At 32.3% G+C, this 59,253-nt stretch overlaps 6 protein-coding genes and 1 long non-coding RNA gene across 10 annotated transcripts; 4 read left to right on the forward strand and 3 right to left on the reverse strand.

Annotated features, from left to right (window-relative positions):
* Window positions 1–9,334: 9,334 nt before the first annotated feature.
* Window positions 9,335–11,374, reverse strand: LOC112764706 (cytochrome P450 716A67). The gene is made up of 4 exons (XM_025810442.3): window positions 11,154–11,374; window positions 10,519–10,766; window positions 10,052–10,430; window positions 9,335–9,945 (listed from the first exon to the last, which is right to left on the reverse strand). Exons 1-4 carry the CDS (start codon window positions 11,313–11,315, stop codon window positions 9,520–9,522), a joined length of 1,215 nt encoding a protein of 404 aa, XP_025666227.1. The 5' UTR covers window positions 11,316–11,374; the 3' UTR covers window positions 9,335–9,519.
* Window positions 11,375–17,018: 5,644 nt separating this feature from the next.
* On the forward strand, window positions 17,019–18,848 carry LOC112765427 (U-box domain-containing protein 21-like). Its single transcript, XM_025811327.3, has one exon. It carries the CDS (start codon window positions 17,359–17,361, stop codon window positions 18,682–18,684), a length of 1,326 nt encoding a protein of 441 aa, XP_025667112.1. The 5' UTR covers window positions 17,019–17,358; the 3' UTR covers window positions 18,685–18,848.
* A 7,652-nt stretch (window positions 18,849–26,500) lies between these two features.
* On the forward strand, window positions 26,501–28,311 carry LOC112765675 (uncharacterized). Of its 2 annotated transcripts, none has more exons than XR_011875768.1 (2): window positions 26,501–26,863; window positions 27,792–28,311. It is a non-coding gene; the product is annotated as an uncharacterized lncRNA (long non-coding RNA). The 2 variants fall into 2 exon arrangements; XR_011875767.1 differs by having other exon boundaries at window positions 26,501–26,837.
* A 3,890-nt stretch (window positions 28,312–32,201) lies between these two features.
* Window positions 32,202–35,383, forward strand: LOC112762588 (polygalacturonase). The gene is made up of 4 exons (XM_025808461.3): window positions 32,202–32,399; window positions 33,194–33,505; window positions 34,325–34,843; window positions 34,929–35,383. Exons 1-4 carry the CDS (start codon window positions 32,277–32,279, stop codon window positions 35,154–35,156), a joined length of 1,182 nt encoding a protein of 393 aa, XP_025664246.1. The 5' UTR covers window positions 32,202–32,276; the 3' UTR covers window positions 35,157–35,383.
* Window positions 35,384–43,370: 7,987 nt separating this feature from the next.
* Window positions 43,371–47,714, reverse strand: LOC112764067 (pentatricopeptide repeat-containing protein At2g15690, mitochondrial). 3 transcript variants are annotated; one of them, XM_072222499.1, is made up of 2 exons: window positions 47,275–47,714; window positions 43,371–45,404 (listed from the first exon to the last, which is right to left on the reverse strand). In XM_072222499.1, exon 2 carries the CDS (start codon window positions 45,358–45,360, stop codon window positions 43,633–43,635), a length of 1,728 nt encoding a protein of 575 aa, XP_072078600.1. In that variant the 5' UTR covers window positions 45,361–45,404; window positions 47,275–47,714; the 3' UTR covers window positions 43,371–43,632. The 3 variants fall into 3 exon arrangements, with proteins under 3 accessions (XP_072078600.1, XP_029150240.1, XP_072078599.1); XM_029294407.2 differs by having other exon boundaries at window positions 47,183–47,712; XM_072222498.1 differs by having other exon boundaries at window positions 46,158–47,710.
* Window positions 47,715–48,794: 1,080 nt separating this feature from the next.
* On the forward strand, window positions 48,795–52,021 carry LOC112765549 (protein RGF1 INDUCIBLE TRANSCRIPTION FACTOR 1). The gene is made up of 5 exons (XM_072222502.1): window positions 48,795–48,834; window positions 49,006–49,091; window positions 50,511–50,777; window positions 51,368–51,514; window positions 51,639–52,021. The coding sequence occupies exons 2-5, from the start codon at window positions 49,050–49,052 to the stop codon at window positions 51,819–51,821; spliced, it is 639 nt and encodes a 212-aa protein (XP_072078603.1). The 5' UTR covers window positions 48,795–48,834; window positions 49,006–49,049; the 3' UTR covers window positions 51,822–52,021.
* Window positions 52,022–52,696: 675 nt separating this feature from the next.
* On the reverse strand, window positions 52,697–56,136 carry LOC112762492 (PHD finger protein MALE MEIOCYTE DEATH 1-like). Its single transcript, XM_025808341.3, has 3 exons — window positions 55,566–56,136; window positions 55,105–55,348; window positions 52,697–54,448 (listed from the first exon to the last, which is right to left on the reverse strand). The coding sequence occupies exons 1-3, from the start codon at window positions 55,858–55,860 to the stop codon at window positions 52,897–52,899; spliced, it is 2,091 nt and encodes a 696-aa protein (XP_025664126.1). The 5' UTR covers window positions 55,861–56,136; the 3' UTR covers window positions 52,697–52,896.
* Between the last annotated feature and the right edge of the window lie 3,117 nt (window positions 56,137–59,253).

Below are 59,253 nucleotides of genomic sequence, written 5' to 3' on the forward strand. Positions count from 1 at the left end.
TCCCATATGATTCTCTTGCTCATCTTGTGTCTTTGAAGCAAATCTCCATGAATTGGAGTGCTCAGAATTGGTATTTTCTTGGTGATATTCCCAGCCACCATTAGAGATTGGTGATGGTGGGTAATATCCCATAAAATTTGTTTGATCATAAGAGGAGTTGAACTCCATTTGAATTTTGGAAAACACAACACCAAGGAAAATTGAAATTACTCATATCAGATATGAGAATTTCTTAGTGAGGCAAAAACTCAAACACCTTGGTTTCAATTTAAAATAGAAAACAAAAATAAAGAAAATGCTTGATCTAGACTTCTCATCCACTTAATCATTGTTGATCTAAATCAATCCCCAGCAACGGCGCCAAAAACTTGATGGTATTTTTGTGGAAAAATGAATTTTCAAAACACCAAAAACTCACCGGCAAGTGTACCGGGTCGTATCAAGTAGTAAAACTCACTTAGAGTGAGGTCGATCCCACAGGGATTGATGGATCAAGCAACTTTAGTGGGTGATTAGTTTAGTCAAGCTAACATTGAGGTGAAATTGGTTGAAATGTAGCCAACAAAAAGTAAATTGACAAGAATTTAAAGTTGCAGAAAGTAAATGAGCGAAATCTTAAAGTGCAAGAAATGTAAATTGCAAGAATCTTAAATGACAAGAAATGTAAATTGCATGAAATATAAAGGGGAGTGGGTGCTGGAAATTAAAATTCAACAGGAAAGTATAGATAGCAATCAAACAGAGAAGTAAAAGATGCAAAATCATGCAACAGATCTAAACAGAAGAGTAAAATGCATTGAAGAATTTTAAGACAGAAAAGCAATGCTTAATTTGCAGCAATTTAAAAGTGGTTCAAGATCTCAGGAGTGGAAGAGACTAGATAACAATTCTAGATCTCAAATCCTTCCTTGATCCAACAAGAACAATTGCAAAATGAAAATGAAAGAGTAAATTGCAGAAGAAGAACAAGAGAAGTTGCAGATGGAGAATGAAAACAGAATTCCTTCCAATCTCAATCCAAAATTTCAAAACAGAAAATAAAACTAAGAGAGAAAGCAAAATAAAAACTAAAGAGTGCACAACTCCCTATTGGAGCTAGCCTCCTTTCTAATCGAGCTCCTCCTGAAAATGAGAGTGATACCTTTATATAGGCTTTTTACAAAATAAAAATGAAATTGAAATGAAAAACAAATTAAATGAAAATCCCAATTCTAGCTTGTTCTTGTGCCTTTGAGTGATGATGTGGGCTTGACTTGCTTTGGATTTGAAGAGAGATGGATCTAGTTGGCCTTGGTTTAATTGATGAAGAATTAAATCCAATTTGATTTTTAATTGAATTTTGGACCATGGTGCAGCTCCCAGGGCAAAGCTCAGTTGGAAAACCCAACTTAGCTTTCAAGTTGTGCTGTCCGTGTCATTTGATGCGCGTCCAGCCTTGGTTGTGTGCCAAAATTGTGTGCCAAAGTTCCTTGGTGCCTTGGGTCCGTGTCAATTTGTGGGGGAGAAGGGGGGAGATAGTGCTCAGTTGGAAAAACCAACTGAGCTTTCCTTTGTGGTGCCTTGCTTTTGGCCTCAAGGTCTTAGGTTCAACACTTGGTGGAAGCACTTTTGTGAGCTTTTTTTCTTGTATTTTCATGAGTGGGAGCCCGATAAAGCTCAGTTGAGAAAGTGAACTGAGCTTTATTTTGCTTTCCTTGTTTTCCTTGTGTCTCCCCCTTCGAGCCTTGGTGGAAGCATTGGCTGATTTTTTTGCTTATTTTTAGCTCTTAAAGATGCATTTCACTCGTGCCTCAATTTCGTGCCAAATATGGACTATGATACATCGTTGGAAAGCTCTGAATGTCAGCTTTCCAACGCAACTAGAAGCACATCAATTGGACATCTGTAGCTCAAGTTATTGCCCTTTGAAGGAGGCATGGTCATGCTGTAAACGCCCACTTTTAACTTAGCGAAATTTCTTGCCTCCAAGCACATTTTTCTTGTACGGCAAAGCTAAGTTCACTAATCACTTAGTGAACTGAGCTTTGTGTGCTGATTGTTCATGCTTCCTTTATTTGGTCATGGGCCACGCTTTTAAAAGCGTGGCCTAAGGCTCCAAAGTGTGCTCCAATTTTAAAGTGTGCCCCAAAGCTCTTTTTTTCTCCTTTTTAGCTTATTTTGTGCTTCTTTTTCTTCTTATTTCCTACCAAATTTATAAAATTAAAAGATCAAGGAAATATACCATTTAAGCATAAAAGAATGCAATATTTAAGCACTAATCATCAATTTCTTGTATGAAAAAGCATAGAAAAACATGACATATTGACATGTCATCAGCGCTATTGGAAAGCTGGCCAAATCTTCACAATTTCTCTCCATAGGTCAGAGTCTCCACTCTTGGCACTAAAATTGCTTATGTTACTCTCTCCCTTGCAATACTTTTGAATTAGAGTTCTAGCCCACAGTGTGTTTTGATTCTCTCTTAGTTGCCAAATAATTTTCATGAGAAAGGCATCGATCATCAAGCTTAGTTTTCTGAATCCCAATCTTCCTTCATGTTTTGGTGTGCAAATGATTTTCCAGTTAATGGCATGTAACTTTCTTCTTTGACCATCATCTCCCCAAATAAATCCTCTTTGAATCTTTTCTATTTCATTACAAACAGTTTTTGGAACTCTTGTATGCTTCATATCAAAGTTTACACTAGGACTTATAGCCGACTACGCTAAAGTGATCCTGTCGGCAAGTGATAAACACTTGGATTTCCATCCCTTCAACTTACCTTGAACCCTTTCAAGAATTTCCTTGTAATTTTATTTTTCTATCCTATTGTTGTTGATCATGGCTCCCAAATATCTTCCAAGAGCCGAATTCTCCCTAATACTAGTTTTTTCCTTAATTCTTTCTTTATCTTGTCCGAGTTGGTGTATTTTTTGAAAAAACTATGGAGGATTTATTTACATTGATCTTTAATCCGGTGGCCTTGCAAAAAATTTTCAAAACGGTGCTAATTATTTCCATTTGGTCCTCTAAAGCTTCTGTGAAGAACAGTAGATCATCTGCGAACATTAAGTGAGATATCTCCATCCTCTCTCATCCAACTCTAAAAGGGTTTCACTTTTCATAATACATCTCATGTTCTATATAATGTGATAGTTTATCCATGCAGATAACGAATAAACAAGGGGACATGGGGTCCCCTTGCCTAATCCCTCTTGTGGGAACAAAAGTCTCTGTCTTGCTTCCGTTCCAAAGAATACTGTAGCTGACTGATCTGACTTCCTCCATAACAATGTCAACAATTTTTGTAAGGAGCTTTAACTCTTGTAGTCTTTCCTGCATGAAATCCCAATTAATTCTATTGTAGGCTTTTTTGAAGTCAACTTTGATAGCCATGAAATTTTTTTCCCTCTCATCTTCTTCATAGAATGCATAATCTCCTTTGCAATCACGATATTATCTTGAATTTTCTTGCCAGGTATAAAACTAGACTGATTGGGGTTGATTCTGTCGTTTAGATGGGGTTTTAGCCTCTGCACAATGATCTTTGTCAAAATTTTCAGCCTTACATTGCAAAGAGCAATTGGCCTAAACTGAGAGATGAACTCTGGGTGTTGTATCTTCGGGATGAGCGCAATAAGGATTGAGTTAGACTCCTTTAAAAAGATAGGGTTCCTCCAATAATCTCTGATGTAGTCACAGACTTTATGTTTTAATAAATCCCAATTATTTTTTAAGAAAACAGATGGGTATCCATCGTCTCCTGGAGCTTTGAAGGATCCTATGCTGAAAAGTGCTTTCTTGATCTCACAGTTTGTCGGCCTTCTCTCCATCATCCTGCAATCCAAAGGATCCAAGTTAGGCACTATAATATTTTCTAAGGTTAGAGGAGTGGTATTTACCTGTTCTTGATAGAGACTTTTGAAATATTCAATAACATGCTCCTTTAAATCTTAGTCTTCTTCAATTCAATTTCTGCTTGCATTTTTTAGCTTGAGAATCTTGTTTTTCCTTCTGCTTATGATAGCCTTAGTGTAGTAGAATTTGGTATCTATATCTCCTTCCACCACCCATTGCTCTTTTGATTTTTGGAGCCAAAAAACTTCTTCTTTATCTAGTATTTCCTCAAGCTCTCTCTTGAGCTTTACTTCCAAGTCATCCAAAAACGGATTTCTTCTGTAACTTTTGCTCCTCTGAATGCCATTGATTCTATTTAACAATCTTCTTTTTTATTTGAAAATATTTTCAAAAATGTCCTTATTCCATTTATTGAGATCTTTCCTTAGACTGTTTAGATTCTGGGTAAGTCTGTTGTCTTCTCTCCAGTGCTCTTCCAAAAAAGGCTTGAAATATGGATGCAAGGACCACATTGCTTCAAATCTAAAAGGCCTTTCATTCCTGCAGTTGCTTTCTTCCTCCTTTTTGATTAGCAAAGGGTGATGGTCCAAATTGATTCTTGGGCGGACTTTGACCACTGCTTCTTGAAACCTAGTTCTCCAGGAAGGATTTGATAAAGCTCTATCTAATCTTTTAAAAACTCTATCATATCCTTCCCACTGAGGTCCTCTCCAAGTGAATCTTGTGCCAACAAAATTCAAATCCACTAAACTACATCTGTCAATCCAATCAGCAAAATTTCTACACATTCTTTGATCAGTGGGGCTACCTCCTTTCTTCTCCGTACAGTCTTTTATTTCATTAAAATTTCCGGTTAAAAGCCATGATTCATTTATATTTCTAGCAATTCTTTCAATATTCGGTCAAAGCAGCCTTCTATGGCTTGGTTGAGGGCTTGCATAAATCGCTGTAAGGCACCAAGGTTCTTCATTTTGCACTTGGATTCTTGTATGAATAAACTGTTGATTAGTTTCCAACGGAGAAGATTACTATCCTTCTAGCAAATCCAAATTCCACCAATGAAGCCTTGCGCCTCTTCTATGATGAAGTTGTTGAATCCCAGACTTTGTATAATTCTTCTCGCATTGTCTCCACTAACTTTGGTCTCCAAAAGTATGATAATATCCAGGTTGTATTGTCTAAAAAACTCTTTTAAGGTACGTCTAAAAGCACAACTAGCCACACCTCTAACATCCCAACATTATAATCATTAAAAAAACAAAGGGATAAAAGGCGGATCTAATTCAGCTGCATGTCTGCAGCTTCAACTCCTTCCAAACCAATAGTCCTGGGGCTTTCGAAGCCTACCCCCCCATTATAAAATCTTCTATATTCTTCTGCATCTCTATATCCCTAGAAGCTTCAATTTTTTGTTTTGTCTCTCCTGGGTCTGGGGGCTCATTCTCTTCATTATGTTGTGTTTCCTCTGCTTCCATAACATTTTCATTTTGTGCTTGGTTTTGTGTTGCATCATCATCTGTATTCCAGTTTTTCCTACAGTTGACTATTTTTTTTTTGTTGTGGTTGCTGCTTTCTCCTTTGTGTGTTTCTTTTTCTTTATTGATTTGGCTTTTTCCTTTTTGTATTTGCCGGTTTTGCTTCTAGTTCTATTCTTTGTTGTTGTTCTTATTGGTTGCTATCAAATTTCTTTCTGTGAGTTCTACTTGGTTGAGCTATCTCTTTTTCTTTTTTTCATCTGTTCTTTTGGCCATGTATATTCTCTATTGTTGTTCTCTTAACTCCCCTCTTCCTCATTATCCCTGCTATTATTTTCTGGTTCTTCTATTTCCAATGCACTATATCTAGATATATTGTTCTTCTTATTTTCCTTCTCTTTTGAATGATTTGGACCAGCTTCATCCTTGTTTGCCTTCTTTCTCTCTCTTCTTTGTTTTTTGACAACCATCCATGGCCCATAGTTATTTTATTCTTTTTTCTTTGTTGCTAAAATTTCTATTGTCTTTGTGTTCTCATTTCTTTTTTCGTTCTCTAGTGTCCCTGCCTTTTTTTCCATGTTGCCTTCTGGTTGTTTTCCTCTTCTCTCTTCTGCCTTTTGTTGTTGATGTTCTGCTTCCCTTAATTCCCTTCATACGGCACAGTATTTTTGTTCATGATCCATTTTTTCACATGTGAAGCATATTTGGTGGATACCTTCATATTCAACTTGATAGGCTTTTCCATTCACCATATACCTCCCTAGCAGCGGCTTGGTTAGATCGACTTCAACGCATAGCCTGACAAACTTACCTCTGTATAACTGAGAAGTATTATAGTCTATCTTGCATGTTCTGCCTATCAAATCTCCAATTTTTCTCAAAATCTTCTCATTATAGGGTTCAATAGGCAGTCCCGAGAGTCTTACCTACGCTCTGATCTTATCAATAATAGTGAGCAGTGGATTAAAATCTGGTTCCCAGAGTCTTACCGCCAAGTAGTGGTCATATATTTTTCAAGGGCCCTCAAGAAGTGCGTGATCTAAATCATCTTTAGCGTAAAACTTAACCAGGTAGAAGTTATTGCCCAGGTCAATAGCGTCTACTCCACCAAGTCTCCCCCACAGAGTTTCTATTTTCTTCTTCATGGCTGCATAAGCAATTTTTCTTCCCATTAGTTTGACTCTTAGGGATTTCCACCACGGTTTCCAGAGTTCTTTTTTGACTGTATCGTTGATGATAATGTTAAACAGTCCTTCTCCCATATCTACCACTGTTACTTATTCTTATTCTTTCTTTTTTCCTTCGCCTCTTGCTTCTGTTGTTTCAGGTATTTTCTTCTAGTCACTCATCATATCTTCTTTTTCTGAATCTGACATGTCATCATCGAACATGGCTCCTACTCTAGTCACTATGTTCGCATAAGATCTCGTTCCATAACTTCCTTCGTTGTCGTCCATCCAGTCTTCATGTCAAGGGATGAGAGCTTGGATCCCAAGTAACCTTCTTCTCCTTTTCTAATCTTCTTGTTGCTACGCAGTGGGTTCTCATGATCTTACAGTAGTCACGGTGGCTCATTGGAGGCCCTTTTCGGCCGCTTATTGCCGGTCATGGACAGAGGAGGCTGGTTGCGTATGGGATGTTGGAGAAAAAATAAAGATACCATTAACGGTTAGTTTCAATTTGTCCACTCGTTTATGCATAACATGCATAACTACTCATTATGACTCTAACAATAAGATGTGCAACTTATTTTGTTTGGGCTTGTGTATCATTCTGAGTGTTTTGGGCTATAGGATATGGTAGGTTTAATATGTCCCCATAAGCTGGAAGATGGAATAAATTAAAATTTTTTAACTTGGAAGAATTTGTATGGAATGCCTGAATTGGAAGAGGCTTAGTAAAGATGTCTGTTAATTGATGGAAGGAAGGAACGGGAAGCAATTTCACTGAGCCTTTTCACGAACAAGGTGGCAGTCAACTTCTAGGTGTTTGGTCCGCTCATAAAAAACATGGTTGACAGCCATATGTAGTGTACTTTGGTTATCACAAACAAAACTGGAGGTCGAACACAAGATACATGAAAAAACGGTAAAAGATTCAATATCCAGAGAAGGTCACAATTAGTGTTTGCCAAAGCACGGTATTTGGCCTCCGTAGAAAAATGACCAACAGTGATTTGCTTTTTAGTCTTCCAAAAAACGGCATTTTTATGGAGTAGGTCAACGACTAACTTGTTACGGATTTGAATTCGCTGCTCAATGGGTTGTTACATGCACAAAGCGGAATTCGAACTTCCGACATTTACCTAAATAAACTAATGAGCTAACCACTCAATCAATACAAATTAGTTGAAAAAAAAACAAATAAATGGTTATATTTTTACAATTCAACTAGGTATTCTTTAAAAGTTGTATAATATTCGGCCTTTTATTACAATAATTTAAAAAAAAAGTAAAATAAACACATCTAAAAATTATAAATAGATTTAGTGTCTTTTTAAAATTAAATACATATTCAAAATAAAAACTAAATCAAACTGAAATTTAAAATTTAAATTTCAATTTTAAATTTTTGTTTCAGATTTAATATATTTAATTATTAATATATTACAATTTAAATACACATCCAAAAATCAAATTAGTTAGAATTTAAAATTTCGAATTTAAAATTCTAAAATAAATCTTAAACCATCTTAAATCACTAGTAAAATTTTCGCTTCGTAAAGATCCAGAGCTGCAGCACCTCCCTCTCCTCATCTGTTGCCGCTTTCGTCTTCTCCCGCGTTGCGTACTCCTCTGTGACGATCTCCTCTTTCGGTGACGCGCACTTCCCCTGTGCACACCCCGCGCCTCTTCCATCGATGGGCTCCTCTTCGTCCCTGGTCTCCTCCCTCGCGCCACGCACAACCGCCCCCTTCTCCCGCGCCTCCCCCTGTCTCCTCCCCCACGTTGCACTCCTTCTGTCTCTGGTATTTCTGTTTGCAAAATTCTAAAAAAATTTGGTTGAGTTCATTCATGAAGATATGTTATTCCTTTTTTTTTTCTGCTTAATAAAAAGTTATATTTTTTTAAAATTTATGTATAATATTGGAAGTGTCTGTATTTTGTTTTTTTAAATGTATTTGTGATTATAATTTTTTTTGCACTCATATATTTGATTTGAGAGTTGTAATGTTAACCTAATTTGGATGTGTCAATACTTAATTTTGGATGTGTTTATGTTGTTCATTATGTTCTTATGTACACACACAAATATATATATATATATATATATATATATATATATATATATATATATATATATATATATATATAAGTTTTTTTACATAAGTTTTGGATGTGTTGATAAAATATTTAGAGTGCATTCTTATAATTTTGGATGTGCGTTTGAGTTTAATTTTTTCTGTGTTCAATATGTAATTTAGAATTACAATGACAATAATTTAGATGTGTTAATAAATAATTTTAAATGTGTTTATGTTGTTTATTTAATTTTAGATGTGTTTTTAACATGAGTTTTGAATGGTTTGAATAAAAAAAATAATTGAATGAGTTTAATTGATTTTGAAAAACTTCACTTATTTTTTTAAAATTAATACACGAAAAGTTGTTACGAGTTTTATGGTTTAGTTTGCAAAAAATAGTGATTACAAATTTTACGGTGATAAATATTCAAAATAAAAGTGGTTCCTTAAAAATAGAAAATATAATTAATTAAAAAATTAAAATAATAAAATATTAAATTTAAAAACTGAATAAAGACTGAATTTTGTTGTACAAGTAGCATTTTCCATATTTTTAATAAGTTCTTTCATATAATAGCTTTTTTTAAATGTGTGCGTGTGTGTGTTTTTTTTTCTTTTTTTATTGGTATTATGTTAAATTCTTTTGACGTCAATAAAGATTTAATGTATTGTCATAAAATTATTTTTTCTACAAATTTAAAGAGATAAAAAGATACGCATAGTAATTGTGTTGAAAATAAATAATAGGAAAAAAAATTCTAAGATAATACATTGGCGGTGATAACAAGCTTAAAATAGGCTATTATTAGACTTGGTTTTAGCGTTGGAAGCAATAGGAGCCATCTTCCTCTACCGCTACGTAGAGAGCAACCATTGTATCATTACAAATATATAATAACAACAACATTATGACTCATGTATATAGAAGCCTAATTTATTTTCTAAGAAGCAAAGTTTAGCACTTTACAACTTTTGTAATATTAAATGTGCCCCGTGCTCAGGCTGAAGTGTAATAATAAAGGATGGAGAATGAGTATAAGATGGAGACAACGTAAAGGAGAAACGTTGCAAGATCATGGACACAGCTATCTTTGCCTCTAACAATCCAAAGTTTTGCCCTATGCAGAGTCGAGGACCCCATCCAAATGGCATGTATGAAACTTTCCCATTTGTTGCCTTTGATACTCCTTCAGCAAACCTCTCTGGCTTGAACTCCTTGGCATCATCTCCCCAAAATTCCTTTTCCTGGTGTAGCATTGATATAGGCACTACAAGTTCCACCCCTGCAGGAATTATGAGGTCTCCAAGTTTTGCATCTTTGCGTAGAAATCGCGCGAACATGACCACCGGTGGATATAGCCTAAGGCTCTCCTGTAGAATCATTGACACCTGATTCATAGAAAAGGTAACAATATCGTATCAGTAAAAATAACTAATTTTTACGTTGACCAATGTAAAATATTTTATAATGTCAATACGTGAAATTCAAACTTACAATCTTTAGTTGACCTATCTTGTCGTAGTCTGGTTTTTCGTTTCCAAACACTTTAAAAACTTCCTCCCTTGCCTTTTCTTGCCAATCAGGATGCTTGCTTAGCAGTAACATGGTCCACACTAGCAATTCTGCATTGGCTTCCTGTCCAGCTAAGTAAAACAGTTTGACCTCTTCCACTACCTCTCTTAAACTCATTCCTGGGCCGTTATTTTTCTCAGATTCCTTGTAATTTGATTCCAAAAGTATCCCCAACAAGTCATTGTTTGTGGCCTCCCCTGCTTTTATTAATTTCAATCTTCGGTTGATGATATTCATTAGCGATCCTCGTATTTCCTTGTCAATAGCTTTCATCCTTCGGTTGGTACGAGTTGGTAGAAATCTACAAAATAAGCACAAATGCGGCAAAAACTGATTAGACTCTCACTTTTTTACTTTAGAGGAACCTGATCCAGTGTGGCCACCCATACCTGTACCCTGGAAGGAAAGCGAATTTAAAGAGTGTCATTGTGAGTTGAAGCATCTCTCTTTGAAGTTGGAAGACTCTCTTTCCTTCTTCGAAGCTACTTCCAAAGCCGGCGCGAGCGAGGACATCGCTCGACACGTTTGTTATGGAAGGCCATACATCCATCTCACATGGTCCATCAGAAGAAGCTAATACATTCTCCCATTTGCTTACCATGTCATCGCAACACTCAACAAATATTGGTACCAAGACCTACAGAAATTTTCCAGATTATTAAACACCATACTTGAACCTGTTTGCTTGTCGAACACTTAACTTTATAGGTTCATGTCAGGTAATCATGTTTGATATTTATAGAGACTATTTTGACATATCAAAATCTAAAGGAACTAAAATGAGGTTATGTTTGTTTATTGCGGGATATAGATGCACATAAATATATGTAGTCTATTTGATAGTGAGAAAATGAGATTATGTTATATAATGAGTTAGGATTATCTTGGATGAGTTTAGAAAAGTAAATTCGATGTCCAATATGATTTAGGTGAATGCTATGGTGCCTAAAAAGTGGTGCCTATTTATTAAAAAAGGTTAAAAAATAATATTAGACGCCTTAATCATATCTCTAATGTCTCCAACCAAAGGTCGGTATGAATTTCCCTTAATGCCCTGCTGCCTTAGACGCCTCTCTATGCTCTTTGGTTTCAGCCACACCCACTTGAGTGCACTCCACAACCACCATATCAGTAGCCCCACACCGATCACGGTGCTCATAGTTGATAATAGTGGCAGCCCCTCCATTATGATCTACTCTAACTCACTCTCACTTACTTCCACACCATATTATAGATTGCCAAAGATTATTGGAAACCAAATTGCAAATAAAGAAAAGATGGGGAAAAAAAGCGTTTCCCACGAGAGCCACGCAAGTTAGTATTAAATTTTTTAAAACTAGTACGTGCGGACCACGGGGGCAGATTACTCATTTTTATAATCATGTCAAATATTTTATTTTTGGAACCGTATGTTTTAGTAATATGACAGAATTAGTAATAAAATGTTTAAATGAAAACATGAAAAAATAACAACATAAATATAATAAGTAAGACTATATGAGTGTCCTCTTGGAATAATTTATAATAAATCATTTTTGAGTAATAATAACAAAATATTATCATTTTCTTCTCAAGAAATATTTTAATATTTACATTGCATATTGTCTATAAAGATACCCAAAAAAAAAAATACATATTGTCTATAAATTAAATAGGTATTTATAATATTATTCGTTTATAAAAAAGGCATTACAACATACGTTTTCCATATTATTACAACACATCTTAATCTATTAATGCTTTGTTGTAAAGAATTATTTTATTTTCAATATTTCTAAAATTATTTATCTTTTAAATTGTGTTTTATGACCCCTGTAGATCCGGGATTATTTCGAAAATCATAATTATTTTATCTTTTAAAGTTCACTTTATGACTCCTCCAATGCAGTGATTGTCTAGAGTCTAGTCCTTCAGGTTTTAGAAAGTTTTTATTTTCTCTATTTTTTAAAACACCTTACTTTATTTTTTAAAATTTATTTTATGACTAGTATAATAACTGCACGCAGCTGTAGAAAGCATCTTTAGTTTTCTATACTTCTAAGAAATCTTATTATATGGCTTATTAATAAAAACCTTACTCTATTTCTTAACATTTATTTCATTTCATGTACTAACTTCATGGGCTTGTAAAGCGATTTTTTATTTTTTATATTTATAAGAGTAAATTTTTAAATAGTATCTGAAAATTTTATATTAATGATAAAAATAATTTTAAAATAATTAAATTTTAAATATTTAAAAACGTGATAAAAATAACCATAATAATATTGCAAAGTGTATGATCACAAAAAAAAAAGCAGCATAATACCAGACACAAATCATGTAGAATCACATCAACCAATAACATATTTATGCATGTGAATGGGTTAGTGCTTAGTGGATTTGGGTTTTTATAATTTAGTACATTTGGAAACATCTTTTTTTTTTTCATAAGTGCAATTATGCATATGAAAATGGGCTAGTGCTTACTGGGTTTGGGTTTTTTTTTGGGTACTTGGTTTGGGTATTTATAAGTAATGAACATTTACACAACCGGGCCCAATATATTTAAACTAAAAGTAATTATGAACTATTTAAACCAAGTTTGATTGGTTTAGTGGTTAGTTTATTAGTAGAATTTTATGTTGTGTATATAGTGACCAACAATAAACTCTTAAATAAAATTTTGATTTATGATGGATTAATACTTAACCCAAAGAATTGAGAGATGCTGTAAAAAAAAATATGAACTATTTATATTTTATACACAAATGTTTTGTATTTTATGTATTTATTTATAATTTGAAATTTTCAGTTAAATCACTATTGAAATTTCTAAATTCGTAAACCGATTTAAATGGTTCGATGTACAATTCAGTTTTTAAAATCTCTGTTTTTAATTTTTATTGATGTATTATTTATTTGTTTATAATTTATTAATTTCGGTTGAATTTTAGTTCAACTGATTTAATATTTCTATATATCCGAGCCAGTAACATAAACAAGTGGATGTACAGTTGGATTCTGATAACCTTTATTCTTACCCCATCCATGAAGTAAACAAAATTGCACGCGCTTACAAATTTTATTAATATAGTTGAACTTGATTCATAATAAGCTCAATGTCAATGAAGGGATGTAAAATAAAGATGAATAAAAAAGAATGGAATAAAAGTGAACCACGTACACCGACTTATGCTGAGTTGTTGACAATGTTCCCAACATGGCCGATACAAACACGCTTGCACACGCGCAATCTAGTACACCTAATCAAATTTAATATGTTTACCTGTAATATTACAGGCTAGAATGTCAATTTTAGGGGTGTTTATAATTTGAATCGAAGGATGATATGTGTTTATAACACGTAGTAAAAAAAATTAATTTTGTGTTAAATTTTATTTAAATAATATTTAAATTAGATCTAAATATTTTAGAACGTTTTAGTAAAAAAATTATTTTTTTTATTGTACGAAGACTTTATGCGTATTTACATCAAAATCAATTTTTTTTGTTAATTTTTTTATCAATGACATTTGATTTAAATTGAAAAATTTCTTTCAACTCTTTTCACATCATAAAATTTTTTTTTAAAAGTTAGGCACATCACATATGTTTATATGCGTAGAGATAAAAGAATAAAACTCTTGTGTATGTGTAATTTGTTCTTTATTCTTTGCATACATATATACATATTATGAGATTTTGTTAATGATTTTAAATTTAAATCTCATTTTAAATTTATAAATCATATCATAACTCAATTTAAAATAGAATCAATTAAGAATAGATCTAATCCAAACTTAAAATTTAAATTTAAAAATAAAATAATTAATTATTCTCAATTCTCATTTAATATTCTCAATAATCATATTATTATATTTTTAGTACTAATAAAAAATATAATAATATTCTATTTAAATTAATATAATTATTTATTTGATCAAATTAAAATAATAATTAAATAATTATTTAGTAAAGATTAAAATCTCATTAGTATGTGACCCTATAGGTTCAACACTAAGTGAGTAGTAAATTAATTATACAAAATTTACTAATTAAAGTTAGTGTCTAGCAACACTCTTTAACGACCCGATAGTCTGAAGTAATATATTTTTTCTAAGAATCCGAAAAGAATAAGGTATAATTCATTCCATCTTTCTAATTCTTGGTTAACCCTTAGAGTATGGTTTGATTGTTAAATCCTAACTTATTACCATTATTATAATGAACTGTGAATGACATAAGAAATTTATTTCTTCATTCATTTAATTTCCTTAGCCAATATTTTATTCATCCCAGTCATTATAATCATAGAGTTTAAACTCTTTATTGAGAGTTGACGGATTCTTTATTGACTAATGACTAATTATTAATTCTACAATTAGATCATACCCAATATTCATTCAACTAGCACCTTAAGGTATTAGGTGTCCAAAATCAAAGTATAATAAATACTTTGTTAATTATTTTGACAGTTCGCAGGTCAAAAGAAACTCTATTACTATATTCATCTTGAGAATATCCTATTGACAAATATGCAGTAATTATAACCATTAAGAATTCTCAAAGCTAAGTGAGTCAGTTCAATGAGATCTATTAATTTTCATCCAATGAATCCCATTCTATATATATTGATCTTTCTGGATTATTAATGTATTTTTTAATAATTCTATGATAAAGAACAATTTATATTAAATTATAAAAGATTTATCTTTTAATATTATGATTACTATCACAATGATAAATTTCTAAATTTAATCAATGATCTTATTATATTAACCCTTTAATATAATAACAATAACAAATTATTTGACATATGATTGATTAGATTGTGGTCATACTACTTATTTTCAATACGGATACTATTTATGTTAGTTATCTAAATTCAATTTGAAAATTGTGGGTATTGATCTAATCCGCAAGATTATCAAATTAAATTGAATTTGATCCACACATTAATAACATCGGATTGCAAATTTTAGCTAAGTATCCATATATCACGGATCTACAAAAATAATAAATAAATAAATAAATATGTTTAAAAGAATAGAAAAATTATTTATTTTTTTAATAAAATAAACTTTTTAAAATATTTTATGTTTTGCGAATATATTCAATATCATATCCAATCCAAATTTAAAAACTGCAGATATTGAATCCAATCCGATAATTTTAGTGCGAATCAGATTGAAATTTTGACAAAATTCGATTCGCGTTCATCTCTACTTGATTTAACTCTTAAAATTTTTTGATATTATAATTTTAAATAAATCAATCGATTTTATAAAATTTACACTAAATTGACAATTTTACGATTTAAATCTTATTATAATTTTACATTTTACGTATTTTATTTATTTATTTGTAAGATCTCGATTTTTTCTACTTTACCTGTGTGTATCGTAATTTCAATACGTATAAATATACACTAATTACTAGTAAGATATGTCCTGTCAATAAAATCATTAATAAATTAAATTAAATAAAACCAAGTTTTTTTATAATATTTAAAAAATATATAAATATAAACACCCTCTAATTGTCCATTTGAATAATGACAACTATTTGGCACTAGAAGAGTATACAACTACATACTCAAGTAATTTTGGATTACTTGTAATGATAATAATTAAATAAAATTCCTAAAACATGATGATTTCATAGTAAAAACTTTTAATCATGAATACAAGTACTATTATATTATAAGAGCCATTTAAATAAAGACATTTAAAATATTTTTAAAATTTTTTTAATAATTAAAATTTAATATATATGATTAATTAAATTATGTTATTTTTGTCATAATTAAATCGGACAAATTAATTTAATCAAAAAAATAATAAACTAAATCTTAAATCGATCTAAATTAATACTTTTTTTATAGAAAATAATTACAATATTTCTATTATAAAAAATGACTAAAATATATACTCTTATATATAGATATATATTAATTTTGAGATCTCTAAATCTTAATTCTATAATGACACAGAAAAAAAAAGAATTATGATTTAGAATTTAAAAATATATATATATATATATAATAAGAATATTTTAGTTATTTTCTATAATAAGAATATTGTAATTATTTTTTATAAAAAAATATTAATTTAAACCGGTTTAAAATTTGTTTTACTAATTTTTTTTATCAAATTAATTTATCTGATATAATTTTGACAAAAATAACACAGTTTAATTAGTTATATATATTAAATTTTAATTACTAAAATATATCTTTAAAAAAAATATTTTAAACGTCTTTATCTAAATAACTCTCTTATATTATACAAATTAATTGTGTTTGAAATTAGGATTCTTCTACGGATTAAGTATCCATAAATAACGTTTTTATTTTAAAAAATTATCTTTTTAGTTAGTGACCTAAAAAAACTATTGATTAATAAAATTTATATTATTTTATTTAATCATGTCATATATATAACAAAAATAATCACTAATTAATAATTATCTGTGTGTAAAAATACGTATTTAATATTTTAAATTTTTTATTATATTACTATAAATAAATTTAATTACTCATTGATTGTACATTTAATTATTTTATTATAATATATTTAATTATTCTAATAATTAATTAAAATTAATAAAAATATAAATTAATAAATATATAATAACTAATTTAATAATTTATTTTAAATGGATATATAATATTTTTGGATTTTATTACTAGCCTGCTACTAGTATAGAGTGTATAACACAAAAAAAAAAATTGTTGTGATGTTTGAAACTCCAAATTAAAATCCACGCATGCATGCAAAGTACACCGACCAGTTGACTGAGTCCTAGTCAGCTACATACCCACACGCCGTTCAAACAAACGACCGTCGTCGTCTTATTAGTACAACTCCATCACCGTAACCTCCATCTCATCAACTACCACTTCTACCTTTTCTCATCAAATTAATCAATTCATAAATCACACGCATCCTTTCAAACATTCAACGTTCAACGTTCAAACAATGCCCATATTACACCGCACATAAAAATACAAACCAAACATTATATTAAGGTGACCCCTTTTTTATTATTATTTATCTCATTCTTTGCATTATTTTGACATATTCCACTCACCTAGCTTTGACCCACCTCTTTCCATTCTCCATATATATAAGCTCCCCTCACATTTATTTCATCTAACACAAAAAAACACACACTCAAACATAGAAAAACAACAACCAACAACAAAAATATTAGAGTTTAATTTGTTGTAACAACAAAAAAACATTATGGTTTTGTCTTGGACAAGAGGGAGGGTGTTCCGGCGCGCTCGGAAGGGGAAGGATCTCCAAGTCAACGATTTAGAGGTCGAGATTTCAGTCCCTTCCCACTTCCGGTGTCCGGTCACCCTCGACCTAATGAAGGATCCAGTAACAGTATCCACGGGGATTACCTACGACAGGGACAGTATAGAGAAATGGATCGAGGAAGGGAACAACACGTGCCCGGTAACAAAAAGGGTCTTGACAACCTTTGACATGATCCCCAACCATGCCCTTCGGAGGATGATCCAAGATTGGTGCGTGGAGCACCGTTCTTTTGGAATCGAGAGGATCCCTACTCCTAGGATCCCCGTTACACCGTACGAAGTTTCGGACACGTGTACGAAGATCGTGAATGCCGCGAAACAAGGCGATGAAAACAAGTGCAGGGAGTTGGTGAGGAAGATCAAGGGTTGGGAGAAGGAGAGTGATAGGAACAAGAGGTGCATAGTTGCAAATGGTGCTTCTCTTGCTCTGGTCAACGCCTTTGACTTTTTCTCATCATGGGGTTTTGAGGAGAATAATAATGTTAGTAGTTTGTTAGAGGAGATCTTGGGTGTATTGGCATGGATGAGACCTATTGGTGAGGAGGGTAAGTCCATGTTGGGTTCAAAGAATTCCATGAGTTGCATGGTTTGGTTCTTGTTGAAGGGTAATATAGACCTTTCCATAAAGCAAAGTGTTGCCATGTTGCTCAAGGAAGTTCCAATTGAAGTGTTGGCAAATACCCAAGGTGTTGCTGAAGGCTTGGTTAAGATGATTAAGGAGCCTATTGGGAGTGCCTCAATTACAAAGGCATGTTTATCAATGATTTTTAAATTGGTAACATATTCCAAGGGTAAAGATGTAATTTCACAAAGATTTGTGGAATTGGGTTTGGTTGAAGTTTTGTTGGAGACAATTGTTGATTGTGATAAAGGGGTGTGTGAGAAGGCGTTAGGAGTATTGGATTCAATTTGTGGGACAAAAGAAGGGAAGGAAATTGCCAAGGCTAATGCTCTTACAATTCCACTTGTGGTTAAGAAACTTCTGAGGGTTTCTGAATTGAGTTCTAGCTTTGCGGTTTCAATTGTTTGGAAGATTTGTGATAAGGCCCAAGAAGAAGAAGGGGTTTTTGTTGAGGCACTTCAAGTTGGGGTGTTCCAGAAGCTTCTTGTTTTGTTGCAAGTTGGGTGTGGTGAGAGCACAAAGGAGAAGGCCACTGAGTTGTTGAAGTTGTTGAATGGTTATAGAAGCAAGGTAGATTGTGTTGATACATCTTTGGAATTTCAGCACCTTAAGAAGCCATTCTAATTAATTTTATTGATCAACAAAAGATGAAAGATTTGATTTCCCTTTTTTCTGTATAGAAATAGGAATCACATACTTTTGTACAAAAACATATAGTTACACATACAAAAGATACAAATTGTATCCCCTAACATTCAAAAGGAAATTTTGAAATTCTTTATTGACAATTTCAGATTTGATGTATTCTTTCTTTTAATTTCTAAGAAGTTTGTAACTTATTGAACACTTACATGAGTTGACAGTTCATCTGACAAACAATTACATAAAGACAATATCAGATTGGATATGGAATGAAACAAGTCTTGAGTGTTTGATTATTTCCAACAATTCATTGATAGGAGAAATATTCCCCTTGATATGTAACCTGCAATCCTTTGTGTATCTTGATTTATCTTTCAACAATTTAGTTGGCATCATCCCATCATGTTTGGGAAGCTTTAGCCGATTTCTTCAATTTTTTATTCTTGCAAGAAACAGATATTTAATTTTTGTTTGAGTAATTATCCAAATTAATCTTTAAAATTTTTAAAATTTGACATTTTGATCCTCCAACTTTTGAAATACATAAAAAACTCTCCAAAATTTAATTCCGCCAAATAAATAAATCTTTGGCCTTGTTTCTTCATCAATAACAAACTAAAAATACTAACATGGAGGCCTAGACTAGCTCGCGTGAGAGTCAGTTATCCACGTGTGGAAACAAGACAAATTAATCTTTGGACTTAAACTACTGCGTCTTTTGGAGAATGCCCTATGTATATCCCTGTCGTTCTCCTCTATTGAAAACAAAAAGACTACAAACCTCACTATGTCTTCTTCAATTTATAGAGAGAAGAATAACCTTCTTCAACGTTAAACTCCCACATCATCACCATCACCCACTTTCATCCATGTCACCTTCAATTCTCATCCCCTACATTTAAATATGTCACTTCTGACATTATCATTCTATTCGTTGCGATTACTGTTAGCACCAACTCAGACATAGCAAACAAGTGGATGTGACAATTAAAGATTCGCATTAAAAAAGGTTAGAAACTCATGGTTTATTTTCAGTTACCATTATAGGGCTCATTTTTTTTATATGGAACAAAGTTTGGTGTTGTTCAATGTAATGGACACATGGACAAATTTTTCCCTGCTATGATGTCAGGTGTAAAACGTTACTTGCGTTTTACTTTTGGCCTGTTTTTGTTTCTTTTTTCAGGAAAGGGAACAAATGTGGGCTGCGTTTTGCTTTTTGTAGGCTTTTCAAAATTTTTTTTATTTGTTTTAACCCAAACGCGGCCTGCATTTTTTGATGGGTTAAATTTTTTTTTTTCGTAATAACAAAATGCAGATTGCGTTTTGTGCTGAGTGTCAGCTTTTTTGTTGGGAAAATGCAAAACTCAGGCTGCGTTTTTTGCGTTGTCAGATTATTTTTTTGAAAAACGAAAAACTCAGGTTGTGTTTTTTGGGAAAAAAAAATATTTTAATGAAGAGGCCTGCCTATAAATACGAAGCACTCCTCACCCAAACGGCCTCACTCCCATTCTACTCATCATACTCTTCTTTTGAATATATATGTTGTTCTTAGTTTTTTTTGGCAGTTAGGTGTGTCAAAAAATTGGAGTAGGTGAGGTTGAAGTTATGAAAAATATTGCAAATTTGCGAGTATATTATAACGGTGAAGTTATACCAAACACACATGAAGGAGTGACTTTTGTTTGTAAATATCCGTTGTCATTTGCTATTCCATGTACCATGAGATTTGTCGAGTTGCAAAATGGGCTTTGTAATAACATTCAAAGCCACATTTTGAAAAGGGTGAGCAGCCTTTTATACAGAAGTCCTGTGTAAGTATTTGGTGGGCTAATACAGTTTCAATTAATGCCCATCACTGACGATGCCAGTATGCAGCAGATGTTCTGTATTTATCAACAAACCCGATTTCACGTGCCGATGATAGAGTTGTACGTTGAGTTTGAACAGCAGTCAGGGTCGGCGTGCGGTCGGCGAGGAGGTCAATGTTGATGAGCTTGGGGATATAGATCGGGAAGAAGATAATAATGACAGTGAAGAGGAGTTCGAAGCTAACTATGAAGTCGACGACTAAAACGATGACGGAGACTTGGTAGGCAATCATGAGGTGCAAAATGAAGCGAATGCGATTGTAAGTCAGCACCCGTTTGGTGTTTCGTTTTTTATGCGGACTCTAGATCTCGAAGCCATGCATGACCCGGAATTTCCTGAGTATGCGAATACGGGTATGTTATGATTATTAACTCAAGTTTCCTACAGTGTTTATTTTATTTGCCTTGTCTGACTGATGGTGGTGCGCATGTCGTAGGTGAAGGCAACACTGCGGCGGAAGATTGCGAGTTTAGTGTTGGAATGGAATTTGGTTCGAGAGAGTCGGTGATATCTGCAATTAAAAGCTACACTATCTCTAGAGGAGTTGATTACACTGTGTATGAGTTTGAGCCGCAGACATTCTATGCAAAATGCAAGGGGTATGGTACAGGGTGCGATTGGCTTATCCGGGCTAACTTGATTCGAAAGAAAGCTTGTTGGGAGATCAGGAGATACAATGGCAAGCACACGTGCACCGTGGGAACGATATCACAAGATCATGCCAAGTTGGATTCGGACACAATTGCAGATGTCATTAGGCCGTTGGTCGAATCAAACCCTCGATAAAGGTGAAGTCTGTAATTGCAGAAGTTTAATCCAGGTTCAACTACACTGTCAGTTACCGCAAAGCTTGGTTGGCAAAGAAGAAAGCTGTTGCCATCCATTTCCTTGCAGTTGTATTGTGAGGCACGACACAACGATCTGTATAGGTGTGCCAGACTGGCTGCCCCCCAACTATACCCTGAAATCCGGTGAAAATCCCGAAGTAGCGGTAGAAACTTCGAGTTCAGTGAAACGATCGACTTATCCGGAAACACAATTGTTCTGAGCACGCAGAAAATGTGCGCCCGGACGTACCACTCGAGAGACTCCTGAGTATCACACAGCTCGGTGTCTCTGCACCGCCGGACCCAAGCAATATTAACCTTCCCGAACACGTGATCGTTCGGACCGGGCTCCCTACTAAAACACACAATGCAGTTCTCCGCCAAAAACTGGTGGCTGCTATCTGATCTATCTGTAACGGCCTCCCCATTAATCGGGAGACCAAGAATATAGTTCACATCTTCCAGCGTCACCGTCACTTCACCGACCAGAAGATGAAATGTGTGAGTCTCCGGCCTCCAGCATTCCACCAAAGCACTCCGTAGTGCAGAATGACTTCTCATTTCGCCTACTCGCGAAACGTGTTGAAACCCAGTCAATGCCAATGTCGCTGCAGCTACCTCATTAAAGGTATCCGACAGATCCAGTTTTTTGGGCAACAAATTTCTGATAGCCTGCAAAAAAAATGATAATTATTAAATTCTAAATAAAATCGGTTAATAATTTATTCAAAAAAAATTAGCAACAACAACTAAATATTATTATTATTATTATTATTATTATCTTAAAACATAATAATAAATTATTAAAAATTAATAAATATTTATCTATTATTTATTAAATAATATTATTAATTATTAAAAACTAATAATAACTTATTCTCACTATCATAACCAGTATTATAAAATAATCATAATAACACTCTACTTATAATAATAATTACTCAAATATAACAATAATAACAATAATAATAACTATTTATTATATTATATATAACCTAAACGGTTTGTTATTAACATACAGTATTAATTATTATTACAAAATATTACTAAAGTATTAAACATAATAATTTTTTTTAATTAAACATTATTAAAAAAACCGTTTACTGTTAACATTATTATTATTATTATTATTATTATTATTATTATTATTATTATTATTATTATTAAATAATAATAATAATAATAATAATAATAATAATAATAATAATAATAACAACGTCACTAACAATACAGAGATTAATTTGCCTAATAATAATAATAATAATAATAATAAAATAATAACAATATTAAAAAATTAAACCGTAATGAGAAATAAATAACAACATAATATTAGTTATAATAATATTAATAATCCCAATACTACTAATTACAATACAAATAAATAAAATTTGAATAAATCTATATATTTATTGTTAAATATTAAAAAAAATTATTTATAAATTGAGGAGGATTCAAATACTCAATAATATGATTTTTTGGTTTGGTATAGTCACGCACCATTTTTTTTTCCTATCCCATGCAGTTGTTCTTCTTCAGCAAGCCAGATCCTTCACACTTAACTATTGCTTCCTCATTCTCCTTCAACTATTTCTCAGTTCTCACTTTGCTTCAGTAACTAGTTTTTAACTTTTCTTCCCTTCCAATCTGCATTTTTCACTTATAAGGACCAAGCTGAACACCTTTCGAGAACACGTGGCGCGCATGCAGCTAGGGAGCCTGCAAAATGCAATCTGCGTTTGGCTATGCTACGCTGACAAATGCATCCTGCGTTTTGCGTTGTTCCAACTTGGTCAACACCTGCTCCTGTCGGCATGCAGGGCACGTTTCGCTTGCTAGTTCCCTTCCCTCACCAATCGCAACCTGCGTTTTGCAGGGCCTGCATTTTTTTTATTCTAACGCCTGCAAAATGTTACCTGCGTTTTGCAGGTTTCTGATCAACGCAGATCCATATTTGTGGACAACACACCATGCATCCATATACAAGTTTATCACTAATCTTTTATCCATAACCAAATTAATTTCTGCCATTATAGTAACAGTGATGAATAGTTTATTATTTGGCCTAGGATTTAAAAATTTGTGATAGAATATTATAATATTTTATTACTTGACTCTGTTCTAGTGATTATTATAACATAAAATGGAAAAAATGAATCAAGAAGTAGAAATTTTTATTAAATTCTATTGTGGTGCTTATTTTTAATAAATTGTTCTTCATTATGTTTAGAGATGGAGAATTTTATGGTCCTTGTGTTTTACTATGGTGATCATTTTATGAAGGATAACAATGGAATATTACTGTATATTGATAGTAAAATAGAGAGATTTTTAAGGATGGACTTTTTTTTTCGAAAGTAAAAGAGCTCAACACATTAGAGTGAAGCAAACAGTATCAAACAAAACAAAACGATAGGCAACTCCCACAAACTCCTTAAGCAAAGAAACAAAATCTCCACGTCATTTCCGGCATAGCCATCAACAACCCTAGGGATGCACACGTCTCCACTCGTCGCAGCTAAGGATGGTCATTGTGATGATATCTTCTACGCCTTTCTTTTGATTCTGAAATATCCTCCTATTTCGCTCCATCCAAATGTGCCAAATGATCGCACAGAAACACCTTAATCGCTGCTTTCGATCTTCTTTTCTTCGCGGCTCATATGTCCAACTCAGGAAATAGTCCTTCACTAACTCCGGAAAAGCCCAAAGCCGGCCAAACATAGATATCCATGCACTCCACACTTGCCAAGCAAAATCACAGCCAAGAAACAAGTGATGGACCTGCTCAACATCCTTATCACATAAGACACAACTCTTATTATTCTGGCTAATAATCCCGAACCGACTTAGCCGTTCTTTAATGTTCACTCTGCCTACCAGGACAAACCAAGCAAACAGCTCTATCCTTGGTGGAACCAAACCTTTTCAGATGGTCTTTGTGAAGCTATAGCTGGTTACGTCCTCGGACAGCATTCCTTCTTGTAGCTCTTGCACAAAGGAGTTAGTCGAAAAGATACCAAGTCTATTATATTTTCACACAACTCTATCCTCCTTATTATTCGCTAGCCTCACACGTCTCAAAGCCTCATATAGCTGACTCAAAATATCTAACTCCCATTAAAAAAGCTCCCGTCTCCATTAAAAGTCGAAAGGATGGACTTTGATCTCATCTGTTCTATTGATCTGTTGACTCTATTCAAAAGTTTAGAATATCTAAATTACGAGATGTATTGATATAATCCTACTACTTGTAATATAGAGTTTGGATCGCATCCTATTAAAAGAGACACGGAAATTAATCAGATGCATGAAGGTAATATGTGGCTTCTTAGCCAAAAAAAAAAAAAAAATCGGATGATATTATAAGGGGATGAAGTATTAGCACCCAATATATATTCATGTATCTCCTCAATTATTGGGCCACACCACCCTCTGTCAGTCCAATCTAGCTAGCACTCCACTTCTTATTCCACCTCCTCGTGCTAATGAAGAGATTTCAACAAAAATACTGGTAGCTTAAGCAAAGCACTTCTTCAAGGATGTTCCAATTCATACCAAATTTAGACTTCAAAGCTCCAAAAAATAAGTGATGACATGAATTGTTTTATTTTTCTTAGGTTGAAATTTCATGATAAAAGATGTAATTTAATAATAATTTAGTTTCTCATTTTTATCATCCAAAAATATCATAAAACTCTATTTTGGCATGTTCATACTCATGCTACTGCATGTAATGATCTATGATTATTAGACACTATTAATTTATATAGTTATCCAATACTAGAAATACTAAAAATATATGACATTATTATTTACTTTTAATGTAGTGCTTGGACCACTAAATATATGGTATCAATTATTATATATGTTTCTGAAATTAAATCAATAGTTTGGGTTCCGTATCATTCAATTAACAGCTGATCACATCTGCTCATAAATAGAAATGGATTTGGATCTTCTAAATTTTAAATTTCACTTTAGAAAGTAAAGTTTGATCTCTCACTCTTGAATGGTCTCTCTCTCATATTTTCTCTTGGTCCCATCTATGAAATAAATAGTGAAAGATTAAATTTTACTCTCTAAAGTGAAATTCAAAATTTAGAGGATCCAAATCCAATAGAAATATATTGAGTCAGACTGATAAGGACTCATATGCTCATAAAGAGGAATATATTGAGTCAAATTGATAAGGACTTCATTCGTTCATAGGTTTTAAATTACATAACTAGATAACTATCATTTTGAAAAAACTAAGATCTAACAATTCACTTAAACACAACAACACAACCTGCAGCACAAAATACAAAATAAATTGCCTTAAACCAAGTCTTCTTGCATTTTTTATTTGCCTTTGTATCTTGACAGTTGACACCTTTTTAGTGCACACACTCTATTTTGCTGGTGCATCAATCTATCTTAGAATCCACCAACTATACTCACTAATTCCTGCAGTTCACTAGCATCTTCCATAGCGGCCTTTTTGTGGCTGAGATAAAAAATAGCGTCAACCCAAGCGAAGAACTTAAAATATGGTTGATTTTCCTGCAATGAACCCAATGCTTAGAACCATTCTACAAATCTAAAAAACTTTTTATGCAATGATTCGATTTCTTACTTTGTACATGGGGTACCCAACAACAATCTTCCATGATTTTCCGCAATAGTCGCCTTGCATATTCTTGCGTGATACCCACAGAAGCAATTCATATATTTTTCCTCTGCAAATTTGATTTTGTTTAACCCTACCTCGCCAATGATGTCCTGGCTTAGTCTCCACTACAAAAAACACGATGAATACCCGCCTATTTAGCGTCGCACATTACTGGTAGATTTATTAACAGTTTTGGTGTAGAATTCGTCAGGTTAAGTAATTACCGGTGGATTTATGCTTCCGACAGTAAATGCGCTGGTAATAATTGGAGAAAAAAAAATAGGCGTAAAATGTAGCGTGGGATTTATCGGCAAATTTTTCCACCGCTAAACCCAATTAGTGGAATGTTGTGTTTTGTTGACCCGCAATGCGTTACTGTCGAATTTATCCGCCAGTAAATATGACAGTAATGAACCCTAAAACTCCAAGCGCAAACCCTTACCCCTTCATTTCGAAATCCCCTTTCTCTCTAACCTCTCTTCTCCCAAACTCTCTCTCCTCTCCCCGCCGCCACTGGCGACTCCTTTTGCCACCTCTTCTCCCCCTCACCGAAACTAGCCCCTTCCTCCTCTCCCCCTCTCTCTCTAACCTCTCTTCTCCCGTTCTCTTTCTAATCCTCTATTCTTTCCGCGGCTCTGTTAGCCCCGTCGCCGTCAGCGCCTCCTTTCTCCACCTCCTCTCCCCCTCACCGAAACCAGCCCCTTCCTCATCTCCCCTTCGTCAGTCACGACTCCTTCTCTCTCTCTCTGCCAGCCGCGACTCCCCTCGATCAAGCAACAAATTAGGTGATCTCTCTCTCTAGCTGCCAATAGTGAGTTTCAATATTCTATTATTCGTTTTATATTTGATCTGTTATTGGATTCTGTACTTGTCAATGTAGTGATTATCTTGTTCTATTTTTGTGTCCTAATCCGTGTTCCATCTACTTTTTTAAATACTTTTTGAGGGATGCATTGAACAATTCAACAATCTAGCTGAAAAAAAATGAAAATAAACCAGTGTTAGGAGAAAAAAGGATATCACCATTGTTGCTGTTAGGGTGAATCTCGCAGATAATATTATTCTTATTCTTGTTATTCGTGTTAATAAGTAGGAAGAAGTAGTAGCAGTAGCTTGAATTTGATGTAAATTAAATTTTATTTCTTTAAGGCTTGAGTTTATATCATTTTGTTGTAGTAATTATTCAGCATATGTTGTTTGTGGTAGTACTTGTATCTTGCAATTTATACAATGTAATAACTTCTATAAATTAATGAGAACATAAAAGATTAGTTCAAATTGAGTATTCATTATATTAATCTATATGAATGCATAGAAAATATGAAACTATTATAAATAAATATGAAGTAATATATTATGAAGTTAATACATTTTATTAAAAATGTTATGAATTTATTAAGTTTTGACTGAAAATATGAAATTATTATAAATAAATATAACTGATGTTCTAAAAATTGAGTCTAGAATCACAATGCCAATAAAAAAACATACTTGTACTCATCCAAAGAAAAGAAAAGCAACAACTAATAAACTATAAAGCACGGACACTTCTTTGATTTCTCATGTCCGATCAGCATGTCAAGCATTTCAATGTGATGGCATGCCAAATATGACTATCAAGATGTTTTGGTTGCTTTATTATTTTTTCTCAGCTTTGAGAGGTCTAACGACTCATTTTTATTTTTCTTGTTTAACACACCTATGAAATATATTATTAATGGATGTATACGTGGTTCTAGATTCAAAGCAGAACTTTTGCTTTCTGGCAATTGGTACACCTGAAGAGAGAAGAATATGGATTTACTAGGCACGGAGGCTAACTTCTCTCGGTTTCTCCATTCTTTCAGAGTTCAGTGAATGCATTTCAAGTGCTCAGAATTTAAACATTGTGACATCACTTGCAATGGGTCTTTGGTCATGTTTACTGATCCAAAAGGATGGAAAGGCATTGTTGATGACAATCCTCAAGATGCAGATTTAGCAGCGAAGGATTTAATTCAGTTCAACGGGAGCAATAAAAGTGGTAGTTATATATCTATTGCTAGATATATAACTGCACTTAGATAATTATTCTTGCCAGACAAAAAATATCATCCCGGCAGATGAACTTTTTTTTATTACTGCAAGGGCGATAACTTTAGCCGTGCGTCCATTTTATCTGACAAACATCGATGTAATTGGGCCTGATATGCTGGATGACAACCATGCCGCTAAGCAGTACATTGTCTATTTACTGACTATTCCTTCGCTTTTACAACATTTACCATCTGTTCTTCAACCTGCTTTAAGACACAAATCAATTTTATTCCCATGCTTGATTCTGGATATGTCTATTTTCTGTGTTCAACTGACCGTATTTTAATAAAAAAAAATTTATTGTATACATTTGAATACACTTAAATACTATCATGTGTAAATATGTCTAACTTTATTTTTAATATATACTCTTGAAATAAGTGTATAAATAATATATATTATTAATTATTAAAATAAAAAATATTTTAAATATTTCGTATAATTAAAAAAATTAATTTATATTTTAATATTAATTAAATATTAAAATATCATTAAAATTTATCTAAAAAATAGGGCAATTTACCCAAATAAATAAAGTAGATGAAATATTTACTCAAATACACAAAACAGAAACATGTTACATGTATGTGCAATTTTTCATTTCTATGTAATCCGTGGGAAGCAACCACGGTTTTTAATTTCTACATAAACCGTGGCTGCTTAGGACGGATTATGATTGTTTTGTGTTGTGTGTAAACCGTGGCAAGTAGTCACGGATTACGAACGGAAGAAGGAAGCCATAAACCGATGGCTAGATAGTGATAAAACGTTGTGGGAGGAAGAGGGAGAGAGACTGATATACTGATCAGTAGTCAGTACTATCCATTAGAAGAGTTTCAGAATTTGAGTGAAAAAAAGAAAAAAAATTAATTTTTTTATATCTTATTCGATAAAAACGTATCTAATATTTCTTATTTTTTTATTAATGGTTTTAAAATGATTAAAATGAATAATTAAGTTAAGTTTTTTAGATCTTATTCAATAAAAATATATCTAACATATTAGTTCAAAATATGATCTCTTGTAGGGTTTTAGATGTGTGGGTTAATAATTAAAACCCTTAAGATTTATTTTTTGGATTTTAAAATTAAAATTTTTAATTTTACTGAATATAATTTTTGGATGTATATTTAAATGATAATCTTTTAATAATTAAAAAATGCTAGAACTAAAACAGAAATTTTAAATTTTAAATTTCAGTTTTATTTAGTTTGTATTTTGAATATGTATTTAATTTTAAAAAGACACTAAATCTATTTAAATGTGTTTATTTCAATTTTTTTTAAATTATTATAATAAAAAACTAAATAAAGGATCACATTTAAAGGATTCCTTAGTCTTCAAAAGTCTCTTTTATCTTAATATTTTACGAATTAAAATGCTTCTGAAAAATCACTAGAGAAGAAAATATATGAATTTAAACTTCTGTAAATATGAAGTTGATATACAATATATTTTATATTCAAGTAATAAAGTTTTAAATCAAGAATCCTTTAAAGATTCATTATTTAGTTACTATTTTTATTTTATACACGAGTTTATATTAAGCAGAATACTCCTCCCAATCCAAAATCAAATCATGTCCCCATTGACAATAAATACGCCATTGGTATTTAAACTTTATAAAAAAAAAATTCCATTCCTCAAGGCTTCTATTCTATGTATGTAAAGAAAGTGTAGTTCAACTCATGCATATAGCATGCTAATGGTGCTAACTGCTAATGCAAATAAACTTCAATCAGAATTATGTTCTTTCACACTATATTAAGCAAACAAAATTTAATAGGAGCCCACTCACTCATCATATGATTGAGATTCTGTCTTTTTTTTTTTTTTCTTTTTTTCTACTCAAATTCTGAAACTCTTCTAATGGATAGTACTGACTACTGATCAGTATATCAGTTCTTCTCCCTCTCCCTCCCACAATGTTTTATCACCATCTAGCCATCTTCATAAACCGTGGGAGCCTGCCACGGTTTATGGCTTCCTTCTTCCCTTCGTAATCCGTGGCTACTTGCCACGGTTTACACACAACACAAAACAATCATAATCCGTCCTAAGCAGCCACGGTTTATGTAAAAATTAGAAACCGTGGTTGCTTCCCACAGGTTACATAAAAATAGAAAATTGCACATACACGTAACATGTTTCTGTTTTGTGTATTTGAATAAAGATTTTATCTACTTTATTTATTTAGATAAATTATCCTAAAAAATATTTTATATTTTATATATATCGTGTCTTATAAAAATTTTAAATTCGCTTATAAACAGTGTCCTGCGTGTCTGTATTTGTCCGTGCATAGTAGCTAATAAGGCTTCCATAGACAAGACGTTCGTAAACTTTACTATAAGAAAGACAAAAATAAAAAAGAATATTGACTCAAAAAAGTTGAGATAGGAAAGAGCTAAAGAGTGATGTATGCGTGATGGTGGTGCTTAAACCAGATGAGAAAGAGGAAAAAAGTAATTTTTTTTAAAGTTTTTAGAAGAAGTTAAAAAAAATTTAAATGATAAGATCTAAATTAAATCTAATTAACAATGTACTTAATTACCTAAAAAGTAGGAGATTGATTCAATTAAAAATAATTAAATAATATTATTAAATTAACCCAATTTATTTTATTTTTTAACAAGTAAATTCATTTGTGTTCGAGTTTTATTCACTTTTCTATGCGTGTTAAAATTTAATATATTATTTGAGTTTTATTTCCATATGAAATATTTGATTGAAAAAAAACGAACTACCTTTTTAGAATAAAACACAAATATTAGAAATTATAGATAAATTATTTATGTGCTATAAAAAGTGGAAGATTTAAGTTGTGTTGATGATAATATTAAAAATAATTAAAAATTTTTATTTTTTTTAGTTTTATTTGTTCTTTGCTCTATTTTATTGTGTTGGATTTTTTTATTAAAAAAAAAAGTCAAAATTTAGTACATAACCCAAACTAATGACTCCCTTTAATTATTATTTTTTACTACTGTTTACATAATTTAATGAGTATCTTTAATAATGGTTTGAGTTGAATTTTATTTTGGATTTTACAAAAAATTATTTTAAGAATAACTTGAGATTAAATGTGAGATTTATTATTCTAATATTTAGTTTTGGTTCATTTTAAAGTTTATACAAGGTAACAAAATTTAATTAATCTTAAAAAAATCTAGGGAATCAACTACATTATAAGCTAACTCAAATTAATTTCTTCTGTTTTTAGTTTTAAAATTTGAAAAATTAAGAGTAGTGAATTTGTTTTCTCTTTCTTGTAACACACCTTTTATTTTAAAACTAGTTGGCTCTAGTTGATTTTCTAGCGAAACCAATTAATTTTCTACTGAAATAATTTTTTTTAATAAAACTGTTAAACTGATCATTTTATCAATCAACTCCAATACAAAATAAAATTTAAAATTATTTTACTTTATGTACACGTAAAAAGAGTTCATTGAAGGAGTTGCTTTAAGTATTTATCCCCAACTTTTTAGTTACTAGTCACTACTTATATAGCAATATTTTGCCCCTTTACTCTTTGTTTTATGATTTCAAATTTTGTTTTTTAATTTTTATAATTTATGTAGCTTACAATACATGAACTTGAAACTAAATTACATGGTATTGTCTCACCTAATACATAAATTAGTATAATTTCGTTGATTAAATTTGTTTGATAAACTATAATAAAAAAATATTTTTTTAAATTAAATTAAATGAGTAATCCAATTAATTCATCCAAATTAATCAAACTCTAATTAGATTGAATTTGATAAAGAAATTAAAATGCGTAGATCTAAATTAATTCGAACCAAAGTGATAAGATTCACTCACTATCAACTAAATTATCCTCTAAAACAAATAGAAATATATATTTAGTAAATATGACGTTTTCAAATCAACGTTAATAAAAAAATTGCTAAAAATAAATTTTCGTAATTAAAAACAAACCAACCAATATTTGTGGATGAAATTAATTTGAAAGAAGTCTGTTAACATGATCAACGGCTTTGAAGCTTCACAAAACCATTATAAAAGCTTTTCACACAACTTTTGCAGAGTAAGATTCATAGTTATTAGTATATTTCAAATAAAGGCTAAAGTCTCCAAAATAAAAAAAAAAAAAACAAAAAACAAAAAACAAAAAAACGATGAAGTCTAGCATCACAACACTTGTTTTATTCATATTACTGGCTACATCTAGTGGTATTGTTCAATCTGCTGATATTCCTATTTCAAAATTTGGTGGGGTACCTAATTCAGATATAACTCAGGTAAGATCCTTCGTACACATCATTTGATGAACTCATAGTTTAATTTGTCAAGAAAAACACACACACACGGATATATATATATTCAACATTTAGAATATACCTAATATATTTTTCAAAGATCACGTTTGGTTTTCATTTTTGGGTATCCTCAAGATTAAATTTGGTGGAATGGAAATGAAAATGTATAGTAAACAATTGTATTATATATTTGGTTTTAATTATTTTATGTTTGTAAAATTATTCTTGTGGAGGTTTTAAAAATTATTTTTGATGAAAACGAAGGTATGAAAATTATTTTCAAATTGTCAAAAATATTTGAGAGATCGATCTTGCAATCAGAACTTGCAACCAGATTGACAGAATTTTAACAAGTTTGGAATGGCTGGAGATGTTTACACGAATATAAGATCAGAAGTATATTATAAAAAAAAGGAGCGCAAAAATAGTTGATGAACTGTTTTGTGATTTTTTCTTTTGTTTTTCTTCTTGTTCTTTTTTTATTTTTCTGTTTACTTGTTATTGTTCTTTCTCCACTTTTTGTGTTGAGCTCTTTTGTTAAAAAAAAACATATATTTTTAATTATCTTTTGACTAAAAAATATTATTCTATCACACCCAAATAAAGATCAGTTTCTTTAACTTACTCTTAACACACTCGAACAAAATACAATTCAATTCTTTTTAAGAGTGTTCATCTACAAGTAATTTTCCGAAAGGATAAACCAAACTTTCTCTAAATATTTTTGATTAATTTTTATTTATTTTCAATTTTTTTAAATAATTATTTTTTTAAAGGCTCTTGCAAATGCTTGGAATGAAGCATGTCAATCAGCAACAGCAAGCAAGATTATAATTCCATCAGGGCAATACAGAATGAAAGCAGTGGCAGTGAAAGGGCCTTGTAAGGCACCAATTGAGTTGTATGTTGATGGCACAATTATAGCTCCACCAAACCCTAAAGACCTTAATAATGAATGGCAATGGGTTAAGTTTGAATATGTTGACTTCCTTACAATATCTGGCTCCGGTGTTTTTGATGGTCAAGGTGCAACTGCTTGGAAACAAAATGATTGCGGAAAGAACCCTAATTGCGCTAGGCTTTCAATGGTAATAAATAATTATTCCCTTTTTTGATTGATTTTTTCTAAAATTATTTGAAGTGATTAATTTTTAAATATTATTAATTTTTTATTTTATTTTTATTTTTTATTTTTTTTTCTAAAAACAAAAATGTGTTATGCTTATCTTTTTTTTAAATTAGTTATACTTATCTTTCTCTAACAAATTATTTAGTTTGTTTTAACTTATTTTAAAATTCAAAATTAGTTTAATAATTAGTATAAATAAATATTATTGTTCTCTCATACAACAATAACATACAATAAAAACTTTTTTATCTTTTATTTTTGTATCTATTGAGTTTTTTTTTCTATAATAAAATACAAAAATACTATATATATATATTAAACATCAAATTAGTTATCGCATATGAATATATGTGTAAATTATTTTCGATATATATTTTGTATTAGTATTTTATACGAATTACTTTAACCGATTTTTTACAATACTTAACATGATTGTAAATATAAAGTATAAACAGTGTATTTTGGCATATTTTTCTGAAGTTGTGTGTTGTAAATTATTTTTACATTTTAAACAAAAATATATGGTAAACATGGTAGAAATTGAGGTGCGTCAGTTTCACCTAGAGTCAGACTGTACCTCAGTTTAGTTTTCACCTGTGAAACATACACTTATGTAACGATTGTTTTCATGTTAAGGCAACTGTTGCAAATTTTCACCAAAAATTATATGTAAATTATATGACGATTCTGAAGTAGTACGTAAAGGCAACTGTTGCAAATTTGCACCAAAAAATATATATCTGATTCCTAATTATTAACGATGTGTTTGTTGGAACAGAATTTCGGTTTCAATTTCGTGAAGCATTCAGTTGTAGGATCAATAACTTCAAAAGACAGCAAAAACTTCAACGTAGACATTTTGGGGTGCCAGAACTTCACATTTGATGGCTTCAAGATCAGCAACCCTGGAAACAGCATCAACACCGACGGAATCCACATGGGAAGATCAACTGACGTCAAGATCCTCAACACTAACATCGCCACCGGCGACGACTGCATCTCGATCGGCGACGGAAGTGTTCAGACCACCATCTCCAATGTGAAATGTGGACCCGGCCATGGCATCAGCGTTGGAAGCCTTGGCAAGTTCACCACTGAGCTTCCCGTGCAAGATCTTACTGTGAAGCAGGTCACTTTCACAAACACTGATAATGGCCTCAGGATCAAGACTTGGCCTAGTGCCCCTGGCACTTCTCCTATTTCTGGTCTTACTTATCAAGATATTACCATGATTAATGTCAAGAATCCTATTATCATTGATCAGGAGTATTGTCCTTGGAATCAGTGCTCTAAACAGGTATTAATAATAATAATAATCATCTTTTAATCAATTCTAATCGATTATATATATTCTTATACAATTTTGTGCTTTGTATATATAGAGTCCATCGAAAATAAAGATAAGCAATGTTACCTTCAAGAACATTAGGGGAACTTCAGGAACACAGGAAGGAGTGAGTCTCATATGCAGCAGTGGTGTACCTTGCGAGGGAGTGGTGCTAAGTGATGTCGACCTCACTTTCAACGGTTCTCCGGCGACCGCCGTGTGCCGTAACGCCAAGCCGATGATTCAGGGAAAATCTCCTAAATGCACTGCTCCAGCAGCTTAATTGCATTGGCTTAACACCACCAACATGGCTCTTCTTTCTTTTTTGTTCTTAATTAATTATTTATCTTTTATTATGGTAATCAAGCTGATAAACTAAGCCATCCTCCTATGGAGAGATGTAGTGCTTTAGGAGAGTAGTATGTTACTGTATAGTACAATAATTGTGATTGTGATGCTATGCTCAGCTATGTTTCAGCATTTTTCATAAATAAAAATAACTTGGTCTAATCTTGGAACTATTTTTAACATTCAATACTCAATAGTTAATGCTAGCTTACGGATTCAATTTTCAAACAACAATAAGGGAAAGTTTAGAGGCTCTGTACTTTTATTAAAATTTAACTAGTATTTAACCAATCAAAGAAGAGTGAGTCATTTTATACTATTAAGTATAATCTAACACTATTATAAATATTAATAATGACTAATTGATGACTACAAATCACAAAATCTATCACGTAAAATTCTTCTGTATGTAATATAACATGTATAAACAAACAAATCCCACTACAATTACACCTTCTCTAATAAACATCGTTTTAATAATAATATTTTTTTAACAATCAAATACACATCCTCTTTATTTTGTTAATTAAAAAATATTTTAAATATAATTAATTAATAATAACTATATTTTTATATAGATGTTAAGAATATTTGGTGTATGAAAAATATTTTTTTCTAAACAAAATATAATTTGATGGTGACAAAAGTGATCGATCACAAAATTCTAAGAAATAATATTAAAATTAACAAAAATTTCAGATCAAATTATACCTTCTGTCTCTTGTTCATTATTTTTCTCTGCTAGGACACCTGAATCCATATATATATATATAGCTACACTCAAATCAAGATCCCCATATTTGAAATCGCCGTAGAAGGCCCTATTGAACCAACAGTTAAGAAGTTCCGTCAAGTCAAAAAGTTTACAACTCTTTGGTTCTTAATATTTGTTTTGATTGAAAATTATATAGTTAAAAATGATAAATTTAAACAAATTTTTACACATTTTTTTACCAAATGAGAAAAACAAAATAGAACAAAATTAGAAAATAACAAAAATATAAATCACATACATACCTTATTGAGACTAAAAATTTATTTAAATCAGAATCTTAAGAATAACTTAAAAAAAAAGAGTGGCTACTAAACCTAGCACAAAAATGATTAGTTTGGAGTTAGGACTATTTTACTATGTATTTTCATCGTAAGTTTTGAGTCTCATTTCAAAAGTTACGTTCTCTCACAGTTACTTGTTATTCTTCATATACAGTTATTCGTGCTTATTTCTTTTTTTTTTTTTCTTTGTTTCTAATGGTGGTTACTCAAGTACTTATGCGCCTTTTTTTTAAATACTGAATTGGGATTTAATATTTAATTTGGTAATGAAATTTATGAGTTTTAATTTTTAAATTAATTTTTAAATTTTTTATTTTTTAATTTAAATTTTAAATATTTTTATTAATATTGTGCTAACATAGTATGCTGACATAAACCGTCAGTGTTACATGTTAGAATATTTAACTATGTATAATAAAATAATAAAATGTCTCTTAATAATACCTAGTATATTAATATGGACAATAGCAGGGGAGAGCCTCATGCATTGAAGGCAGTGACCTCCCAATTTAAAATTTTTTATGTATATAGTTCTTTAATTTTAGATTTATATACCTTTTATTAGATAATTAATTTATTAAAAATTTAAATTTAATTTTTATATAGATATGTTTGTGTATATAATTCTAATTTATTCTTAATAAATATAAATAGTTTTAAATTTAAATTATAAATATATTTATATTAAAATTTTATTTTTATATATTTTTTCTAGTGTAAAGAGATTGTATATATTTACACAATTAAGAATATGTACAATGAAATTATTATAACTTACAACTAGTATGGAAATTTAAGGTGGTGCAAATTTTCTATTAGTATAAAATTGTATCAGAGATCATCTATAATCTCATATCTCTTCACATTAGTTACAGAGGTGTTTATTGGACATATCCAAGAACCAATTCCATAGTGTATGTTTTTTTTCAGATAACATTGTCCTTATAAAATAAAGAAGGGAATATTTAAATAAGAAATTAGAGTTATGGAAATAAACTTTAGAGGAGTACAATTTAATTTACACATTAATATAAGTTTGATAGGCGAGTGGAAAACAGTAATGCAAAAGTAAAAATTGGAAAAACTCTTGTTACATGTAAAGCGTTTTAAGTATCTTGAGTATATTATACAGAATAATAGAGAGATTGAGGAGGATGTAAAACATCATAGGATGCAAACGGATTGGTCAAAATTGCAGAGTGTAACTAGCTTTATACGTGCACTTTTTTAATTTAGATATGGAAGGGGAATGGTGTAGGAAGCAGTTATAGAGTATATAGATGTTTTACGTAATTGTGGTGTCAGGAGCAAAAATCGGACCATCCGATTTTTGGGTACACAATTCAGACCCTCCAATTACCTTCACCAAAATTTAAATTTTTTAGTAGGCTTAATTTTTTTTACAAAGAAATCGGATAGTCAATTTCTTCATCCCTTATTTAAAAAAAAAAAACTGTCTCACATTTATGTCTAGCACCCACATTCTCCGCAACAACGTACAACACACACATGCTTCTCATATCCAAAAGAACGAGCCTTATACGTGACAAAGGAAAAGTATCTTTAAAACTTAAAAAGAAAATTTTATCGTATTACTGTTAGACCCGATTATTTAAATGTGACAGAAATAGGGATGTTAAGATGGATAAGCGATCGCACACGTATGAATAAATAAGGAATAAAAATATAAGAATCATACATGTAAAAAAAGATCGACAAAACATTTGATTAGGATGGTGAATGAGATAAAAGATAGATAAAATATAGTAGACGAATACCTCCAATGATCATACATGATATGGTCAAAAAAAACGTATAAACAGTTTTACAGTAAATATAATATATTATAAAAAGTAATAAGATTATTTAATTTATATAGTTGATCTCATATAATGAGATAAAATTTAATATTAAAAAAAACATTGTTATGTATCAGACTTGCTTGCTAATTTAAGTTAAAATAAAAAAATATATGTGGAATTAGTTTCATTAAATAAACAGTAATCGCATCAAATAACACTTTATCTCTGAAACATACAAAAAATTGTGTTTATTTTGGTGTTTGCACCGTAAAATTTTCCTATTTCACAAAGAAAAACAAAGAAAGAAAAGGCTATTTGGTTCTCTTTTCCTTGGTTCTGTTATTCTCTTTGTTTATTTGTTCGTTACTTTCGCAGTTCCAACTTCCAACTAAGTTCTTGTCTTTTCCTTTTCAAGATTCTAACACTAAAAATAATAAACAACCATGCAGCCAATTTTCCTTCCCCTTTAGTATCTTCCTTTGCTTTTAAATTTACCTATTTTTCCTTCCCTTTATTGTTCTTCAATGATTTTCAGTGACACTGCTGCACCATTGGTTCTTTTTTCATGTAATGATGGTGTTCTCATCAACATGCACTCTCGTTCTCTTAAGGGTAAGTTCTTGAAACATGATTTGCATCGTAAAAAGCTCTGTCTTTAGTTTTTTTTTTTTTTGTTAGTTGAACTTGAATGCACTTGAATGCATGATATTTGTGACATTTCGTTGATTGATTGGCCCATATGAATGTTTCATGGTATACAAGATTAAGAATAACAGCTGAAACATGTGCATTCTTGTAATTTGAACTAATAATTGATACATGGTGAATTTTTAAGGTTTTTTCAAATTGAAAATTTAGAAAATTCGACTGTAATCGTTTGCGATGATCAGAATCATATCTACCTCTTTCAATTCTTTTTTTTGTTGGGGCAATTGTCATAAACGGGCTACATGAAAATGTGTTGTTCCCTTTTTATCCTTGTAATCTAGCTTAGTATATTTTTCACAAATCATTGAAATGGAGCTTGTATTTATTACACTTAATGTGATTTATTATGTACTCCTGTACTCCTATATATATATATATATATATATACTTGTAAACAAATACCAATACAAATACACAATTCTTTCACTTGCATCCCAATAGTATCTTCTAAGGAAGGGTAGTAATTGTGGCTGTAATATGATGAAATGAATTTTAGCTAGTGACGATGTTCATTGAATCATGAGACAGACTACCTCCATTGCTGATTAGACACCTTTTCTAGGCAGTTATCAAATAAGAAAGAGAAAATTCAACAAAAATACCTTTCTTTCATCGGTTTATTCATCTCTGATTCATTTATGTTTCTTCAGAAAGCTTGCATGATTTGGGAATAGTCGCATCCTACCGTAGTCCTTTAACCCTTTTCTCCCTTTTCTTTGTTATCCATCAGTTAAGTTCATCCAATTAGCTGTAACTTCCAGTATAATCCAATTAGCTGTAACTTCCAGTATAAACTTAATTGACATGGTTTACTTTGTAGGATAATCAAAACCCCAAGTGTAAAATCAAGAAGCCCAGCTGGCTTGATGCTTTCCTAAAAGAATCCTTTTCTGACGTGTGTATCGCACATTCGAAGCAAGGAAATGAGTTGAATATATACTGTATAAATTGTCTTCAGTCAGCTTGCAAATATTGTCTGGTCCTCACGTGACCACAAGATACTTTGACTGCTCTGAAATCCGGGTACGAAATGATATTCTATCTTTTACTTTCACCTGGAGAAGTGGTTTATATGCATTATAGTTTTGTTGAATAACCTGAGTAACTCTGTCTTTAGCTCAAGTGACTATCTATTATTAGTTATGAACAAAATATTATTGGATAATGTTGAAATATTGTGCTGATTATATGCATGAAGTTCTAAGCTTATACTCTCTGATGTTAATCATTCCCAACCTCATTGTTTGTCACTGTCCTTTTCTCTTCCCCCATGGCATATCAGTTAATCGAAAATGAGATAGTTGTGATGTTCTGATGTATATATTTTTCTGCAAATGGAAAATCTTATAGACCATCTTGCATTCCTTACTGTTGATTAGACAATGTAGAATGCATTAATCTTCTCAACCAGATACCTTACCTTGTTTGTGGATTTCATCCGTCTTCGGTTGCAGCCCTACGTATGCAATTACAAAAATGTTCTTATTCTGAATCCTATGAAACACTCGGGTTTGGAATCATGCAACATCAACCCTAGAAAGTTGGGTGGTCAAATTACAACATACGCTACTGCTCCATTTCTTGCAAGGTAATGAGTGATGACAGATATTTGAGAATCATAATCATTTATTTTCTCCCCTCTTCATGCTTACTATGAATCTATGATATTAACTTAGTAGCAACTTGCTGTTTTCTGACTTCTGAATCTGAATTTTCAGGTAAAAGATTTGGTTCCTGCTGTCATTTCCGATGAGAACCAAAATCCTCCTCGAAAAAACAGGAGGAAAATGCTAATCCGGAAAGAGAAGTAGAAAGGGAACACCCCATAGAGCTCATTTTTTTTCTAAGAGCCTCCAGTGGGTCACATGACTCACATCCTTGCAGGATTGGAGGCAGTTTGATTCAGTTTATGTTATCACGATAGTAAATTTATTAGTTGTGTTGTACTTAGGTTATAAATTTTTTTTAATTCTTGTAATTTTTGGACTTAAACTTTCTAAAGATTATCTTCTGAAAAATGCTGAACCTGGAATGCGACGACAAAGAAAAAAAGGAAGCAGAAGTTTGTTTTATCAACACTTTTTTTATGATTTGATGGCCGAAACAAGATACATGCACTCTTATTATGGTTAACTATGCTGAAATATTTTTATGATGGAAGACAAGAGTCACTTTACTACATAACATGCTTTATTATCATTTTGTGTTGCCACGTTCCAAATCATGGTCTATGCATATACCCTTTAAGTGAGTTCTATGATGTAGAAATAAAACTTTTTCTATACATGAGGAAGTCAATGTGGCATGGATTTAAGAGTGACACTTATTATTGTTTTGTTCAGATTTGATAGACAAATGCATAAAAGTCCAGATTTTGTCTTTTTCAATTAAATACATTAATTCTAATAAAACATTAATTATAAATATATTTTTGTTGTATTGGGCTAAAAAAAATAATTTTTGGGTTATAATGAATTGTTATTAAAAGAATATATTTTATTGTGTTTACTTTATCAATAAAATTAATTAATTTTTATTAAATATTCTAAGTATGCGATAAATAATGTTAAATACTATAAATAATAAATATTTAAAAAATAAACATTCAAATTCAAATTTTAGTCTCTAAATTATTATGTATAACACAACTTTTTTTACATTTTGTATAAGAAAATAATAGATGTTATTTTTATTTTGTGAGAGTAACTTTAAAAATTTTTGTCATTTGATTTATGAATGGCTGATTTCTGTATATGGAATTATTGTTGTATTATTCTCGGTTATGTAGAAGTGGTATGTTTTAATTTAGTATATATGTAATAACAAATCAGAGAATTTTATGTGTATTTTAAAAAATAAAAAAAATTAAAGTTCATCAATCGGAGGATCGGATTTATGTAAGTTTGTAAGTTCACAAATCCGAGAATCGGTTCTGTGTAAGTAGTTCACAAATCGGAAGGTCGGTTTTGTATTTTAAAAATTTTTAAAAATTAAAATTTACAAATTGAAAGATCAGATTTATCTAAATTCACAAATTAGAGGGTCGATTTTGTATTTTAAAAATTTAAAAAAAAAGTTAAACTCCACAAATTAAAAAGTTAGATTTGTGATCTCCATATAAAAAAACACACCAAATTTCATACGTTATTGAAAAATACTATTATGAATTCAATATCAAAATTAAAAAGTGTTTATAAATTAGTTAAAAAATTTCTTTAATCCATGAATTATTTATTTTTTTTAAATTAATTTATAATATTTTGATTTATAGTATGAATGATAATTTATTTAAAATTACAAATATAACAACAAAGTTAAATTTAGAAAGATGAGGGAAAAAAACATAAAGAACAAACCTGAAGTCTGAAACATAACCCAAATTATTTGGTACATATGAATATTTTTTAAAATGTTCAATATTTAAAATTATTTGATATGTATGAATATTTACTTATGTTCTAGTTTTGTATATGAATATTTTCTCATTTTTTTAAATTTAACTTTATTGTTATATTTGTAATTCTAAATAAATTATCATTCATACTATAAATCAAAATATTATAAATTAATTTTAAAAAATAAATAATTCATGGACTAAAGAATTTTTTTAACTAATTCATAAATCAAATGACAAATTTTTTTGATGGGTACTCTCACAAATAAAAATAACACTTTAATTTCTTATACAAAATATAAGAAAAATTTAGTATTATTGACAAATTTTTTTTAAAGGTACTCTCACAAAATAAAAATAACACTTGTTAATTTCTTATACAAAATGTAAAAAAAATTTATTATTATACACAATAATTTAGAGACTAAATTTTGAATTTAAATGTTTATTTTTTTAATATTTATTATTTGTAGTATTTAATATTATTTATGCATGTTTAAATATTTAATAAAAATTAATTAATTTTATTGATAAAGTAAACACAATAAAATATATTTTTTTAATAGTAATTCATTACAGTCTAAAAATTATTATATTTTTTGGCCCAATTTTTTTGGTCCAATACAACAAAAACATATCTGTAATTAAAGTTTCATTAGTATTAATATTTAATTGAAAAAGACAAAATCTGAACTTTAATTTCCTTATGTGTAGAAAAAAAAATTATTTCTACACCATAAAATTCACCATACTCTTATACTAAATCTTGCTCAGACACTAAGATGGTTTTCTTTTTTATTTTGACTTAGATGTCACTTTTCTTGCTGATCTTGGTTATTCTTTAACTCCTTTGTTTTTTTTCTTTTTTTTTTTTTGACTTATATGTCACTTTTCTTGCTGATCTTGGTTATTCTTTAACTCCTTTGTTTTTTTTCTTAGGGTTACCTACAGTCGTACACACACACAACACAACACAACGGGTTCCTAAATTCCACTTATACCCAGCCAGGTTTTGAACCCTGGTGCAGCTTGATGGAAGACAACAAATCTTCAATATGTGACAAGCCTCACCTTCTCACTCCTTGAGGGTTGAAAGCTAAACCGCTCATGAGGGAATATGTTACACTTCTACCAATCAATGGCCAACTTCAATGTTCACACTTGCTCAATCAATATACGTGCACGGATAAGCTCAAAAAAAAGTCTCATATAGGAAATTATTAACACAGCACAATTTGAGAGCAACATGAATTTCATGAATATTAAAACAGGAAGCAAAAATACATGTTTAAATCACTGCATACCGCGTAGTGCATACTTAATATCCTAGCCCTATCACTATTGAAGCCTCCATTTGTTTTCTTTGTACACAAGGGACCACCAAATAGCATAACGATATATTCATATCATTGTAGTAGAATTAGTAGAATTTGGAGTCTATATGCTTTCCTTCACCAGTAATCCCCACAAGAGCATTTTCCATCCTTGAAATGGTGAAACCTTTTGTTATCTCTAACAATCAATTCCCTCCCTACAATCCTAGACATGATCTTGATGGCATTGTGACAATCACCACACACTCGAAGATTCTTGATGATCCTAAGAGGTGTTCTTGGTGGAGTACTAATGAGGCCATAGGCAATCGCTAAACGTTCACTGTGGTACAACAATGCTTGCTCCTTTGCTTCCTGATCAATGTCATGAAGAACATATCTTGTATCAGGAACATACCCAGCATCCTTCATCCCACTCAAAGCTTTCAGCTTCTCATCATCCTTGTAAAGCGTCGGGTTCTTGTACTCAATAATTCTATTCTTGCCATCAAGCATGTTAATTGCAGTGTACTTCCTCGGCGGTGGCGTGGGGATCTTATTGGCAACAACCTTTGATGGGTCAAGACTCAACACTATCTCTTCTGCATAGTCTTCAAGATCAACATCCCCATGGATTCGAGCATAGTTCTTCAGAGTCTCCCAAACAGTCACTGTAGGCTCGAACGGCAACTCCTTGATGAACTCCCCGGCTTCCTTGAGATATCCAGATTGTCCAAGAACATCCAAAAGCCCCATATAGTGCTCCGAACCAGGTTTAATCCCATACTTGCTTTCCATGGACTCAAAATGAAGGAAAGCATCTTCCACAGCCTCAGCACTAGCACAAGCTGATAACACAGCTAGCAAAGTCTCCGACGAAATTTCCAAACCGGACTCATTCATTTGATCAAACAGCTGCAAGGCATCATCCCCCATTGTGCTGTTGGCATAACCGCGCAACATCAAGTGCCAAGAATCCATATTCCTGTTGGGCATATGATCAAACACCCTTCGTGCATCAGTCATGCTCTTGCAGTTCCCATACATTTCAATGACCTTGTTGTTCAAATTGAGATCACTCCTGCAAGTTGATTGCAGAAAGTAATCGTGTGCCTTCTTGGCATCCTCAAGGGACTTGGATTTGCCACAAAAATCAAAGAGCAAATGAAAGCAAGAAGCATCGGCTTTCACCCCTTTCTCCATCAACTCAATTGCTTCCTTAACCCTCCCCTCCTGGCACACATGTCTCAAATCAACAATTGAAGGGGCTGGCGAAGGAGGAGGAGGAGAAGGAGGAGCTACGGGAACGTGAGCTTGCCCTGGTAGAGAACCTTGCGGGTTGAACTGGTTAGGGTTTCGAAATTGGGGAGGTTGTGGATAGCCTTGATTCCTAGGGTTCCATTGGTTAGGGTTACCCTGGTTCGGATTGTTCCATTGATTTTGGTAATGGGGTGGCTGAAAGTTCTGATTTTGGGATGTGGGTGGTGGTGTTGGTCTCTGTTGAGGATAGTTTTGACTCCACTGATTATGAGTATGGTTTCGACCCTGCTCGGGAAACTGACGAGTCGCATTATGAGGTTGATAGGGGTTCTGATTCTGGTTCTGGCGAGGGAAATTATTGATAGGATGAGGGTTTCCATGGTGATTTTGGGTTTGTGGATTGAAATGTTGAGAGGAATCTCTGAAAGTGGGTTCAACGCCATGGCGGTTATGATCAGAGTTGGGAGGGAATCTGTGAAAGTCATTGGTTGGAAGTGCGGAGGTACTTAGAGACCTGCAAGTGTTAGTGAGGCAGAGGCGTAGCTTGAGGGAGGAAGAAGAAAGAATGGTGGCTCGTGCGCGTTGAAACGAACCCAACATCGCCATTTTCTTCTCTGAGACTGAGGTCGCGTTTGGTAGAAAGACTGAGACTGGGAGACAGAGAACAACATAAAAAATAAAGTAAGAACAAAGAAACACAAATAAAGTAAGAACAAAGAACAACATCAACTTATCATGCCTCAATCTCATCATTTCATAAAAAGAAACACATTGTTTAATAATTTCCGACCGCTCCATTACTTCCTAGCAAAATCATTTCATACAAAATAAGCATAAATATTCAATTTAATCAAATAAAAATTAAATTAGATATAATCATTCAATTCCTTCTGTTCAAATTTCACCAACTCTAGCACCAAAAAGAGAAGTTTTCATAAGTTAAAGAAGAGCATTCAGATGATGATAGCAAATTTTGAATGATGAGCAATTTATTTGTGTAAATACTAAATAGCAAGGTTCTGAGAACCGGACCGGTCATCAAACCGTTTTAGTTACTGGTTCACTGATTTATTGGTCCAATCGGTCTAACCGGTGGTTCAACCGAAAAACCCGTTTTAGAAAAGAATAATAAATAAATTATAAATATGCAAGTATTAAGTTGAAGGTATAAGGTAGTATGAAGTTTTTCTAATGGAATGGTGAATTACTCTTAGGATTTTTCTTTTTTATATTAAATGCAAAAATGCCAGATGAAAGCATGATACCAAGCAAGTACAATTCCTCATCAGTACACAAAATGTTAAAAGAAATATCTGACAAAAATAGGAAGAATATCAAATGAATTATCATAAATCCAACTAAAAAATAAACATAGTAAGGCTTCACCAAATGAAGGTGCATACAGGCTTTTAGAGACAATAGGCTTGGATTTGTGCAGTAGCATTTTGGATGAGTTGCTTTGAAGACCATTTGGTAAAACTAAGCTTTGAATAGGTACAATACAGGCTTCACCAAATGCTCATAACACACAGAAAGACAGTTTCTCAAGATACATAAATAAGTGCTCATCCTCTGAAAATAATCATTTGAATCGGTATAAGGCAGAAAAAAATGACCATAAGTCTCTTTACCCAAGTCAAAATAAATAACCATATCTAAACTCAACAATCAGCATTTAGCACCAAACATTACAAAACATTAACCAATAATCACACTAAACCTACAACCAGCAATTACAAAACAGCAACAAACATTAGTACAATATAAAACATTCCAAAACAGTGATGACACTAAACCTGCATAGTAAATAATCTCAAAGACAATGATCACCAATATCCAGCAAATAAATAATAAATACACAACAACAATTTAGCAAATAAACAAGAACAAGACCTAAATAGAAAATCCAACAAATTAAGTCGCAGCAACCTAACAATTTGACAAATTAAAACAACAGCAGCCCAACAATTTAGCAAATTATCAACTTAACAAATTCAAGAACAGAAAATCACAACAAAACAAAAAAAATTAGAAGTAACAGAAGAACACAAGAACAATTAGCAAATTAACAAGTTCACAATAACAGTTAAAAAATTTACCAGAAGAACACACTAATGCAAGTGGAATCATCATGCTAACATGTTTTCTGCAAAGATGCTATTTGTACAGCTAAAATTTCCTAATTACTATGATCCAATTATTCTAATTTCACATGCAATCAACTTACTAAGTTTCTAAAAGCTAGAAATTATAAAACCAACCAGAAATATGGTTAAAGCATTTCATCAAACATGTTGAGTGCGGTAAAATTAAAACGAAATAAGAGAATTCAAAGCTTAATTTCAATGTGATAGAGAAGAGAACATAACTATGTAACTTTAATTTAGTCTATGAAAAAATCCAAACCACTACCAAATCAGATAATTACTTATTCTAATAGAAATCAGAAGTTGCAGAGTTTGAAGAAGAGTATTGGTGTTGTGTGAGTGTATTGTCTGGTGGCGGGTTTAGGGAACTCACGGCGGGGACAAAAGAGAGCAGTACGACGGCTGAGTGGAGCGCGCGGGTTGGTCGCAGAGTTTGAAGCAGAGCAACGTGGCTTCCAGACGAACGCGAACTCGAACGGTGAACAGCGAGTGAACGCGAACGGTGAACGCCGAGCGAATGCGAATGGCGAAGAACGCGAACGTGAACGGCAAACAAACGGCGACGGAAGCGCGGCTGAGCAGACAAAGACGACGGACGCCGAGCTCGAGGAAGCAACCGCGATCGGTGACAGCGAACAGGGGTTGAAGATTTGGAGCACGAGGGAAGCTAGATGACGGATGGCGAACTTTGAGTGCGACGGACGGCGGCAGTATGCCACTCCTTGTGGCGGTGGTGTAGGCTTACAGTGCTAGGGTTTTGTGGTTGGGTTTGGGTGATTTCTCTGACTGAAAGAAAGAAAGGGTGAAAGGGAGAAAGAAACGAAGGAGCTTCCCTTTTTTGTGTAAACCAGCTGGGTTTCGGTTCGGTTTGACCGGCCGATTCTCGTCCGGTTCAAAAGTTTTTTGCCGGTTTTTTTATTACCGGTTTTACATACTTGACCGGACCGTTAATATTTTATGCAATCTATTTTTTATATTTTTTCTAAAAAATAATAAATTTGTCCTGTGATTATTATTTAATATTTTTTTTTGGTGACTAATTATTATTTAATATTTAATGATATATATTTTATTTCCTAAATAATGGAAATGGTCTTTTATAATTAAAACTTTTACAATAACTATTCACATGTAAAAACAGTAGATAAAGTATTAATAATTTAATCAAATTATCAATGCATCTTGGTTGGTTGAGTTGAGCTGCATTTGTAGGAAGATTGAACCGATTTTTTTATATATATAAATCTTCTTACACAAAACTCATATAAGAATTAATCTTCTTACCCTAAATTTAATCTTGATTTGAATTAATCTTTTCAGATAAGAATTTTTAAAATATCTAAAATTAAGTGATAAAAAGATAACAAAAACGGAATCTTTTAGGCCTCTATATATATTTGCAACCATTGATTAATAAACCTAGGTATAACTCTTAAGTACAAGGTTTCTTCCCTTCAACAAATTTTATTCAAGTGTTGACGAAAGGTTGAATGTAAGTATTTAATTAAACCGATCCTATAATCAAATTTAAATTTAAATGAGTAATGATTGAAAATCTTATTTTTTTTAATATTTAAATGAATAATATATATATTAGATTATTTTTTAAAATATAAAAAACAAAAATAAAAGTTTTATTATTTAAGAATTAAGATGATAATTAACCGAACGAGTTAAGATTTTCAAATTTTTTTAATTTAAATTTATTTGTTATTTTTGTTTTTATCTACTGTCGCCATAAATTCAAAAAAGTGGTTGTGAACTTGTGATCGTGTTAATTCTCAAATCTCAACTAACTTTTTTTAAAAAGAAAAATTGAAATTGTATTCAAAAAGAAAACTAAATAGGACCTTACCCAATCACTAAATCCTAAGTAATTAACAGTTTAACACAGTCTCTTTCAGTGTTACAATTTCTTTTTCACAGAAGAGGGGTTTGGTTTTTTTTTTTCCTTCAGTTTTTTCTTGATTGTGTTCATTTTTGTTAGTTTCTTTCGCGGTTCCAACTAGTCAACTACATTCTTTTTCTTTTTCAAGTCTATAATCTGCTTCTAAACGTTGAACTAAGTTTTTCCCTCCACTTATTCTCGTTCAATGTTTTTCAGTTTCATTGTACCATTGGTTCTTCATCATCATCATCATCAATATCATGGTGTTGCCTCAATCGACATGCAATCTCATGTCAGCAAAGGTAAGTGTTTGAAACACTCTTTTGTTTCATAAAGTTTCTATCTTTACTTAATATTTTGCTAGTTGAGATAGAATGCATGATGTTAGTAATATTTGATTGCCACAGTGAGTGTGTCATTGTAGAACAGCTTAAACCTTCTGCATTGTTGTAATTAGTGCTAATAATAGATAATAGATGCCTTGTTTTAAATTTAGTTCCATTCTATGGATGTTAGGTAATAGTGCAACAGTTTAGTGTTTGCAGCTGGTGATTAAATTATTGAACATTATATTGGAAATTTAAGGTCATGCAATTGCAAATTTGGTTAAATTTGTCATTAAATTTGCAAATTTAGTCTTAGCAAAATGTTTCAGTGATACTTTATTTCCATTATATGCTTTTTCAACAAAGTATGGTGTTTTTGTGCTAGCCTCCGCTGCCATAGTTGGAAATTGCTGAGAATTTCCATTTGAATTACATCGATTTCTGCCGATTTTCAGTTACCGTTACATTGAAATGTGTTGTTCCCTCCTTACCCTTGTACTCTTTGTCTCAATACATTTTTTCACTCATTAGTGACATGGAGCCTTGTGGAATTTCGTGCTATCTCTATATGGAAGATTATGAAACAGATTTCTGCTAGTGACAACTTTCATTGAATCTTGAAAAGGAAAATTCAAAAAGAAATGCTTTGATTTCATCTGTTTCTGATTTTTAATTTCTTTTTTTTTTTTGTATTTCTTCAATGAGTATAAGAACTCACTTTAAGATTTTTTTAAAAAAAAAAAGACCTAGCATCGTATCGGACTGGCCGCTTTCTAGGGTATTGCTTTTACCTTTTCTTTGTGGTCGATTAGTTAGGTTCATCCAATTAATCCTCAAAAGTATTTTCATTCTTGAAACTTAGAGTTTATTTTCCATTTCGATCCACACTTAGGAAATGGTGTTGAGGAGTAATTCTTCCTCTAAAAGAGTGAACAAGGTATGGACCAGAAAATTTTGCTTGGATACTTTGTATATGCTAGTCTTTTAGTAGCAATTGTCTTCTTGATTTGGAACCTTGTTAATCATGTTTAAATATCCCTTTTCATGATTTTCTCTATTTGGAGTCTAGTGAAGAGAATTTGTTATTTTGATAAGGGTAGTCCTGGTCACTCTCTAGGTGAATTCTCTGTTCACAGCAATTCATCTCATTAAAAATTCATAAAGGTCATACTGCTTTTGGTGCCTGGAAAAAAGTGCCGAAAAATATCAATCCTATTTTAGACCCTTTTTTTTAATTGTAATTACATTTAATTAATAGTCAATTAATCGCCTTAGACTGACCAAAATGCTTAAGATTTGATTTCTTTGTTTTGTGTACACTTGCATCAAGTTTTGACTAAAAAAAAAATAAAGACTGAAAAGTGGTTTCTTAACTTACATGGTCTTACTTTGTAGAATAAGCAAGTGGCCCAACCTGAAATCCAGAAGCCTAGATGGCTTGATGCTTTCCTGAGAAACAAGTTTTTTGAGCAGTGCAAGGATCATCCACAGCGCAAGAATGAGTTGAACAAATACTGTATAGACTGTGATCAGGCAGTTTGCCAGTATTGCATTTCATTAGGTCATCAAGACCACATCACACTTAAGGTCTACAGACATGTTTACAAAGATGTTGTCTCCATTGGTACTATGGATAAGTATATTGACTGCTCAGAAATTCAGGTATGATATGATATTACCTTTGTTTAAAAGTGTTTAATAACTATTTTCTGTATGATATCCAAATAATTTTCATGTGTATTTATTTCATCATATTGATGTAAACTAGTCTCTGTTGAGCAGCTTCTACATACGGAATTTATGCAGTCTTTGTCTACTTTCTTTCCTCTCTACATGGCATTTCACGTTCAAATATTATTAGTACTTAATAAAATACTCCATTTCTGTTTCATCGTTTGACCTTGAAAATAACAAACATCAATGATTAATTGTAAAGTGTAAACAAAAAAAATGACAAACTTTTGTCCCACTCCATGTGCTCGGCTGATGGCTGGAACAATTGTAGCGTGCATTTAGTACATTCAATAATTCCTAAATGTGGAACTAATTACGTGTTGGAACTTTTGGGCTTATATTCTCTGTTATTTTATATTCTTCATTGTTTGATTGTTAGTAGTTTGCATGTCTAATACACCTGAACAATTCTTGCTGCATTTTTGTATTCCTGAAACATTGAAATTTTGGATTATATAAATGAATCTTCTGTACCAAATATTATACTGTGTGTGGATTTCATTTGTCTTTGGCTGCAGCGCTACAAATCCAACAAGCGATTGGTTATTTCTCTGAATCCTCTCCCGCACAGTGGTTCGACATCAAACAATGAGGCATCATGCAATACCTGCACAAGAAAGTTGAATGAACCGAATCTATATCGCTACTGCTCCATTTCTTGCAAGGTAATGAGTGGTGACAGTAATTTGATCATCAAAATAATTTTTTTCCTCTCCTCTTCATGCTCCTTCTACCATTAACTTTGTAGCTACTTAACTGTTGTCTAACTATCTAAATCTGAACTTTCAGGTTAAAGCTATTTCGCCAGAACCTAATGATTTGGTTCCTGCCGTAATTCCTGACCAGAACCAGAATGCTCCTCAGGAAGGAATGGATATTCCTACTCAGGAAAGACCAGAGGCAAATGCCGAATTCCCAAGGCCACGAAAGAGAAGAAGAAAGGGAACACCACATCGAGCTCCATTCTTCTAAGAGCCTCCAGTAGATCACATGTCCTTCTTGCATTTGCATAGTCTGAATATGCAGGATTCGAAGCATTTTGATCCAATTTTGTTATCAAGACAATGAAATTATTACTCAAGTTATACTGAAGTTCAGAAATGTTTGAATTCTATTAATTTTTTGGCTTAAACTTCCAGATTATCCTGTGGAAGAAGTAAATTATGGTGTTTTTACTTCTCTTTGGTTCTGATAGTTTGGGGTTAAACTTCCTTTTACCATGTGGCACAATATTATGTTGTTTTATAATATATTTGTTTATTTGTTAGTCTTTCTTTCCCCATATATATAATATATTTGTTGTTTGGATGATTTTATGGCTTACAAGAGAGATGAATTTTTGCATGATGTGAATTAACCAAGTGACTGGCCGTGAGTAGAACTATAAGTCTTCAATTTTCACAGTTTTGAAAGAATTGTTTGAGTTGAAGAATATAAAAAATGGTCTTGCACTAATGCTAGTCTTAGGTTTTGCTGTGTAAATCAGAAACTTGAGGACATGTGTTACTTCCTCTTTAGTGATTTGTTTATTTTAGCCCTGATTCATTACCTATGATAATATAACATTTATTTGCTAATGCTGCTGCTGCTCTATAATAATAATACTCACACACTGAAGATTTTACTGTGGGAAATAAACCTTCTTTGGCTTCTATCATTAATAAATTTTCTTAGGTACGAGCTTACTTAGGGAGATCATATAAAAACTTCTATAAAACAATCAGTTAACCACTAATTCCGTTTGGTTATTCTTCAGAATTATACTTTCCAAATCACCAAAAAATTCTTCAAAAAAGACAGTGGTTTGAAAATCTACTTCACCAAGATTAATGACTCACAAAGAAACAGTTTTTAGGCAACTTAGTGTTTATTAGCTGTGACAGATATCTTTACACTAAAAAAATAGTCAGTTATAAAACTCAATGTTACATCTATAACCAGAAAAGAATGTAAAAAAGAAAGAAACTGGTGTATAACTATCCAATCTAATGGTGAGCAACAACAACAAAAAATAGTGTTGCAGTGTTATTCAACTCACATGTGTATCTCAGTAACCACATTCATATTCCAGAAACAAGGTAGGCTCTGGTGAAACAAGAAAATCATCAACACAATCCATGGCAAAGGGTGACTCCATCTGCCGAGGGGCAAGCGAATCGCAGCAGCCGGAGCACACAAACAAAGGTGGCACTGTCTCAGAATCCTCAATGCCACAACACCTTGTGTGCTGCCAGACCTCACATATGTCGCAGGCCACCATTCTCTCACCATCATCGTCTTGTGCCCCACACTCACACCTCACCTTCCAATTGTCGGATTCACCTTGGAACTTCAATGGAGTGCACAAGTCAATGGAAATCCCCCTCACAGAAAGCTCCACTCCGGATTGGATTAATCCAAATAGCACCTCATTATCACTTGCACCATTCAATTCAGTGATCTCAGTGACTATGAGCCTCTCTGCAATGCAGTAGGTATCCCTCAGTGCTGCCTCTGCAGCTTGCTTCAGGTCTCTAACCGTTGCATGCAGGGGAACCATCACAATCTCCCCACAAGGCTGCTCCCTACTCAAATCAGCTTTAATATCAACGAAATTCGGCTTAAGCCGGCAGATGAATGTCAAAGCCTGCTGCATCTCATCCATGTAATCCCATTCCTTCACAAAATACCGGCTATCAAGGATTGTCTGAATTGCTAAGTCCACTGGTTCTGAATTCGGATATCTCAATAGCACATTTTTGTATAGGTAGAACACATCACAATAAACATCACTACCAGGCATCCTAAATGACTCGTCTTGAGGGTCTACAAGAGCCGCTGCCTCAGGCTCAACCACAGTTTCCGGGGACTTAAACCCATTGCCAACCTCATGAATGGTGTATTCTAGGATCCTTGTTGAGGGGTTAACCATGCGGCGAACAACATAGTTGCCAACAATCACATTGTTGAGTGATTTCAGCACATAATCGAGCAAGCCGGTATCACCAATATGAAGCCTAGATGCATCCCTCACATCCTGCCGCGTCATCCCCTCTGAAGCCGAGTTCATTGCCTTGTGCTCCTTCAGTGCATCAACAATCACCTGTGCAGCAAACTCTAGCCTCCTTGTTGGCCACCTGCTATCCATATTAGCCACTGCAGTGCTGAACTTCTTGTACTTTGCGGACTTCTCCTTTGCCAGATTTGATCTACTTAAGAAGCCTTGTTTGGTTGAATTTCTTGAGATGAAAGCCGAAGAAGGAGGAGCTCCGAGGGTTATTGATATCTTGGACATTGGGACGCGAGACTTGACAGTGAGCATGAACCTTAGAAGATCTCTCAATGTGGTAATCTGAGTTTCACTCATGTCTCTATAGCTGCGAATGATTTGCTTGATCTCTTTATGGCACTTTGTCTTGCTTAAATCTCTCACTATTTCATCAAGCTCTAAGGAACCTAGACCTTCAATTGCTTCATAGTAGGTTTGGCCTGTCACTCCAAAGCTTCCGCGACAAAACTTGTAGCCCCACCTACCAAACCATGAATGGCCATATGCAACACCATGAAGTAGGCGAAGATCCATGGATCGCTTCCTTGAAACATCTTCCACTGAAATTTTCCTATGCATTAAAAGGAGATAGAAGATGGTGAGATATAGAAGATAGTGAGAAAACAAATAAGATTGAATCTGACCAAGACAGAAGATAATGAGAGAATAAATGCAATTAAATCTGTAAATAGTTAATATATAAGGCAGAAGGAAAGAATCAGTTACTGTAATGTAACCAACAGAGATCGAGAGGACTTACTATATGGGGAATTGAGACCAATTAACTCTATACAGTCCTATTAAATACTGTTGTTTATTATTAGCATGGACAATTTCAAATACAACACATTGTACTTATTTGAGAGAAAAAAAAAGGCACATTTCTTATAATGGGGACAGTGGTGTGAATTCAAATGGTTAATGTGTTAATGGAGAACATACAGCTTCTGATCAAATCCTGAATCATATCAATATCATTAACTTTGGCTTAAGTCAAAAGTTAAATTAAGAGAATAAAAGGAGGTTATGCCACAATTTACAAACTATAAGCCATATACAAATCATGAAAGTCAAATGTCTAATGTGTTAAGGAGAAAATATAGCTTCTGATCATATGCTGAACCATATCCACATAAGTAATTTTGGCTTAAGTCAAATTGAAATTAAAACCACAATTTGCAAACACAATATTAACTCTAGCAAGTTTATAACAGCAAACTAGAATACCTTGCTCCAAGGTTTGTGCAGATCCTATCCCATAGATCCATGATCTCTCTACCACTGAGGACCTTGGAGCCACCTTCAATGCCATTAATGCAGACCAAATGGCCATAGCCATTGCAGTGAATCACACCATGCAAGAGGTGGTCCTGATTATCAATAGCATCCTCAGGTAAGGGTTTATTCCACCAATTGTCCATTGGAATTATGAAATGATACCTTCTCTTTGACACAAAGTGACCACTCCAACCTACAAAACCCAGGCAACAAGCAAAAGAAAGCGTCAGAATTTGAAACTAACAGCAATAAATCAAGATTCTTGAAAAACCAAACCTACCCCATTTAACGAATTCAATATCATTTGACAGTAAACTTCACAAAAAATAAATATCACGAACAGAGGAATCTGTTTGAACTTTGAAAACGATAGAAAGCATAACAAGAATCAAAGAAATCGATCAAAGTACCTGCACAGCGGCAATGGTCGCAGAAGGGGTGGGAAGATTGGCAAACTTGTTCTTCGAGGGTGTAGAGAGGTGCCATGACGTTGGTCTTGTCGCTGAGCAAAAGGGTGCACCAGAGTGGGCTGTTCTGAACGACGTACTCCTCGAGCTCCGCGCACTCTCGGAGGAACGATCTGACGTTGTCGCGGAAGGCGGCGGAGGGAGTGACGGGGCACCCGGGATCGGCGAAGGACTGGAAGCTGAAGATCTTTGGGCACCGCCTTCTCTTCTTGCATGCTTCCATCAAAGAGAAAGACATTGTTAACGGCTTCTCTCTCTCTCTCTCTCTCTCTCTCTGTATCTATCTCTCTCCTGTGAGTTTCATGCAATGGCGAAATCAGAGATGGGTTTGGAGAAGAGAGTGAAGAGAGAGAAAGGGGGGTTTAAGGGGTTTAACGGAGTCGGTTACAAAACGAACTCGGAAGAATCTTTCGCGCGCTAAGAACAAAGTTGAAAATGGGAGCAGTACTTGTAATTTCAAACTGGAAAAATATTTCAAACTTCTTTCTTTTCATTTTGAGATGCATTATCAATCTGTTTCCTTCCATTTTACTGAATTTATATTTTTAGAAGTGTATTTAAACAATAATCTGTTAGTCACCAAAAAAATAATAATATGTTAATAATTAAAAATAATAAAATTGAATTAAAAATTTTAAATTTTAAATTTTAATCTTACTTAATTTATATTTTAGATGTGTATTTAATTTTAAAAAAATATTAAATTTTTTTAAATATGTTTATTTTATTTTATTTTATATTGTACAATTTTTAAAAGATAATTAATTGAATTGTTTTCTTTTTCCCATTTTGCAATTTATCAGAATAATGTTAGGTTATATATACATCATTGCCTTCTTTAGTTCTTTACCATTTTTTTTATTTTTTATATTAAAAGTGGCTAATAAAAAATTAATTTTTTGTACCATAAAAATATATAAAGAATAATACAAACACCATTTATCTTATGGTTTAATTACTCTGCAGGTCCCTATAGTTTCACCGAATTTTTAATTAGGTCCTTATACTTTTTTTCTTTTCAATTGGGTCCCTATACGTGAATTTTTTTTTCAATTAAGTCCCTATTAACGTTTAACGTTAAAAAAAACCGTTAGTGAGTTGTGAAATGACTTATTTACCCCTTTCTTCTCCTTATAAACAGATCTGTGTCTGAGTTATTTGAGGTTTCTCTTTTCTGTTTTTCATTTTCAATTTTCATCTTCTCCAAATTTATGGCTCAAAGTCAAGGAACCTCATTCATTCTCTCTTCGGGAAGCTGTGTTTCCAGGAGCTCCAACCCAAAGGAAAGAAGACATCTGTGTTTCTGTGGAGAAGCAGTAACAATCTGCCGTTTCTCAGCCGTTTCTGACCATGGTAGGAGGTATCTTACTTGTGGGAAGATACCAAAATGCAACTTTTTGAGTGAATTGATGATTTTGAGTGGATTGAGGTTGATGACGGTGCAAAGAATGGGTGGCCAAAGAAAAAGAAATTGCGGGTTCACTGTTTTTGTGGTAACACTCTAAGTCTTCAAATTTCAGGAACAACAAAAAATTCTAATAGAAGATTTATTTCTTTCCCTAACAGAAGATGCAAATTTTTTGAGTGGGTTGATGAAGTTGGTGCAAGAAGTAACGTGTCTGCTGCTGCTGTTGGAGTTGTTGGAACACAAAATTCTGCTAAGTTGGAGGGTGAAATGTGGAAATTGGATGCACAAGAAAGAAAGATAGAGAGACTAAACGTGGAGATGGAGAGATTAATTGTTGAAGTCAGAGAAATAGATGCTTGTGTGGGTAGATTATGTGATGAGTTCAATATTCTCCAAGAACAAGTTGGGAGATTGGATGACAATATGAAAATTCAATGTAAAATGCAATATATGCTATTTATGTTTTTGCTAGTCTTAATAATTGAAATGTGGATTGCAAGATTTTAGAGTTATCTGTACTATGAAATTCTATGTAAAAGGATCTATGACTTCAATCCAATTAAAGCTAATTATGTTTAGTTTGAATGAATTTTGCATTTTGATGTATTTTGTGTGTGTATAACAATAAAATGATAGTTGAAAAGAAACTTTATCAATGTGAATATTTAAAGTTTCACAATTGACAACAACTTGCAGAAAAAAGTGGTCAGATAATATGCCACATATATTTTCATTAAATAAGTGTTCATGTACCCCTTACTTACATAAAATATCACAGCATAAGTGGTCATATATGCCACATACCTAGTCCAAAATAAAGGTCCAAGAAGTGCAACAATTAAAAGTGGTCCAACTTAATTCTAAAATATTAAAATAGTGGTCCTATCCACATAATAAACAATGGTCACAGAGACACAATTGAAAACAAAATATACTATATAATAGCAACCCCAACAACCCTAACTATAAATTTAATCATACTTCAGTCATCACTTAGGTCTATATGTAGAGTAAGTGCCCCTTTTTGCTTCCTCACTCCTAACTTTAGCCGCCCATTTCTCCTCACACCAAACACCTTTGTCTTGAGTAAAGATTGAGAAGATGCTTTAGGTGGTTGCTGAGAATTTGCACTTGCCACAACTAGGGAAGGCTGGGAGGCTGGCCCTTCAAGAGGTAAGGCTTGTTGTGAGGTGGCTGTAGTTGGAACCTGAGAATTTATTTATAACACAGCATAATCAATTTATAATCCTGTTATAATCTATTTATAAGGCAGCATAATCTGTTTGTAATCCACATTGATAAAACAGTAATTTATAACACAGCATAATTTATAATCTATTTTCACACACCATATATTATACTATGACAACCTAATCCACTAAACACATCAAACACCCTATAATTTTGATTAGAAAATAGTAAAACAGCAGTTTATATATTTAAATTTGTAAAATATCTGACATAATTGAATTGGGACAATACCTTCTATCATATTCATATTATATGCAGTTTCTATATGTAAACTATTATTGCTTTTTCTATCTTACTTAAAGAAAAGAACAAAAAAGAAAAGTAAACAAAAAATAAGTCCAAAAAGCTTGTTATTAGCACCAATCAATTTAAAAGCAACTATATAAGATGGATCATCCAATGAAAAGAAAACAAACAAGAAATAAAACCCCAAAGAAAAGAGATATAGATATTAGATATCAATACTCCCAAATTAGAGCTTAGGCAGCATATTAGCATTATTGTTAATGAGTGGGTGTGGGGTTTTCAAAGACGAGACCAATATGATCAATATTTTCAATTGACTTAACATGAGCACATAATTCACTTTGACCAAACAATAATATGAACAAACAATTCACTTAATGCACGCGCGCACACACACTTCACTTCAAATTCAATACTTCATCATGATCATCAGCTATATCCATCTATGAATGATCATGACTTTGGAGAGCATGATATATATGGTCAAACCGGTAATGTTTATATGTTCAAAAAAGAATCGTCGAATTATGCATTTCTAGAGCAATTTGCAAATTTGAGAGTAACATTCCAAATCAATTAACGTTGTTAAGAGAAACAAAACTAAATTATTGCAAACCATTAAATCAAAACAATTCCTATACATAAATATTGATACCCTAAATCCTAAATAAACCATTAAATTAAAACAATCCAAAAATTAATTCAACAAATACATAATCAACCAAT

This window comes from Arachis hypogaea, chromosome 17 (genome assembly GCF_003086295.3).
Source record: "Arachis hypogaea cultivar Tifrunner chromosome 17, arahy.Tifrunner.gnm2.J5K5, whole genome shotgun sequence".
Taxonomy (NCBI): domain Eukaryota; kingdom Viridiplantae; phylum Streptophyta; class Magnoliopsida; order Fabales; family Fabaceae; genus Arachis; species Arachis hypogaea.

Excerpts from the sequence above, each read along its gene's own strand:
- LOC112764706 (XM_025810442.3), bottom strand. The coding sequence starts at position 11,315 with ATGGAGGGGCTGCCACTATTATCAACTATGAGCACCGTGATCGGTGTG. Across the intron at positions 10,767-11,153 it reads GAAATTCATACCGACCTTTG|GTCTTGGTACCAATATTTGT; the intron begins GTTGGAGACATT and ends AAATTTCTGTAG. Across the intron at positions 9,946-10,051 it reads AGATAGGTCAACTAAAGATT|GTGTCAATGATTCTACAGGA; the intron begins GTAAGTTTGAAT and ends TCTATGAATCAG.
- LOC112765427 (XM_025811327.3), top strand. The coding sequence starts at position 17,359 with ATGGTTTTGTCTTGGACAAGAGGGAGGGTGTTCCGGCGCGCTCGGAAG.
- LOC112762588 (XM_025808461.3), top strand. The coding sequence starts at position 32,277 with ATGAAGTCTAGCATCACAACACTTGTTTTATTCATATTACTGGCTACA. Across the intron at positions 32,400-33,193 it reads CTAATTCAGATATAACTCAG|GCTCTTGCAAATGCTTGGAA; the intron begins GTAAGATCCTTC and ends ATTTTTTTAAAG. Across the intron at positions 34,844-34,928 it reads GGAATCAGTGCTCTAAACAG|AGTCCATCGAAAATAAAGAT; the intron begins GTATTAATAATA and ends TTGTATATATAG.
- LOC112764067 (XM_072222498.1), bottom strand. The coding sequence starts at position 46,224 with ATGGTCTTCAAAGCAACTCATCCAAAATGCTACTGCACAAATCCAAGC. Across the intron at positions 45,405-46,157 it reads CCTATTGTCTCTAAAAGCCT|TCTCAGTCTTTCTACCAAAC; the intron begins GTATGCACCTTC and ends TCTGTCTCCCAG.
- LOC112765549 (XM_072222502.1), top strand. The coding sequence starts at position 49,050 with ATGGTGTTGCCTCAATCGACATGCAATCTCATGTCAGCAAAG. Across the intron at positions 49,092-50,510 it reads GCAATCTCATGTCAGCAAAG|AATAAGCAAGTGGCCCAACC; the intron begins GTAAGTGTTTGA and ends CTTACTTTGTAG. Across the intron at positions 51,515-51,638 it reads ACTGCTCCATTTCTTGCAAG|GTTAAAGCTATTTCGCCAGA; the intron begins GTAATGAGTGGT and ends CTGAACTTTCAG.
- LOC112762492 (XM_025808341.3), bottom strand. The coding sequence starts at position 55,860 with ATGTCTTTCTCTTTGATGGAAGCATGCAAGAAGAGAAGGCGGTGCCCA. Across the intron at positions 55,349-55,565 it reads CGACCATTGCCGCTGTGCAG|GTTGGAGTGGTCACTTTGTG; the intron begins GTACTTTGATCG and ends TGGGTTTTGTAG. Across the intron at positions 54,449-55,104 it reads TGCACAAACCTTGGAGCAAG|GAAAATTTCAGTGGAAGATG; the intron begins GTATTCTAGTTT and ends TTTAATGCATAG.